Source organism: Peromyscus leucopus, chromosome 5 (genome assembly GCF_004664715.2).
Source record: "Peromyscus leucopus breed LL Stock chromosome 5, UCI_PerLeu_2.1, whole genome shotgun sequence".
Classification (NCBI taxonomy): domain Eukaryota; kingdom Metazoa; phylum Chordata; class Mammalia; order Rodentia; family Cricetidae; genus Peromyscus; species Peromyscus leucopus.
This window is the reverse complement of record NC_051067.1, coordinates 123,202,275-123,272,891: the sequence shown is the minus strand read 5'-3', so window position 1 is coordinate 123,272,891 and position 70,617 is coordinate 123,202,275. Positions and strand designations below refer to the sequence as shown.

Here is a 70,617-nt window from a genome sequence, read left to right as displayed (position 1 = left end):
ATGTTATGGCCCTGCTTCACAAAGAGTTCGGTTGCTTGCCCAGCAACACAAGGCATTGCATTTAGACACAGAAGTCCACCCTGCCTGCCCAGCACCTTACCACCCACCTGAAAGCCAGCACTTACACCAGGCCACCCATGCTTGCTACTCATCGCAGCTAAGATGATGTCCTGTTCAGTGGGCAGGTGCTGGCACACAAACCCACTTCCAGATGGGCACACCAGCAATCCTAGGAACAGAAGACTCCATGGAGAACTGAAAAGGGCAGTCTGGCCCAGATGGAACCCCGTTCACAGGAACTTGGCCGGAGACAAAGTGGAAACCATGTTTGTGTTTTGTTGGTCACCGGCCACATCTTCCCCTGGTGTCAGGTGTTCCTTTGATGCCACATCACATCTGCCTTCTCTCTTTGTCCAGTGTTCTCCACAGAGCCTAGCCGGCAGGCTACCATCCCCAGGTTCAACCTTGTTGGGAAACAGCAGACTCTGGGGTCACGGGCACCAGGTGGAGCCTAAGGGAAGAAGAGATGGAGCCTTCCTTGGGTCTCACCCACTAAACCTGCTCACAGTGCCTGGGATTATCTCATCTTCCACAGCTCTGACCTCTCACGGGTGCTGAGTACTGGGCCATGGGCTCCCATGATGCTCTGAACAAGACCCGATATCCGAATCTAGTTCCACTCATGCCCTGGCAGGTGTCACCTGGGCCTGCAGCAGCTCTTCACCCTCTCTTTGTCACCCCCACCTGAAGGGGTTTGACCAAGTTTTCTGTGCGACACTCCACACCGTACCAGTTACTTCCCATTATGCCACAGCTTGCCAAGAGCAGGTGGGGCGCTGTATCCCCTTGGTCAAGAACGCGTAAGTTCTATGCAGCCCCACGCAACATGACGAGGAAATCATTTGTGTGACATTTATTGTCGAACCCATTTCCTGACTTGGAAAGCCACGATTGTCACACTGTTGAAGACCGTGTTGACCATGGGCCACACTGGAAGTGGGACACCTGGGTCCAGCTTGAAATTTATTAGTTATGTCACGTGGCTGAGTCACCTGTTACGTCTGTGGCTCTTGAAGCTATCTACCTAACTACCATGGCATGCAGAGTGAAGGACAGTTCTCCTAAGGTCCCAAAGCTCTGAAGATTTATGATGCCAACTTACACCACCAAAGTCAATTCTCATCAAAAGAGACAATTTTCCAAGTGACCCACTTCCGGATGCCAGGTGTCTAGGAGGTGACTCCACAGGAACACTGGGTATCCCTGTGAGCCAGCCCTGACGACAGCATGGATGTACTTTCTCATGTTGATGGAAATTTGCTAATTCCCTTTTTGAATTTCCTTCATTCGGAAATCTCAGAACAACATTTTTCCTTTCTTTCCGAGAACTAGTTTGGGCCCCACAGTCAGATGAGCACTCACTGTTGACCCTGTCAACCTGCGCTTTGAGAGCCTGAAGAGAGGCACAGCTCATCACAAGCCCCTCCCACTGCTAGCCTCAGGAGACTTTGGCCTGCTTCCCACGGTGGCCTTCAAACCTCTTAGGTTGAGCACTTGACAGATGACCCAGAGTGCATTTGATCCTCCCAGCAGTCGAGGGAGGGATAGTTCTCGTGCTTCCCATTTGACAGAAGTGTCCGTGGGGACCAGGAACACTCCCAGAAGTGACTATCAGGGATGGTGGTACAGTATGTTCTCTAGCCCCAAGCCACCTCCTTTCTGTAGTGAGTTCACCCCCAGGGTCGGGGCTGAGAACAGCCCCCAGGCATCTGTACCTTACAAACCTTCCTGCCAGGCTCAGGTCACACACCCAAGGGACTGAGCCCACTGAGCTACAGCCCAGTGCTGCTCCTAAATCCAGGCTTCCCGTGAGTGACAGACTGTCACGCTGTGGCTTCAGCCCCTCATAGGGCAGGGCTTCTCTGCCACCTATGACTCTCTATGGCGTGTTCACGTTTGCTCAGATCACTGGCAAATGAGAAGATTGAGAACTCCATCGGAGAAGATTACCCTGGTGCATCTGTCCCCTACAGCACAGCAGTTCTCTAGGGACACACCACAATCCCGAGTTACCATCACTTCCTGGCTCACCCGTAGGCTTCACAAATCCATCCATCGCCATGACTGGTCTCTTGTGCAACTGAACACAAAGGTCACACACTCAGCTGTGGACGCTGTGTCACCTCTGGTGTCCTCGACGTGGCGGAACTTGTCATCACTTTGATGAACACCCTTAAGTCTTGACTATAGCACATCTGGGCTGGGAGGCCTGTCCCCAGCACACGCATGTGCACACGCATCACTACAGGAGAGTGAGAAGCCTGCAGGGGATGGCTGTGGATCGACAGGAGCGTCGGAGGTAGAGGAACCTTAGCCAGCTAATGGCTCGCCCAGCCCACTGTGATGCTATTCTTCCTTGTCAACTGACTACATTTGGAATAAACTAAAACCCATGTGGTTGGGTACACTTGTGAGATCTCCCCGCCCCCTCCTTTTATTGAAAATAGATTTTTTTTCCCTCACATAATACATCCTGATTACAGTTTTCCCTCCTCTCAGTTCCTCCCCATCTCCCCTCCCTTCTGGATCCACTCCCTTTCTGTCTCTCATTGGAAAACAAAGGGGCTTCTAAGGGACAACAATAAAATAAAGTATAATAAGACAGAAAGTAAGACGTCAGAATTGGACAAGACAAACAGAAGGAAAAGTGCACAAAAGAAGGCACAAGAAGCAGACACCCTCTTGTTACACACTCAGGAACCCCACAAAGCCACTGAACTGGAAGCCATAGATACTCGCGAAGGACCTGGTGCAGACCAGTGCAGGCCCTGTGCATGCTGCTCCGTCCGTCCGTCCATCCGTCTGTCCGTCCATCCATCTCTGGGAGTTCTTATGTGCTTTAATCGTGTTGGCTCAGAGGCCCCTGTTTTCTTGGTGTCCTCCATCCCCTCTGGCTCTTACATTCTTTCTGCCTCCTCTTCCCCTGGGTTCCCTGACCCTTGAGTGGAGGGATTTGATGGAGACATCCCATTTAGGGTTGAGTATTCCAAGGTCTCTCAATCTCTGCATAATGTCTGACTGTGGGTCTCTGTATTCGTTCCCATCTGCTGCAGGAGGAAGCTTCTCTGATGATGACTGAATAAGGCACTGTGTAGCAGTATAGCAGAATGTCATTAGGAGTCGTTTTATTGCTACATTGGTGTTTGTTTTGAACAGGAGTATTTGGTTTTACCCTGTCTCTGGGCTATCTAGTCTCAGGTTCTTGATCACCTAAGCAGTGTTGGGTATGGGTTCCAGCTCACGGAGTGAACTCAAATCAGACACTGATTGGTTACTCCCACAAGCTTTGTGCCTCCGTTGCCCTAGCATATCTTGCAGGCAGGACGGATTATAGATCAAAGGTTTCGTGACTGGGTTGGTGTTTATGTTTCTCTTTTGGTAGCTGCAGAGTACCTTCCCACACCAGAGACAGTAGAACACAGGAGTGAAGACTCTCTATAGACACCAGCTCAGCTTCTCCATGGTCAGTGATGTGTCTAGGTGCTGTCTTCAGCAATGGGGTCTTGTCATCAGTTTGTGAAGAGCAACCTATTGTCTTGGCAACAGCCTGGGATGTTTGGGAGATTCCCATGGCCCACTGGGCCCCCTTTGGCCAATTAATTAGATCTATCCCAATCCCAGGGCTAGACGCTTCATTTGGTGACAAGAAATGGCCACTTGGGGGTGTCTCCCCCATTATTTGGCTATTTTATTTAGCTCACCTTCATATATGTATATATTTTAGGAAGTTTCTACTGCATTAGGTTTCCATACTACCCCTCAAATGGCCCTTATTTTAGCTGTCTCTCCCCATATTCTCTACCTCTTCTCCCCTTCTCCTCCTATTCCTGGCCCCTCTCATCCATTCATAACTATCTATTCTAGTTCTCTTTCCTAAAGAGATCTGTTGGTACCCCCTAGATCCTTACTCTATACTTAACCTCTGTGGGTCTATGGATTGTAGCTTGGCTATCATTGACTTCGCAGCTGATATCCGCATATAAACAAATACATACCATATTTGTCTTTCTGAGTCTGAGCTACCTCACTCAGGATGATTTTCTTCTAGCTCAATTCATTTACCTGTGAATTTCATGATCTACTTTTTGTTTATTTTGTTTTTCAAGACGGGGTTTCTCTGTGTATCCCTGGCTCTCCTAGAACTCCCTCTGTAGACCAGGCTGGCCTCAACTCACAGAGATCTGCCTGCCTCTGCCTTCAGAGTGCTGGGACTAAAGGTATGTGCCGCCATGCTGAGGGATTTTTCTTAATTAAATCTTCTGGAGTGGGAAGACCCAGCTTTATTCTGGATCTTTGCAGGTGAGAAGATCCACCCTAAATCCGGGCTACATCTTCTGGTGGCAGCCTGCATATAGGACATAGAAGACGGAAGCACTGTTCTTTGCCTGCTTGCCCTTGCTTTCCCATCGCCAGTGCATATACACTAACACACCCATCCGGCACTTCTCTCTCCACCTCTGAGCCAGCAGCACCATGATGTCGGTAGGAAGCCAGCCGTGGGGAGAGGGTTGACACCACAGCAATGGGCAGCCCTAGGCAATCAGGGCTTTCTCCAAGAAAGCCAGTCATCAGAATTTAGCAGCACCTCACAGGTGATCTCCCAGCCATCTGTCAGTGAAAGGGAGATTAGGTGATCTCCCACCTGCCTCCTGTCTCTGAACCAGTGTTCCTTATACTGCCAACGGGGCTCAGGAAGGGCCTGAACACCTAAAGTTTCTGCCTGGCTTTCCTGTCCCCTAGCTCCACCTGCCCATGGGTACAGGAGCTAGACTGCTTCATGTCTGAGCAGAGATGGTTGACAGAAAACTGCCAAGTACTCTCCTGGTTCAGTATTGATTATCTAAGGCTTATAGGACAGCTCACCTTCCAAGGGGGGCCATATCCAAACCCCAACCCCATACTCAGGCCCCATTACAGACAAGGATCTGTAATGTAGCTTCAGGGATAGCAGAAGAGGCTAGAAGACCAGCTTCATGCAATGGCATATACCCCTTGTCACATTAGTCCTGTTTCAGGATGCAGTCTCATAGATAGACTCAATAAACATGACCCGGAAAGCTGTGACCTTATGGTCCACTAAAAGTCTGTATATACTGGGAACCAAAGGCCTGTCAGCCCTAAAAGATGCCCTGTGCTGACTAGATTTATGTCAACTTGACACAAACTATAGTTATCTGAGAAGAGGAACCATCATTGAGATAATGCCTCCATAAGATGAGGGCTGTTGGCAAGCCTGTAGGACTTTCCTTAATTAGTGATTATGGGGGAGGGCCCCGCCCATTGTGGGTGGTTCCATCCCTGGCCTGGTGGTCCTGAGTTCTACAAGAAAGAAGGCTGAGCAAGCCATGACAGGAAGCCAGTAAGCAGCACCCCTCTATGACCTCTGCATCAGCTCCTGCCTCCAGGTTCCTGCCCTGTTTGAGTTCCTGTCCTGGCTTCCCTTAGTGATAGACTACAACGTGGAATGTAAACTAAATAAACCCTTTCCTCCCTAGCTCGATTCTTGTCATGGTGTTTCATCAAAACAATAGAAACCCCGAGACAAGCCCCTTCAAGTGGATGTGCCGAGGGAGCCATGCTGGAGATAGGCTGTTTCTCAGCTAGCAGCAGCACAGAGCAGGTATTATTAGCCTCAGCTAGCGGGTCTGGCCTGCCCATCTTGTAACGACTGTTCTGTCTCAGCCAGTGGCATAAACTACAGGCATGGGACTAACAGGATGATGGTGGCTTCTGGATTTATCCATCCCCAAGTATCCTTGCCAGTCGATGCCCTTCCTCCAGAGTAGAACATGTTCTTTGGGTTTCCTGATGGAAACTGCTTTCCTCTCATCTGTGTGTCTGATCTAATCCAGCCAGCCAGCTAAGGGACATCTGCTGCCCAAGTTCAGATCCTGGCCCTGCCACTAGCCATCTGCTGGTGGCCATGTCAGAGGAGCAGCGGGTGGCAGTTGAGGTTCCGGGTGTCAGCCCATCAGGAGGTGGCCCCCTGGAACCTTGGGTGGGCAGGGCCTTGGGACCACAGACCCTGGAATGTCTTTTGACTTGTGGATTGTTACTGTGGGGATGGCTCCTTCCCTAAGCTGTCCTGTCTGGTCGGCAGTGGTGGTGTTGGCTTACCCAGGGTTTTGATGAGGGAAGGTGGACACAGGGAGGGGTTGCACAGCTGGGGCCTATGAGCTTCACTTGGGGAGCTGCATGGATCGTAGCTCAAGCTGATGATTAGGAGAAATAATTGAGTCCCGGGAGCCAGGCTGGCTCAAATTCTTTTCATCTTAACGCTGAAAGACGTACTCACAGGTTTCAGTGTGCATCATTAGCGGAAACAAAGCCTTATAATAACTTCAGATTAAATCAGATGTGTTGATAATAGCCTTAAGATGAACAACCCCAGAAAACAATCTAAAGTTCACAAGGACACATAGCTGAGGTCAAAAACACAAAGCAGCCCAACTAATTTAGCAGAATCACTGTGTGGGGTAGATAATAGAATGAACAGCTGTTTTTAGAAGTACTAGACCTTGAATCCTTGTGGATCACAGTGATTGTTTTGCTGAAGAGGCTTTACAGCCATCCCATGACTTTGGTCACAAGATGCCTCAGGCACACCTGAGACTCTTGTATTATTGTGTATTGCACATGATACATAACAAAGGACTGGAGTCATGGAGACATGTGATGCTCTCCTTCAGTAAGACATGTAAATTAAGATTAAGGACCTTGGTATGAGGAAATATTTTGTGTAATAATCAATAAATATGCCTTTGTACAGCTGTTCAGAGTCCAGTCCATCAGAAAATGTTGGACCTTCCTGCTGTCACATAGGCCTTAAAAATTTCATCTTGGAGTACCTTTTTTTTTTTCAATCAACAATGAAAGAACATGGAAGAATAGAGAATAAAGAAGGAAGTCATCAAGAGAGAATGTGAGTGTCTTTCCCCCCCCCCCAACCCCCTCAGATATTTAAGTCTAGTACAGGCTGATACTGTGGATTTCCCTTTGAGCTCTGTGCTGCTGGAGGCTGGTTCCCCAGGCAGCAATAGCCATCCATGGGCCAGGGTACTTAATAGACCACCACCCATCCAGAGTCTGGCTGCCAGAGTGAGAGATGATGGCGAGGGTGTTCTTAGCACAGCATCCTATACAGGGTGGCCATATGTGATAGAGACCAGCAATCACCGAATATGAGGTGCAGAGCTGCCCTGAGGGTAAATTTTTGAGGAGTTCCCTGGTGAGCCAGCAGACCCTGGGCTCTGGAAGCCACTGAGAGGCAAGATGGTGTCCCTCCTGGAGCACCCGTCAACTGCCATGTAAAGTGTACATGGTTGGAAAGTGCCACCTTACTAACACCTGTCCTTGCCACTCTTGTTTGTTCCCAGCTCCTTTCTGCACAGCCTTTTTAGGGATGAGGTCTGAACACTCCCCAAAGGCAGCTCCCCCAGGAGCAACCCTCCTTGTGGAGTGCCCTTCTTCCTCAGCTGTCTAGAGATGTCTCTGGTAAACACACGGAGTCCTCATTGGGAGGAAGGCAGGAGCACTGCCCATCCCACAGCCCAGCGGTGCCCACAGGTGAGAGCTGAAGCTGGCACAGTGAACACTGAGGTGCATTCTCCTCAGAGCAAAAGAAGGGGAGCTCTGTCTTCGCTTCTCTGTCCTTTCTGTCCTTGCCGGCTAGGATGCAGGCGTGATGGGTGGAGCTTGGGCAGTCCATTCTTAGACCACGAAGCACTGGGCTAAGAATGTCAGCGTAACATACTGGGAGAAGCCTGGGTACAGAAAACCTTGCAGAATTCATTGTCCTGCCAGCCTCAAAATTCTATGGAATTTTCTTCTTTACTGTGTAAATGATCTGTCTAGTGAAGAACACTCTCCCAATTTTCCTTCTATTCCTCCCTCCGTTTTTCATTTCCTCCCTCCCTCCCCTTTCCTTCTATCCCTTTCTTCCATGTTTTCTCCTTCCCTCCTCTCTGGAGCAGGATTGAACTTAACTGGGACTCAGCCCAGCCGTGTTCCTGCTTCCACAGTCAGCAGGCCAAGAGGGAGTGTGGGTGGAGCACCCTACACCTGCTCTGAGGGAAGCCATCCATCAGCAGAGGCAGACACTTTCCGGACAGACAGCATTGAGAAGCACCAGAGGCTGACTGGATGCAGAGATGTTCCCAGCTAGTGCTGCAAGATGTCCCTTTTCCAGTCAGCCCCTGCTTGAACTCAGCTTGGACTAGATGGAGGGAACTCTGTGCCTGGCTTCTCTGGCCACATGCTCTGGCTTGGCTGACCAGCAGCTCTAGACCTGTTCCTATGTGAAAGCAGGCTGATCCATGCTAAAACGTGGCCAACCTCCCGTTATGCTTGGTGGGATAAGCCGGACACAAGACAGGGGTTGCCGTTACATTTCTGCGAGGTCCCTAGAGCATCAGCTTCATAGTGACAGCCAGCTGGCAGGTACCCGAAGCAAGGAGGCGGTGGCTGCTAGGCATAGTTTCACTTGAGGTGGTAAACAAGTACTGGAAATGGTGAGGGGATGGCAAAGCAACGAGACCGTATCTCACGTCACTGAAAGATATACTTAGAATGCTTACAGCGGCAAAGTTTAGACACAATAAAAATGACATGCCAAAGCCAGCCATGGTGGCATATGCCTGTGATCCCAGCACTTGAGAAGCTGAGGCAGGAGGATCCCACTGCTGCCTCCACAGTGAGTTCCAGGATAGCCTGGGCTATGAGACCAGTCTCCGAAAACCACCAGCAAAAAAAAAGCCAGGATGATGGTTGAAACTGGAGTGCCTTTGTCCTTGGGACTTCCATGTTTAAGATCCCCCTACAAAATGCTTTCTTGAACACTTACCGTTGGCAGACCATCCCATGCTGCTGTGGAAACCACAGCAGAAGCATGCTTGACAGATGACAGGGTCTGACAATCCAGCTGAGTCTGTGCTGTGGCTTAAATTACATGCAAAAATATACAACCAAGAAGAATGAAATGCACCAAAATTACAACCGCTGAAGTCTGGGTGGTGGAATAAAGGAATGATGGTCCTTTCTTTCTTTCTTTCTTTCTTTCTTTCTTTCTTTCTTTCTTTCTTTCTTTCTCTCTTTCTTTTCTCCCTTCCTGTTTTATTTTTTGAGACACCACAGCCCAGGCTGGCCTGTAATTTATTATGTTACCAAGGTTGACATTGAACTTAAGGTGATTCTCCTATCCTAGCCTCCTAAGTGCTGGAGTTTGGGGCATATGAAACACACACCACTGATTTTTTTTCTTGTTCCTAACATTCTGTAGCAGGGACCTTTGCATAGACTTCAGAATGAACTCCATACAACCCAAGGTGGTAATAGGCAGGAGCATTGCATGGAGGACATTGCACCATCAAGGGAACAGAGTCCCATGTACAAGTCACCTGGCCTCCTGGGGAGGCAGGCTGAGAACCTTCTAGAAGAGCCTGGGGAGGCAGGCTGAGAACCTTCTAGGAGAGCCACAAGCTCAGGGCAAGGACTGTGTGGTAATAGAATGTCGAAGTCAGCCTCCCACAAGGACAGGCTCTGGTAGACATTGGTTGGAGGACCCCATTTGCCTGCTTAGAGAACCTTGCAGTTGGGCCTTGGTTTGAAAGCTGAAGAACCTTTGTGCTCAGCCACCAAATTACTGGGCTTCTCTAGAGGATGCAGTGGGCCACAGCCCCATCCTGGCAACAAGAAGGAGCAGAACCAGGACTGCCCCCCACCCCGCAAGGCCTGGCTCTGGAGGGTGCTTCCTGCCTGGTTGCTCCCCATGGCCAGCTCAGCCTCTGTGCCAACGCCAGGCAGCTGTGGCGCCCATGGCTTGTGGTTGCCTCAGCCCCAATCTGGACTCCTAGTTGCTCAACCAACCATGCTTTTCCTGTTCTGCTTTTCCCAGGCAAGCTGAGTCCTGCTGCATGTGGCCCCCGAGTCTCTGCGGGCGCGCACAGAACACCCCAAGCCGTTTCCACGTCCCTGATTGCTTTTACCTCCCTAGGTTGCTAAACAGCCTATGAAGAAAGCCTTTTCTTTTGCCTTTTTATTTTGAGGAAGGAGTGTGACAGCTGTCTACAGACAGACCCCAGGTCCTAGAGATCAGGCCCTGCCTAGAGGTACCTGTTTTCTCTCCTGCTCAGAGCGGCCCCAGGCAACTCTGAAGACACTTTCAAGTGTGCAGGCAATGGAAGCCTTAGATGCTCTGGTGAAGTAGAGTCACCCAGAGCTCACCTACTGGGCAAAGGAAAGGGGCAGAGAGGAGCCTATGAGGGTCAGGGTGGAGGGAAGCTGAGCATGGAGATGTGTTATTTCTTAGGCCCTGATGGGCCCCTGCACTGGCCTTTGTGAAACAGGTCCTTAGAGCAGTGTTTCTCAACCTGTGGGTCGTAACCCCTTTGGAGGGTCACTGTGGGTCGCAACCCCTTTGGAGGGTCAAACGACCCTTTCAAAGGGGTCGCATATGAGATATCCTGTATACCAGGTTACAGTTCATAACAGTAGCAAAATTACAGTTAGGAAGTAGCAATGAAATAATTTTACAGTTGGAGGTCACCACAATGTGAGGAACTGTATTAAAGGGATGCAGCATTAGGAAGGTTGAGAACCACTGCCTGATCAGTTCTTGCTCTAGCCCCAAGTGAAAACAAGAAAATTAGCTGAGTGGCTGTGCCCTGTGAGTCTAAGACCAGACTCAGCTGCTTACCCCAGAATCCACCCAAGTGCCCACTGACAACACACCAGAAAGCCAGGCCCTGCCATAGTGCCACAGTGCCACAGTGTCACAGTGCCACAGTATGAGGGTCATGCCTCAGGCCCCTTGGGCCTCCAAGGGCCCTCTATGCAGCTTCCTGGGGCCAGGCCTAGTCAGGACACCCCACAAATGGCTGTCTCTCCTCCTCCACAAGAACCCTAAAGCACTCCTGCATAGAAGGAACCTGCCAGGTTTTTCAAGCCCCAGAAAAGAAAAAAAAAAAAAAAAAAGCCAGGCTGCTCAGACATCTGAAACAAACACTTTCTTGATCTCCAGGTCTGGGAGAATCTTTATTCTGTAAACATCTGAGAGGTCCATTCTCTAGGAATGGACAAAAGGCATAACTCACTCTCGGCATAAATAGCTTGGCCTCCTGCCGCCTAGGTCCTGGCTTATATTACTACATATCTGAAGGCTTGTGGAGGGCTTGTGGCCAGGGGCCAGCACACTTCTTCACCAGTACAAGCCTGGCAGTAACCAAGTCTTCAAGAGCATGAGTGCCTGGCCCTGAAGGCAGGACATGGCTGTCCCAATGTCTCAGTATGTTCTGAGAGCACAGATCACTGTGGACAAGCCTGGCTCGTCCACCTCAGAGCCTGGGGAAACTCGGGCTCTGCACAGGTGTCCATAAATTTTTCAGATGTTTTTTGTTTGTTTGTTTTTGGTTGGTTGGTTGGTTGGGTTTTGTTTGTTTGATTTTTTTTTTTTTTTTTTTTTTTTGAGACAGGGTTTCTCTGTGTAGCTTTGGAGCCTGTCCTGGAACTGGCTCTGTAGAGCAGGCTGACCTCAAACTCACAGAGATCCACCTGCTTCTGCCTCCCGAGTGCTGGGATTAAAGGTGTGTGCCACCACCTGGCAACTTTCAAATGTTTTAAAACTGAGTTTCAGCCTACAACAGAGACGCATGGGCAAAGACATTCTACTGCACACCAGGATTTAAGTTCCTGCGTGTATTCAGGAGGAGTGGATGGATCTTCATCTTTGGGGGTCTCAAAGGGCGTGTGACTCCAAAAGTTCCAGAATCTGTGTGCCCCGCCTGACCTCCTATTATGAATAAAAAAAGCAAAAAAACAAAACTCCAGACAAGGTGTCTTGCACCTGGGACCCCAGCATTCAGGAGGTGGAGGCTGTACTCAGGGAGTCTTCAGACAGAGGCTGTTCCACCCACCTGACCTCAGACTGCAGAACTGTGAGGAGGAACCTCCGTTTTAAGCCCTCACCCCATCCAGGTCACTGTTAAAGCTCCAAGGACACACAGATGCCTTCAATTCCGCTGTCATAGTTAGGGTTCCACCTGCTGTGATAAAACACCATGACCAAAAGCAACTTGGGAAGGAAAGGCTTTATTCCGGTCCACAAGTCTCAGGTCCATCATCCAGGCAACCTGGAGGCAGGAACTGGTGCAGAGGCCCTGGAAGAATGTTGCTTCCTGGCTTGCTCCTCATGACTTACTTGCTCAGCCTGTAATAGCACCCAGGACCACCCATCTAGGAGCAGCACCACCCACAGTGGGTTGGGCCCTCCCATGTCGATCACTAAGAAAATGCTGCCCGCACAGGCTTGCTTGTATGGTGGGGGCATTTTCTCCCTTGAGGTTCCTTCTTTCCAAATGACTCTAGCTTGCATCAAGTTGACATAAAACTAACCAGCACATTGACCTTGGCTCTGACTGGATGCTATAAAGCAGGTATCCCAACATGAGTTCATGGCCCAACTCCCAACACAAGTGTATAGCTCCTCATACATCCCAACTTGAGTGCATGGCTCCTTCATCCCAACTTCCCAACATGAGTGCATGGCTCCTCCGTCCCAACATCCCAATATGAGTGCATGGCTCCTCCGTCCCAACATCCCAATATGAGTGCATGGCTTCTCCACCCACAGTCCAGAACTCTGCTCTTCCATACTCAAGCATCCCAACCTGGGGTTTTCCAAAAAGGCCACAGGAACATTTGAGGAAGTAGTGGCCTTGGGAAAGTCCTCTGTGCCTCATGACTCTACTTCTCAGGTGACCCCAGACAATCTAAAAAGGCATCCTCCTCCAAACTCCCAGGTTCTTCAGATGGAAAATCCCATGATCCCCAGTCCTCCAGCCCAGTGCAGCTAGAACACGGATGGAAATGTCTGAGCGGCACTAGGAGCCAAGATGTCAGGAGCCACAAGACTCCGCACACAAAACCCAGCGTTAAAATCCCCAGGGGCCACACCCTCTAACCACATGTGGTCAACTCCAGTTGGCATTCTATGCCACCCAAACACTGGCTAGTCTCAGTGGCCAGCAGAGAAACCAACTCCTGGCCAGACCTGACTAAGCCAGCTTCCATGGCTCATGCCTGAGTTCCATTCTGACCCAAAGTCCATGCTGTGAACTTCAGGCTATTCTTCAAGGATGAGCACAGCCATGCTCTAGAGATGGCCGATCAGGGACTGCCCCCTGACTTTCTTGTCTATTTGACGATCAGCATTTAGAAGTGATCCGGTTTCCATCAGAAACTATACTTCCTGCTTCCGGACTAGAGTAAGAAGCAAGTGACAAAGCATAGCACAGACACAAGGAAGCATGGGCATCTTACACGCTGGAAGTATCCTTCGGGAAGGACCACTGCCTAGCAGGTGCCATGTGGAAGATGGTGATGGTGATGGTCATAGCCATCCCCATGGTAACAATCATGATGATGGAGATATGGTGATGAATTAGTGACTACATTGATGTATGTACATTAATGTAGTGATGGTGATAATGGTGGTGGTAGTAGTTATGATGGTGATGATTGTGATGATGGTGATTGGTAATGATATTGATAATGGTGGTTGAGGTGATGATGGTGGAGGTGGCAGGCATGGTAGTGGTGATGAAGATGAGACTCCTGTCTAGAGCCTAGGCTCCTCAGCAGGACCTGTACCTCACAGCTTCTGTCCTCTTCTGTGCATAGGGCCTGGCATGTAGTAGGTGCTCAAAGAGTTGCTGATGGACTAGTGCGTTCTTCAAGTTGTCAGAGCAAAGGAGCTCCCACACAGGCTGTGGCCAGTGCAAGCACCTTTGAAGCTGTACGTTTATCTGTAAAGCTGAGCTTCCCATTCCATTCTGTGGTACAGCCATGTTTGTCTTACTTATAAACAAGAACTTTTTCCCAAACTTTGAATGAAAATGATGCCCCTAAGAAAACACGCCCTGTTTATAGCTTTTGGGACACACATAGCCCACACATACTGACATCCTTCTAAGCCCTTTCACGCCCCCACCACGTATGTCCAGAGGTCTCCAGAAATTGAGGTCTGGGGCGCAAACACCAAGTGTTGAGCCACTGTGGAGAAAGCACTTCCCACTCTGGCCCCACTGGCCTGCGTGTGAGAAGGGGTGAAGAAAGATCTTCTCAGCTAGCCGGAGTGCACCTCTGTGTTCTGAGTGGACCTGAGGTGAGGCTATACCCCAGCAACTCTGTGTTCAGGGTCAAAGGACATCAAGACAAGCAGGAAAGCCTTTGACCCAGCCAGGCCTAGCTTTTTGCCCCAAGCCCCACATCGCCTTCCACATACTGGCCAACCTCCCTGAGTTTCTGTTTCCTGTTCCTCTAGGGCTGTTTGCAGCAGCGTGAGGTGGAAACAGCTGGATCAAATGGTGGCATGTGGTCAGAGGTAAGCTGAAATGTGTGAAGCAGCTGGCGATGCTTCTCAGTGGGCCTGAGGATGAACATCCCACCTCTTCCTGGACACAGTTTGGAGCAGGCGTGAGAAAATAAACATGGGGAGGCCTGCAGTCCCCTTTCCCCCGTGTGCCAGACAGGTCTGTGGTCCTGCAGATGGTGACACCTGGGTCACTTCCTTGGGGGTGGCTCTGCGTCATCTGTGGAAGCGGTTATTTCTGTTTTAAAATGACAGCAGTGTCATGGAGCAGCAAACACAATTCCCATGGATTGTTTAGATCAAGCGTAGGACTTACAGGATGGGGCCGGTGAGAAGATCCAGCAGGTTAGGCTGGCCTGTGGACCCTGATTCCATTCCCCAAGACCCACATGGTGGAAGGAGACAGCAACTCTCTCAAACTGTCCCCTGACCCTCACACAGGTGCCCGGGTACACATCCTCTAAAATAATTAAATAAATATCATTTTAAATGTTTACATTTAAATGTAAAGTTTTATTTTTTTTTTTAAAAAAAGGGGGGCGTCTAATAATTCAGACCTTTGAATATAGCAGTGAAGGCAAAGTAAAGGGGCAGGAGGGCCCCTGGAGATCCAAGACAAGCACAGCGCCTTTGCGCCCCCTGCTGTTCACTCAGGATGTGACAGCTACTTTTTCTGAAGCTGTGAGAAATTACCCAAGGAAGCAATTTAAGAAGAAAGGGTTGATTTGGGCTCATAACTCAAGGGTAGGTCCATCGTGGCAGAGAAGTCATCCATGATGGCGAGAGCATGAGGCAGCTGGTCATGTAGCATCCGCAGTCGAGAACAAAGAACAGTGAATGCTGGTGCTCGGCTCCCATTCTCCCGTTTTCGGTCCAGGCCCCCAGCCCACGGAATGGTGCTGCCCACTTTTAGGGTGAGGCCTCCCACTTCAGTTAACCCAATCTAGACAATTCCTCATGGGTATGCCCAGAGGATTCTTCTAGGTGGCTCTGGGTCCTGTAGAGTTGCTAATATTAACCATCGCAGACTGTGCACGTCACTAGATTATGCACCCGCAGCTGGCTCCTGGGGAAGCTGGTTGCTAGATGGTGGCAGCCTCAGTACCCCTCCCCTACCTTCCTGTTTCAAGGCAAGGGCTCCCCATTAGTTAGGGCAGTGACCCTCCAGCCTTGCCTGGTTTCCAGGAAACCAACCGGTTTGTTACTGTTTGCTCTCTGGGATCCTGCTGAGCCCTCCCTCCTCTCTCTATTCTCTCTCTCTCTCTGTGTCTCTCCTTCCCTCCTTGTCTCTCTGTCTCTGTGTGTATCTCTGCCTCTGTCTCTCTGACAGGGTTTCTCTGTGTAGCCCTGGCTGTCTTGGAACTCACTCTGTAGCCCAGGCTGGTCTCGAACTCACAGAGATCTGCCTGCCTCTGCCTCCCAAGTGCTGGGATTAAAGGTGTGTGCCATCACCACCAGCCCCATAAAATTCTTAAAGAAATCTGCACTCTCTTCCCCCAAGGTCTCACCTTGGTCATGCCTAGATCAACCTGACAAAGGCATGTTAGAAAGGAATGGGGTCCAGAACATCCATCCCAAGCCAGGTGCTGCCCACAGCCTGCTCTAGGCAGCTGAGGGAGACCCTTAGGTATTGGAGTCTGGCTGCTTTCAGGGTTGACTCATGGAGAAAGGAAGGCAAAAGGCCAAAAAAAAAAAAAAAAAAAAAAAAAAGGATGAAGTCGTTTCAAAAGGAGATGCGCCCATCCCTAGAGTTTGGATGTGTCCACTTACTCTCTAAGCACTTACTAAGTACCTGCTGTTTGCCAGGCACTGTATGTGCCAGGGGCTCCAACAAAACCAACTTGGAAAAGGTATGTCTGAGTTGGGCCCCAGACGGGTCAGTCTTGGCTCAGATTTCTGATGCCCAGCTCTACACTAATTGCTTAGGTCTCAGAGTGCCCTCTGCTGCCCAGAGATGAGAACACAGGGCATGAAAATAGTACCTTCCAAGATGTGGTAGGTGCCAAACTTGGGAGCTGGGGACACTGAGATGCCTGGAAGTAGACAGCCCCTTTCAAAGGCATCTGAGCCCCTCCTCTGGGGCCAGAGTTGTGCCTCAGGGATGACAAAGGATATAAGAATGCACCAGCAAGATGGCTCCTCGGGTAAAGGCGCTGGTTGCCAAACCTGATGACCTGAGTTTGACCCCTAGGACCCGCAGGGTAGAAGAGAACAGATACCCACAAGCTGTCTTCTGACTGCCACACACTCACCATAACACATATGCACCCACCTCACACACACAGAATACATACTAAACAAGTCATTTTGAAAGGGTTTTGTTTTGTTTTGTTTTGTTTTGTTTAGACAGGATGTAGTCCCGGCTGCCCTGGAACTATGTAGAACAGGCTGGCCTCAGACCCCCCAAAGATCCCACCTCTCTCGAGTACTGGGATTAAAAGCAGATACCACCACACCCCAGTCTAAAGATTTATTTTTAAATTATGTGTTTCTGGGAGGTATGAGTATAGGAGCACACACGCCTGCAGAGTCCAGAAGAGAGTATCAGATCCCCTGGAGCTAGAATTACAGGCAATTACAAACCACCTGACGTGTGCTGGGAACCAAACTCAGATCCTCTGGAAGAGCAGCACCTTCCTAACCTCTGACCCATCTCTCTAGCACCTTTTTTGTTTTTAAGAACAAGCACAAAGCCTGGAGCTCAGTGGCCCAATACTTGCTCAGAGACCACAGGTTCAATCCGTAGCCCTCCTATATACAAATGATAAATGAGCCAAGAAAGAAATCAGAGAAACATCACCCTTTACAATAGCCACAAATAATATAAAATACCTTGAGGTAACTCTAAGCAAGTGAAGGACCTGTATGATAAGAACTTTAAGTCCCTGAAGAAAGAAATTGAAGAAGATATCAGAAAATGGAAAGATCTCCCATGCTCATGGATAGGTAGGATTAACATAGTAAAAATGGCAATCTTACCAAAAGCAATCTACAGACTCAATGCAATCCCCATCAAAATCCCAACACAATTCTTCACAGACCTGGAAAGAAAAATACTCAACTTCATTTGGAAAAACAGAAAACCCAGGATAGCTAAAAGAATCCTGTATAACAAAGCCACCTCTGGAGGCATCACCATCCCTGACATTACTATAGAGCTATAGTAATAAAAACAGCTTGGTATTGGCATAAAAATCAGCATGTAGACCAATGGAATTGAATTGAAGACCCTGACACTAACCCACACACCTATGAACACCTGATTTTTTACAAAAAAAGCCAAAAACTATACAATGGAAAAAAGAAAGCATCTTCAACAAATGGTGCTGGCGTAACTGGACATCAACATGTAGAAGATTGCAAATAGATCCGTATCTATCGCCATGCACAAAACTCAAGTCCAAGTGGATCAAAGACCTCAATATAAAACTAGTTACACTGAACCTGATAGAAGAGAAAGTAGGAGGTAGTCTTGAACACATTGGCACAGGAGACCACTTTCTAAATATAACACCAGTAGCACAGACACTAAGAACAACAATTAATAAATGGGACCTCCTGAAACTGAGAAGCTTCTGTAAGGCAAAGGACACAGTAAATAAGACAACACAACAGCCTACAGAATGGGAAAAGATTTTCACCAACCCCACATCTGACAGAGGGCTGATCTCCAAAATATATAAAGAACTGAAGAAACTAGATATCAAAATAACAAACAATCCAATTTAAAAATGGGCTATAGAGCCGGGCGGTGGTGGCGCACGCCTTTAATCCCAGCACTCGGGAGGCAGAGGCAGGCGGATCTTTGTGAGTTCGAGGCCAGCCTGGGCTACCAAGTGAGTTCCAGGAAAGGCGCAAAGCTACACAGAGAAACCCTGTCTCGAAAAACCAAAAAAAAAAAAAAATTGGGCTATAGAGCTAAACAGAGAATTCTCAAAGGAAGAATTTCCAATGTCCAAAAGACATTTAAGGAGTTGCTCAGCATCCTTAGTCATCAGAGAGATGTGAATCAAAATGACTCTGAGATACCATCTTACACCAGTCACAATAGCTAAGATCAAAAGCACTGAAGACAGCTTATGTTGGAGAGGATGTGGAGCAAGGGAAACATTCCTCCACTGTTGGGAGTACAAACTTGTATAGCCACTTTGGAAATCAGTGTGGCGGTTTCTCAGAAAATTGGGAATCTATCTTCTCAAAACCCAGCTATACCACTCCTGGGAATGCTCAATCATACCACAGGGACACAAGCTCAACTATGTTCATAGCAGCATTATTCATAATAGCCAGAACCTGGAAACAACCTAGATGCCCCTCAACTGAAGAATGGATTAAGAAAATGTGGTACATATACACAATGGAGTACTACTCAGCAGAGAAAACCAATGACATCATGAAATTTGCAGGCAAATGGATGGAACTAGAAAATATCACCCTGAGTGAGGTAACCCACACTCAGAAGGACAAACATGGTATGTACCCACTCATAAGTGGATACTAGATGTAAAGCAAAGGATAACCAGACTGCAACCCACAGCCCCAGGGAGGCTAGCTAACAAGGAAGACCCAAAGACAGACACATGGATTCCCCTGGGAAGGGGAAATAGAGCTTTTCTCCAATGACTGATGGAAGCAGATGCAGAGATCCATAGCCGAACACCAGGCAGAGCTCCAGGAGTCTAGTCAAAGAGAGAGAAGAGGGATTCTATGAGCAAGGGCGTCAGGATCATGATGGGGAAACCTGCATAGACAACAAAACCAAACTAGTAGAACTCATGAAAGTTGGATCAATGGCTGTGGAGCCTGCATGGGACTAGACTAGGCCCTCTGCATGGCAAGACAATTGTGTAGCTTGATCTGCTTGAGGGGCCCCTGGCGGTAGAAATTTTTGGAGCCCCCTACCTATGATTGGACACCTGGTGCAGCCTTGAGGCAGGGGGAAGGGCTTGGACTTGCCTCTACTGGAGGTGCCTCCCCATGGGAGGCCTTGCCTTCTTGTCGGGGGTAGTGGGAAGTAGGTTGGGATGGGGAGCCTGGGGGGTTGGAGGAGGGAAGAAAGGGATCTTTGACTGGTGTGTAAAATGAATGAAAAATTTTTAATAAAAAGGAAATAAAAAAGAACAAGCACAAAATCTGGAGCTATAGCTCAGTGGCCCAATACTTGCTCAGAGGCCCCAGGTTCAAGGCATGGTATTGCCCAAAGAAGAGTTAGAATACACTTCTTGTTGTGACGCTCCCTTTTAGACTTGGAGAGCACCTTATAATGTGATCCAGGACTCTCTGACCCCAGGCCTCTGAAAGCCTCGCAGGAGGTCCAAGGTAACTCCCCAACTGCCTGTGCTCAGCAGTGACTCCTTCTCAGATGCCGGTAGCAATGTAAAGTGGCACCCAGTTAGAAAGCAAAGAATAAGTGTGAAAGTACAATATGACCAGCAGCCCCGCTGCAGCTGGCCTCCCTCAGAAACAAAGGTACCACACCTGGATGCACCGGAATGCCGACAAGCTGCAGTCACAGTGGACCAGGTGCAGAGCCAACCGCCCACCATCTGGCCAGAAGCAGGCAGCACACACAGGCTAAATGCACTGGAGTAAAACTGAGTGCAGCAGAGCTGGGCATGGTACATACCTGTAATCCCAACACTTGAGGGGCTAAAGCGGGAGGATTGCCATGAGTCCCTGGCCAGCATACATAAACCATCTTGGAAAAAAAGGGCATTTCCCAGCAGCTTCAGCAGAAGGGTGGGGGGTAGAGACCAGTCCTGAACCTGGGGTAAGGTCAGTTGGCACTCAGGGGCTTCCACATCCTACAGATGTTTCAATAGAAGCAATGGGCCCAGGGTAGAGACCGGGTTTGACTCTTTGAGGTCCACATGCACAAGAGAAGTCCCATGTCTTTCTGTGGCTTTGGCAGAAGCCGCAGACCCAGAGTGTGAGAATTCTTCACAGGGAGCCTGTACACCCAGGCAGAAGGCCACGTTGACGCTGGAGGAAAGCCTGAGATAGAGCCCTCAGTCTTAGGCACCAGGCCCTGTCGGGAGCCATACAAGGGAAACAAGAGGCAGCATCAAGGAACATGGTTTGGCAGTCAGCAAAGCTTCCTCAAATGAGCAAGCCTTGGAGAGGCAGAGCCAAGGCCTCCAAGTCCTGAGGCCCTCATGCTGTTATTTGAGCATAGCTCTACTGCCCTCACAGTCACCTTGTCCCTCATGATCTGAGTTGTAAGAAAACTCTGGGAGCTTCTAGCCCCTCACTGGGCAGTGTTACTGGTACTTAACAATAGCAGTGACTGACTTTTCCAAGCATTGCTGCTGGAGCAGGTTAATGACTCAGCCACCACCCTTAGAATTTAGACACGTAGATTGTTAGGTCAAGAGGTTTTTGTTAATGGCTTTGAGGTAGAAAATCTTGGAGAACAATTTAAAGTTTAAAACAATGGCAGCCTGGCTATTGCTAGCTGATGTACCTTTCTTGCTAGTACAGGTTAATGATCAAAGGCAATGATTAATTCCTTGTACCCATTTCTGCCCTCAGCTTCCTAATATGATTTAATAAAAAACTGTTGAGCAGGTGTATACTTTTATAAGATTACATTTTGAGATAATTACCTTTTGAGATAGTAAAATGATTGATCCTTTGTAACCGCAAAATGCGGCCTGCCAGTAAAAACTGGCTGAGAAAAGTCCCTTCCTTGCTTACACTTTGTTAATCTACAACAGGTTGCTTGGTCATGAATATATGTGGGTTCTTGGGGATAATTTGTTTTTCACCTGTTTAATTATGTAAGTGATATGGAGAACATGCCACTTTTTACTATATTCATTGTAATCATCCACTTAAAAAATATAATGTAACTACACTGTAATTTTTATACTGCATGAAAGATTTTGCTGGGCTATTCAAGCTATAAGTTCAAAATGAAGACCAGAGGACATAACGGTAGAAAAACAGAACAGAGACAGAACTGAGTAGAACAACAGAAAGAACAGAATGAAGAACTAAGCTTTGACCCTCAGAAAAGTCCCTGTGCGTCTGTCTGTCCAGTAGTTCACCTGCTGTGCATCTCCTCTTCAGTTTCTCTGACCTGAAGGTTTGCCATTCATCAGCACTCTAGGTGAGATCCTGTCATGTTGGAGGACGACTGTGTGTTTTTCCCTTTTCCACCAGCCCAGAGAACTAAGTTTTACTCCCTCAGATAGAAAAGTCAATTGAGTGATTAGTCCACCATCTCTGAGGCTCCCCTTCAATTCCTGAGCTGCTGAGGGCTGGTGCCTACAGCAGCAAGTCCCAGAGAAGTGCACCTCCACATGGACTTAGTCCTCCACTGAACACTACAATCGCCACTGGGACCTGAATTTAAGTAATAAAAAAATACAAAAGAAAAAATGCAACCAGAAAACTATTATCAGGTGCTTAAGTTTCAGTGAAAAATCAAGACCTGTCTCCTGCACAATCACTAATCCTACAATAAGGCTCCCAATGAGACAACCGAAAAGAACTAATCAATCTAAAAGAATGACTCTGTGTATGTCCAAACTAAAGACATGAATACGCTCTTAGGAAACAAAAAAGAGACAAATGTAATAAGAATGTCAACCCAAGATATAAAAACACAATTCAACAAAGGCTAGAATTGCTTTAGAAAATCCAAATTGAAACGATGTTGAAAATGAAAATCTTGGGCTGGAGAGATGGCTCAGCCATTAATAAAGGCTAGGCTCACAACCAAAAATGTAAGAGTTCAGTTCCCAGCACTCACAGCTGTCCCTCCAGCTACTAAAAAGAAAAAAAAGGAAAGAAAATAAAGTGAAAATCTCAATAAGCCAAATAAAAACAAGGATGTTTTTCTAGAGCAGCATGAACAAAATACAAGCAGGACCATGGCTCCCAGTTAGCTCACTTCATGAGGTCCAGAAAGCCCAGACCCCTCTCCTCAGACTTCTTAGGCCAATATCTGTCTTTGTCACAGCTAGGCTTCTCCAGACCCACCTCTTGTTTTTCAATGCCTATTCTCGCCACCAATCTAAACAGGAGGCCCCAGGGATGCAGCCACCCCTTATCTGAAGACTACTCTTTGAGGATCTCTTCCATTCTGGACAGGATCTCTGGGGCTTACATGGGACAAGATAGCTGGGTGTGTTCCCCAAGTGTTTGCCAGGAGCCAGGAGGGTGCTCATGAAGCCACTGCTCACCAAGATCCAGCTGTGCTGCCATCTTATAGCAGAGGCTGGAACACAGAGCCTCCAGCACACTGGGCACCTATCACACCCCAGTTCTATTACCACAATTTGGTTTTGTCAGGATCTCTGTAACCCTGGCTGGCTTAGAACTCGCTCTGTAGACCAAGCTGGCCTCTAACTCACAAGAGATCCACCTGCCTCTGCCTCCTGAGTGCGCCACCACTGCCTGGCAGTTTCAATTTTTATATACTCTCCCTCAAGACCCCTACTCAAAACATATTTACCCATCACAGTGGGCAGAAGTACTTGCCATGCAAGCCTGGTGACCTGAACTTGATTCCCAGAACCACATCAAAATGGAGACAGAACCAACTCTCCATTGTTCTCTGTCCTCTGCACATGCATCCTGACAACACACACTTCATACACAGTAATACAACAAGCAAAAAAAACTTAAAACTCTCTTTACCTCCACTGTGAGAAACCTAGCATCTCAATTCAGATACTTTCATTTAATGATTATCAAAGAATGAAACACACAGACATCACGTAAACAGGTCATTTATTAGCATGGACCTTTGGACACAACGGCTTCTAGCATGCCGAGTGAGGGGAGGGAGCTGGCTAGCAGCAGGTCTCACTTCTTCCATTCATTCTTGTTGTAGTCCCACTTGGCAGAGAAGCCCAGAATGGGGTTGGTCTTCATGTCCAGCATCCGCTTGGTCTGCATGGCCACCCAGTCACGATCAAAAGTATGAGGGATAGGGCCATACACTGTGGTGCAAAATGATTAGGTGAGGCAGGGTTTCCTGCTGGGATGACACAGCTCAAGCCAAGCCACCTGCCACCCAACCCCACTCACACACAGGCTTTTATCCAGGGCACTGATAATTCCTATCTCAAAACCATCCCTTGTTTGTGAAAGGTCAGCAGGGAAAACATTAGGTATTTAGCTGGGCATCTTCCTTCCAGCTGCCAGTGGCAGCCTCTGCAGGCTGGCCCAGCACGCAGCCAGGGGGTGCCACCTGTTACTAATCTGCAACCATCCTTACTAGGGTGGGCCTGCCTAGAATGCAACAAGACCTGACCCAGAAAGAATTCATGTTAGAGAGCAGGCAAGCCCAATAATGTCCAAATAGTATGGAAAAGGCTTAAGGCGCCAGGACTCCAGATGTTCAGGTACAGCCAAGCCATGCAGCAAATGGGACCCCCCTAGCTCACAACACTGTGGTTTATTAAGCAGATCCAGTGCTATTCAACATGGCACGCTGTACAAAGCAAACCTACCTTGCCCTGCCACATGCAAAAGGCAAGCTCTAGCTTGTAACTGTTCCCTTGATTACAGTTTCTGTAGCCATTCTGGGCCTGGAGGCCATGTGAGGCCCTCAAAGCACCAAAGCTGTCCTGGACCACTCCTTCTCCCTCTTCACTTACCATAGTGCTTCTCCCAAATCAGAACGAGGGAAGTGAAGCCGATGAAGAACATGGCCAGGCCCACAACTGTCTTCCATTCATTGGTGCCCCTGTTCATCTCAGCGAAGCTCTCATTAAACTGGATGCGATACACTGAACAGAAATATATATATGCAAGGTAAAGAACTAGCAAAGGACTCAGCCCCTTTCCCAAGACAACCCATCCCAGGGACAGCACAGGCTAGGCCAGGACACACAAGTGTGCACAAATCTGCCCTCACACACATACAGGAGAGAAAATGCAGAGCTGACTGCATGCAAAGATCTCTGGATGTGAGGTCAGCCTGGCTCTTCTGTGCTGCTTTCACACCACATGGTGCATATTTAACTCATCTTTCAGCAAAGCTGCACTGAGCATGTGTGCGAGAAGCTGTAATCTCCATGTTCTGCTCCTCACTAGGGCTAAGCCAGCAGCATCTACAGGAATACCCAGAAACTCAGGAGGGAAATCTGGTCTAGCACAAGTAATTCTCTTTCTTTCTCTCTCTCTCTCTCTCTCTCTCTCTCTCTCTCTCTCTCTCTCTCTCTCTCTCTCTCACACACACACACACACACACACACACACACACACACACACACACACACCTATACACACTACTGAGTTTTTGTGCACACCCTGATACTCACATTGGACTTTCTCATCCCTGGACAGGCTGCTCCAGTCTGCCTTCTCCTTCTCCTTCAGGGCCTTCTGGCTAGCAGACAGCAGCTTGACATGGGCCACATCAGGCAAGGGATAGTCACGCCGATCGACATAAATAGGGAGAGAATAGTCTTCACTCTTCACAACACTCCCTAAAACACAGTGGATAAAGCTGAAAGTCCATTCAGGTAGGAATCCAGGCAGACGGGTGATGGCAGTCAACAGTTAAATGGAAGCACTTGACCTAACCAAACCCTCAGGTTCACAGTCACCAGAAGTGGACCAGGGCTGAGGGTTATTTGCTGGACAGGCCACTGGATTAAACAGGGAAAGGTGGCTGCTGCAGGGTACAGTGATAGGCCACTGGACTCCCAGAGGCCATCTCAGAAACTGTTGGCCTCACACAGAAGCTATCAATCACGGAGCCACCTACTCACTTGTTTATTAAGGACTTACCAAGTGCCTACTGTTCACCAAGGCTGGCTCTATACATATGGAATTGTCAGGAAACAACTGAGCACTCCTACGGACCCCCATGGGCTCAGATTCTATAAGTGAGTAACAGGCAAGACATAACACATGGGGCCACATGCTAGGAATGCACATGTAGCAGGAGGCAGATCCTGAACATGCCAGGAGGTGGCCCTGGAAACTCCAAGGGAAGAATGATGTGCTCAAAAAGCAGAGCCAGATCAGTTTGGCTCTGCTTTCCTTCGAATGAGGTGGTATTGTGTTCCCCAAAATATTGTGTACCCTAATAAACTTATCTGGGGTCAGAGACAGAACAGCCACAATATTAAACATAGAGGATAGGCAGTGGTAGCACACGCCTTTAATCCTAACATTCCAGAGGCAGAAATCCATGTGTTCAAGGATACAGCCAAGCATGGTGACTCACGCCTTTAATCCCAGAAGAGTGGTGGTAGAAAGCAGAAAGGTATATAAGGCGTCAGGACCAGAAACTAGAAGCATTTGGCTGGTTAAGCTTTTAGGTTTTGAGTAGCAGCAGGTCAGCTGAGAGCCATTCAGATATGAGGACACAGAGGCTTCTAGCCTGAGGAAACAAGATCAGCTGAGAAGTTGGCCAGGTTAGCTGTGGCTTGTTCTGTCTCTCTGACCATCCAGCATTTCACCCCAATAACTGGCCCCAGGTTTGATTTTCTTAGTAAGTACCTTTAAGATTCATGCTACATTCAAATGTACACTAACTCCACACTCAAGGACAGGCAAGTCCAAACTGAGCCATGGAAAGAGCCAGAGCTGAGTGGGGGCCCTTGCTGTTCCACTGACACATGAGCACGCACCTGGGCGTCACACAGGACACACCAGGACAAAGCTCAGGCCACAGGAAACCAAGTCGGATTGCCCCCCTCCCCCCCCCTCCAGGGTTTCCTGTAGCTAAAAGCTCTAACTCTGCCCCACCTGTCCATAGGGACAAAGCCTTGCAGAAATGCTTTGCCCCCATAAGCTCAGCCCACGGCTAAATCTCTCAAGTCATGTTGGTAAAGAACACTATGCCTTAAGCAAGGTTGTGATCCTTCCAGGTGTTTATTTGGTGAACAAATGATGAACGAGTCTCCGTTCTTCTGTTCAACCTCATCCCAACAGAAGCTGAACCAAAACAGACAGAATTACTTTTCCATTTTAACTTTTAGCACCCCATAAAGCTAGGCATGACAGCACATGCCTATAATCTAAGCACAGGCATGCTGAGGCAGGAGGATCTCAAGCTCAAGACTTGACTGAACTACACAGGGAAACACTGTCTCAAAACATAGGGGAAAAGGATCAGAAAGAGAATGTCAGCTACTGGACATTCTTACCAAGTTCAACACACACCCCTCCCCACCCCTATTTCTCCAGGCATAAAACACTTAGATTACGGGTTATTCAAGTAGATGTAAATTAGGATGAGAATGCTCTAGAACCAATCAACCATGGTGATAATAGAACATACCAACGACTGTACTAAAACAATGATGTGTGCAATTTAAGTGAATCAATGTATTGTGTGGATTACAGCTCAGCTATTAGATTGCCATAAACTCTCTTGGTCTTAGAACACACTAGCCATAAAACGGCATATTCTAGACCAAGAGTGGTTACTTTATTTTCTAGTACACTTCAGAGCTTTGTGCTTGTCCTTGGGATCAGAGAGAAGCAAAGGCTCACAAGCCAAACACTCTTCTTGTGAAAGGGACGGGATCCAGAGCCCACGGCCCACTTCCTCCTAGCTGCCGCCACGTGTGCAAGACCAAGTTCCACCATACCCAAGTGTCCCAAGTGGGACAAGGGGGTGTACTTTGCTGAGTGAATGACCTCACTAGGTAAATATTGGCATCATCCCCACCTAAAGCGTGAGAAATGTGCAAAGACACTGACCTCTGAGGCTATGCCAAGCATGAAGGCAAGCCCTACCACAACCATCCCTGCTACTCAGTCACGTTTGGGCCTAACGGCTGTGGGTGAGGTAGAGCTGACAGACTTCCTTTCAAGTAGACCCAGGTTGTGGAAACCCTCCCTGCCTGCCTAGGCACATGCCAGGCCTTACCCTCGGATATCAGCAGTTCTCAGTGGCCCTTCCTGCCCCTAGTAAACCTGAATCTTTGGGGGGAAATTAAAAACAATAATAAAAGGGAGACAAAAGCAAAGACTTTGCATTCACTAAGGTCACTTCTGTTCTCAACCAAGATGAGTTTTAACCCAGTTTGTCAGACCTGTTAGGTCTCAGCTCCCTTCTCATTCTCCCACGTTACACTATGAATATCTCAAATGACCACAGTGCCCCAGTGGAGTTCCACAGTACCCTAATACTGTAAGCATGTGTTACCCATGGAGGACTCCTGTGACTTATTAGAGACCCCAGACATTTCAGTTCTTCATCTGCTGGCCAGACTAATCAAAAAATGACAGCCAAGCCAAACTGGAAACTGGTCCCCTCACTGACGTCTATGCTTGGAGATGGAGTCTGTCTTTCCCTGTGGGTTCAGAAAGGGAGGGGCTTTCCTTTCCCAAACTCCTTCCGATAACAATGTCTCAGCTGCCCCCTGGGGAGTGGGCAGACACGGAACACCATCACTACTGCAAGATGGCTTTTCTGACACACCCACATTGTAAGGCAGCTGCAAGAAGAACGCATGTTGGTGTCTGGGCCTTGCTCTCCATCTTCTCATCTACAACCCAAGTCTCACACTTTAGACCGCTAGCCCTCCAGCAGCAAAACCTCTCTTCTCAAAGCCTTTCCTGAGTGCTAGCCAGGCTAAACAGTCCACTTCTGGGACTATCACTGTCTTAACACTGCTTTCACCTTAGGAGCCCACTCCATACTGCAAGCTCCCCGGAGAAGGTCCACCTCTCACATTATCTTATTCTCAGTACCTGACACTGGTACAAAGAACATGCTTCATAAATGCAAAGATAAAATGGTGATAAGCCAGGCTCAGAACTAAAATCTTGTGTGTCTGTACATTTCAGGTGAGAAAGCAGATTCTTAGACTTCAGAAGCCAGTCCATGATTGAAATGAAATTCAAATACAGTTCAGACCCAAGCCCACCACCCTCTGCTTCCGTTGTTTCTGTGACGTCAACAGGAGGAACTTAGTTTAAGTTTAGAGTGGGAGAAAGATTCAAATCAGATATGGAGAAGCTCTCTAGAAGAGGCAGTACTTTACAGGTATAGTAGTGTATCTTTAACCCAGCACTCAGAAGGCAGAGGTAGGAACCCTGTGAGTTCAAGGCCAGCCAGAGCCACACAGTAAAGATAGGGAGGGAAGAAGGGAAGGAGGGAGGAAGGGATGGAGGAAGGGAGGGAGGGGACTAGAAAAAAAAATATGAGGGAAATAACAGCAAGCAAAGACCCAGACTAATAGGATTCATCCATGCTCAGACAAATGCCCTGCTCAAATTCTCATCTCTCCCTAAAATCCCTACAAGGTCAAAGTGCATCTTTGTTTAAAACCCCAACACAGGGTCTTAGACATAGGAGCAAAATGACGTTAAGTTGGCCTATTTGAAAGTAAAAGTCCTTAGCCATGCATGGTGGCGAATGCCTTTAATCCCAGCACTTGGGAGACAGAGGCATGAGTGTGAGGCCAGCCTGGGCTACACAGAAATCCTGTCTTGAAAAAAAAAACAAACAAACAAAAGGACAGACAGAAAGAAAAGGAAGCAAAAATCTCACTTCACTTACCATGTGCTCGAACACACACTGAGGTGGAAATAGCTCTTTTGCCAATTAGGCTAAGCGCCCTAGTCGCCAACATTCTGAAAGACAAAAACATACACTTCTAACAATGAGAGAAAACACCTTTTAGTGTTTCTTTTTGCCATAGAGCATTCAGGAGGTATACACAACTCACTCCTCCAACGTTAAATGATTTTTGTGTTGTTATGATTTCCTCAGATGTTTACGGCATAGGCTGGCCTGCAGCTTGCACTCAATCTTCCTCTACTCCGTTAGAGCTAGCATTACAGGCCAGCAGCACGTGCCCAGGATCCGTTTTTATACCTGATGCCAATGCATGAAGCAGTGCAAGATAGGGTGGTTTTTACAAAGCGTCCTGATATCAAACCAAGGGCTGTAATATGCACAGCTCAATTAATAGAAAACTCAGCTTCTTAAAAAAAAAAAAAAACAATTGGGGGGAGGGGAGAAGACAATTAGAAAGAAAAATGACTAAAATGGCTAGAACTCGGCTGAGCACGGTGCAGCCACGAGCTCTTCCTCGCGCTGGCGGTGGTATCACCGCCTGCGACTGGGTTTTACTTAAAAACGACTTGCGCGGACTACGAAGGGCAAGCGGAGGAAGGTCTTCCAGGCCCTGGCCCGCTTCCCGTCCCTGCGGCCCACGGGCGACCAGAATGACCCCTGTCACCCGCCCCTGCGACCCGAGCTCCACGCCTCACTTCAGCACAACCCCTCGAGATACGCTCTCCCCGGGAACGAACGTCCGAGCCTGAGAAAACACCGCCCGGGGCGGCAGAAACCGTAGCGTGACGTCAGGGTTTAGCTCGCTGCGCCTCGGGCCTGGCGGAGCGGGAGAGCCTGATGCGGGCCAGGCCGGAGACGAACAGCCAGTGGGGGGACCCAGGACAACAGATCGGCCCAGGAAGCGGGCGCGCCAAGGTCACGGAGCGGCTCAAACCCCGGGCCCGGAGGCGCCCGAGTGTCACCGTGCCCGCCCGGGCGCTCCAGCAACTCGGCCCCCGGCCACGCCGCCCTCACCCGCTGTCAAAGGCCGACACCCGCTGTCACCTGCCACCGCTGCCCTAGCGACCGCCGCGACCGCCCTCTACACCCCGGCTGCTCGCGACCGGAAGAGCAGGGCCAGCACCGGAAGGGCAAGACGGTGCCGCGGAGCACCACGGGAACGAGGAAGCCCCGCCCACACTCGTGGGGCCGAGATCGCGGCCTCGCGACTGTCGCGAAAGGCCGGGCGGGCCACGCTGCTTTCTGGCAGGCGCTGGCGACGACGCTTTCCGGCGGGAGGGTAGAAGCGGAAGGTAGCCCAGTGGAGGCGTGAGTTTGCCTCAGGGTGCTGCGGGCTTGGTCCGCGCACGGTGGGTCTCCGTTGCGACGTCGCCAGCCGGACTCAGCATGCCGGGCGTGAAGCTGACCACCCAGGCCTACTGCAAGATGGTCCTACACGGCGCCAAGTACCCGCACTGCGCCGTCAACGGGCTTCTGGTGGCCGAGAGGCAGAGGCCACGCAAGGAGCACCCGCCGGGCGCAGGCGCCCATACTCTCTTCGTGGACTGCATCCCGCTTTTCCACGGCACGCTGGCCCTGGCGCCCATGCTGGAGGTGGCGCTCACTCTGGTAAGCTCGGGGTCACGCGGGATTCTGGGCTGGGCGAAGTCAAGTGTCCCTCCGTTCGAGAAGCGTCTCCTCCCGGGTAGGCAGCGTAGCGTGCTCCCAAGGTTCTGGTGCAATTTACCAAGAAACCGAGTGTGGTGTGCATTCTTCAAACCCAGACTCGGGAGGTGGAGTGAGTTCGAAGTCAGCCTGGTCTACATAGAAAGACCTGTGATCGTTACCGTTACATTGAAAGTTTAAGCTTACTATGCTTGAGAGACCAAAAAGAAAAAAAAATAGCCTCTAGCATGTACAGGCTGTACCCTGTCATCCCACTTGCTTTTTTTTCCCCAGACGTTGAAGACTTTTTAAAATTGACTGATCTTGTAGAATTTGCTGTTCCAGCAAGATGGTCGGTCTTAAGACTATTTATGGTTTTGTAATCAAACTTGCTTTCTCTGCTCAAAAGACAATTGCAAGACCCAAAATTATACTTTTGTGGTTTCTGCCTTTATAAGCCCTGGGCTGATAATGGCTGCGTGCTGCATCTTGGGAATCCTCCCAGGTGCAGCCCTGATGACGCCAGGTACAAATGAGTCCTGGTGCCAGTGTCGGAATAAAGTCTCGTCTTAATTAAAATTTATTCATGAGTGACCCCATACCCAGAACAGCTCTGTCTCAAACAAGTAAATAAACAAAAAGTGAAGTACACGGTAGCCCCTCCTTAAGAGACTCTCACCAGCCTGAGCATGGCAGGCATGACCCTGGCAGGCTCTGTCCTCCTCTCCCATTCCCTCTGCCTTGCTAAAAACTGTTAGATTGCTCAGTGTGGTGGCACACGCCTTTAATCCCAGCATTAGGGAGGCAGAGGCCCAGGAATCTCTGTGAGCCAGACTGGTCTACAGAGTGAGTTCCAGGATAGCCAGGGCTACACAGGAAACCCTGTCTCAAAAAAAAAAGACAAAACAAAACAAATGGCTAGCCACCAAGGTCTATTCCCTCATTTGGCCACTTCCTCCTTCTGAGGCTGATTACCAAGGTGTTGTTAATTAATTAGGCTCAGTTATACTATCAAAGTATTAACTAAGTCCAGCAATCAGAAGCCCCCTTTGGCTCACCTAATTAACATGCCCAATTAAAGTTAAACTCCTCCTCCTAACACTGTCTCCCCTAGTACCTTTATAAAGCGCCCTTTTCCTATGGGCCCCTGTCTATCCAGAGGCAGTCCTTTGTCCCCTCCAGGACAGCTATCTCTACCCCCTCCCTTGTTCCCGTCCTCTTCTCCCTCATCCTCTATCTCCTGTCTTTGTCTCTTGTTCCCTGCCCTCTGTCCCTCTGGGGCAAATAAATCTCCTTTATGCTGAGAACTGGTTCTTGGGGGTCTTGAGCGGTACCATTCACTTTCACAGCTTACACTCTGCCCACCAACGCTCAGTACAGCTTTATTTACATCTCAGAATGAGCTCTGAAGATAAAATAGGAGCTGGCAGAGGTGAGGTGCCAATCCTGTCTCCCCAGGTAAAATGAATTCATTGAGACGGAGATTTGCTATGTATGTAGTTCAGGCTAGCCTTGGGCTCTCAACACTTCCTGCTCCAGGTTCCTGGAACTGGGACATGCATTAGCATGCCTTATCTATTTTATTTTTGTGTTTTTTGGAACAGTGTTTCGCTTTGGTAGCCTGTCTGGAACCTCTATGTAGACCAAGCGGACCTCCAAAATACAGAAATCAGCCTGACTCAGTCTCTGGAATGCTGGGATTAAAGGTGTGCACCACCACACCCAGCTCCTCTTAATTTGCATTACAACACCAAAGGAAACTTGTGACTAATTAGCAAGTGCCTTTAGGCGAATTAAGTTTATTAGCACAGTTTTTGAGTGTCTTAAAGAATCATGGGGGAGGGGGCAAATATGTGGGTGATACTTAAAAACTTGAGAATTTTAGTTCCTGGAGAAGTGTACTTTTGGTGCCTGAAGTATCATTGAGGATTCCTGTGCATGTCCCAGGCCAGTCTTGTTCTGTTAGCAACGAAGTTGCAGGTGGCTGAATCTGAACCTGGCAGGGCCCTGCCTTCTATAGCCCAGCAGGTTTCTCCGGTTCTCACTGAGTGTGACTTGCAGTGAGCTAACAAGCTCTATACAGAGGAAACAGCCGCTAATAGAGAGGTTGGGGAGGTGGCTCAGTCCAGTTAGTTCCTAACCACTCAAGTCAGATGCCTACAACTGGCTATAACTCTATCTCCAGATCTGACTCTTTCTAATGATTTATTTCTTTTTGTTTATGTGCATTGGAGTTTTGCCTATATGAAAGTGTTGGATCCCCTGGAAACTGGAGTTACTAGCTGTGAACTGCCATGTGGGTGCTGGGAATTGAATCCGGGTCCTCTGGAAGAGCAGCCAGTGCTCTTAACTATCTCTTCAGCCCCCTCTGACTCCCTCTTATGGCTTCTGTGGGCACTGCAATCACGTGCCCATACCCACACGAAAGGCGGGTGGGGGATCTCTATGAGTTTGATACCAGCCTGGTCTACAGAGCGAGTTCCAGGACAACCAGAGCTACATAGTGAGAGCATGTCTCAATAATAATAATAATAATAATAATAATAATAATAATAAATACATAAAAAGTAAGATTTTTTTTCCCCTTAAAAGTCGGTTCATCTAAGCCTGGGGGGCTAAGGATGGTCAGGACATTCTAGCCAGCCTGTCACCCCAGGCTATGTGACCTGCCCTGAGGCTTTCAGGCACTGGGAGGCTCTGTCTCTCTCCATCTCCACCTCAAGCCCAGACCCACTTTTCAATGTTCATTCAACGTCCAGTCCAGGAATTCTTTGACTGTCTCAGATTCTTTGTGTATCAACTGCTGTGACCACTCTTTAACGCTGTCTGTCCTCTGTGGTGTCCCTTAAACAATGTGGCACTGCTGAGTTCCCAGCACAAAATTAGTAGTTCTAGGGCCTCAGCTCCACTGTGATGAAGTCTGCGGCCTGTCCTCCCTCGGGCTCTGGGTTGACTCTGCCCCTTCCTCTCCTGCCAGCCTCTAGTCTCAGATGATGCTCACCTCTGTAGCAGGCCTCAGACTCCACTTGAAGACCTGGAGTCTGGCAGTACCTCTCCAGACTGGTGTTCTGTCTGTCCCCAGGATGTGGCCCCCTGCCCATGGGAGCAGTACAGTCCCCATATGCCCTCTCTTCCCCTCCCTCTTCCCAAACACCCCGCCCCCAGTGTTCCCACTACCCTTGGGGGGGGGGCGCCGCATGTCCTCACTACTGTTTCTCCTGCACTCACCCTCTGTCCTGAGTGTTCTCAGGAATGGTCTCCTCAGCCCCCATTGCAACTATTAATTTTCTTAAATTTGTGCTGTTTGCTTTTCAACTATGCAACCTTGCACGCTGAAGGCTGTGAGAAGTCTTTGGGTTTGGAGCCTGCCACTGTCAAAATGGGGCTGTGGAAGTTTTAACAGCAGCAGAATCTAAGCTATGTTGGTGAGGCGCCGTCATGTTGGCTCCCACAGCTGGGGAGCTCACACTGGAATGACTGTTGAACGTGGGAAAGCTCAGCTAGCCGTTTCTTAACATGTGGACTGCCAAAGGGCAACATGAGATTCCTTTGAAGGGATTTCTATTTTTATTTTCCATTAAAAAAAAATCCTTGCATTTCTGGGTGCTTTTCATTTGTTTAAGTACTTATGCCTATTTATCCTCAACCCTTTGACGTAGGCAGTGAGGGAATTACCTCTAATAGCAAAAAACCCATCAAGTGTTGGTAGGAAAGTTAGCATAACCCTGCTTCTCTAAGCCCTTTGTCTTTTACCCTGCCTTGATTGCTGCTGCAGTGGGCAGTTCTCTGTGCATTCTGCTCAGGTGACTTTCTTGCTCACCATGATGTGATTTCAGGCCAGTGTTCTTCCTGCTGTCTTCGTTCCATGCTTCACAGCTGTTGTCCCATCTGCCCTGGGTGTTTCCTCGGCATAACCCCCTCCCCCTTCCCTGCTCATTAGCCTCCCCAGCTTCTCTTCTAAGGAGAAGTCACAGCTGACCTGAAAAGGAAACTCAGCCAAGGCCTGCTTCTTGCTACAAACAGGAAGTTTTGCTGGGTTACCCTCCACTTGGTGGTCATGCAGGGTCAGGAAGATGGACATTAGCAGAGGTCAGCTTCAGGGTTGTGCTTTGTCATGGCCCTCTTGGGAGGAATATATGCTACCACTCCAGGCCACCACCCCCACACCCCACCCTGCTTTTCAGGGGACCTGCTGGGCTAACCCAGGTCTGAGACCTGTATACCTGTCCACTACAGACTCTTGTCCAACAGCCTATCCCCCCCTCTACTACCTCGATCATCTGAAGCTGCCCTCATCCACTTTTTTAATTTTGCTTTATTTAAGAGCTAGAGAGATGACTCCATAGAAGAGCACTTGCTGCTCTTTAGTGGACCCAGTTCAGTTCCCAGAACCTATGTCAGGTGCTCACAACAGTTTGTGACTCCAGCTCCAGGGAATCTCATGCCTCTGGCCTGCATTCCTATACACATACCTACACACAGAGATACAACCTACACATAATAAAAATAGTAAATCTTGCCGGGTGGTGGTGGTGGTGGTGGTGGTGGTGGTGGTGGTGGTGGTGCACGCCTTTAATCCCAGCACTCGGGAGGCAGAGGCAGGCAGATCTCTGTGACAGGCAGCCTGGTCTATAGTGAGTTCTTCCAGGACAGAAACTGTCTCGAAAAACCAAAATAATAATAATAATATAAAAACAATAAATCTTTAAAAATAAATTTATTTCATGCATATGTGTGTTTGCCTACATGTATGTATGTGCACTGCATGCATGTGGTGCTTGTGGAAGCCAGAGTGTAAAAAAATCCCCTAGGACTGGAGTTACATACAGTTGTGAGCCACCATGTGGACATTAAGCCTAGGTCCTCTGCAAGAGTACCCAGTGCTCTAACCACTGGGTCATCTCTGGCCCCTCTTTATTCTTAAAATGTGTTTCCCTACTTCTGAGCTCTGCTGGTACAGGGGTCTGGTCCTCGATTAGTGATAGGCAGTGTGTGGGTCCTAGGTATTGGAGTTGGTGGGGACACACACACACACACACACACACACACACCGTGTAAAAATATTGTTGCAGTTTCTAAAGCCAAGGCAGAGCTTTTATGGCCTGGTTTACTTTTAAGCCCTCCCCACAGAGTTCTAGAAGTTCCAGGTTACAGCATTATTTCTGCCACTGGAATTTGGTTAGGTGCTTGGAATTTTCACGTAGGAGTTTGTCCTCAGCAGACATAGGATAGGTTGACGTTTGTATTGCATTTGTCACAGGAGTTAGTCCCCTGTCAAGTACTGTCTGTGCTCAGAAGACAAGTTCAGGGTGGTACCATGTGTGTTTGAGGCAGATGGGAATGAGTCCTGGACTTCTGGGCCAAAGAACCAGATTAGACTGCTTGCTGAAGGCTGATGCTGGGTTGTTGGGGAGTAAATGTATGTTGTGCCCCAATAATAAATACAGTAGAGCTGTGGTCAGCTGAACAGACTTCAAAAGATAATCATGGGTAGAGAAATTGTCCTGGGTTCTCAGTGTAGGACCAGAGTAAGCATAGGGGCTTGTTAAACAAGTCAGTGGGTAAGGTGTGAGGACAGAAGCAGTCAGGAGGATGTGACTGTAGGCCCAGGAAGACAGGCTAGAAGGGGGTGCCCAGAGCTCATAGAAAGAACCAGCCTCGTCCCCATTGTAGACTTCTCACCTGTGAGATAATGAAACAAGGGGAACCAGCCTAAGAGCTCAGAGAACTGGTCAGATGTGAGGCCACCTGCAGGAAGGGCATGCAGAAGGTCAGCCTTTTTTTAGTTTTTCAAGACAAGTTTTCTCTGTGTAGCTTTGCGCCTTTCCTGGATCTTGCTCTGTAGATCAGGCTGGCCTCGAACTCAGAAAGATCCTCTGCCTCCCGAGTGCTAGGATTAAAGGCGTGCACCACCACCGCCCTGGCTCAGAAGATCAGCTTTGATTAGAAACAGCCAGCAGAGCTGGGCAGCAGTGGCGCACACCTTTAATCCCAGCACTCAGGAGGCAGAGCCAGGCAGATCTCTGATTTGGGGGCTAGCCTGGTCTACAGATCGAGATCCAGGACAGGAACCAAAACTACACAGAGAAACCCTATCTCAAAAAAAAAGAAACAGCCAGCAGATCACTTAGGTTTGAGTTCAGGTAAAGATACCAAATCCAAAATTTAGAACAAGACCCACTGATGCTGTATGGAGATAAGTTTGGGGAAACTTGTAGGTAGACATTTCAAGCACCTATTCCCTTAAGAGGAGATGGCAACATGTGACTAGCTTTGCAGGGATTTATGCAGTGGAGTCATTATAAATATTTGGGGACATAACCCTAATCTTCTGGGTGAATGACCAGCATTTTTAGCTGGTTCAGTGAGCCCTGGTTTTGACCCAATATGGTAACTAATGAATTCTCGGGAATCTGGAAATATTCTAGTCCACAAGTGATTCAGGGACCTGGAGACTGAGGTGTCCAGTGTTGAAAGCAGTTTTTAAACACAAACATTTTTGTGTTTGTTTTTTTAAGACAGTCTTGTTGCACTGGGCGATGGTGGCGCACACTTGGGAGGCAAAGACAGGTGGATTCTGAGTTCAAGGCCTGGTTCTACAGAGTGAGTTCCAGGGCAGAGCTACACAGAGAAACCTTGTCTCTAAAAACCAAGGGAAAAAAGACAGTCTTGTACCCACACACATTGTGGTGTCAACGGGCTTCTGGCCACAAACTTAAGATCCTTTTGCCACAGCCCCCAAGTGCTAAGGCCACACATGCATGCTGCCATGTCCAGCTCATGTTGTTGGGCATTGGTTTGTTGTTGTTTAGAATTTATTTTGTGTGAGTCTGTCACAGGCAAGCATTAGACCTGCAGAAAGCCATATCAGATGTAACAAACTGCATGCACTATAGAGAAGTGCAACTCTGAAAGTCTGCTGCAGCTCCTATTGGAAGCACAGCCCAGGAGACTAAGTGTGCTGCACACTGCAGAGACATGGGTGCCATTTACACGTGTCCCAGGTGCCTGTTTACGGTACGGCGGCTCTGGCAGGCATCACTAGCAAGTTGTTCATGTTAAAGCCATACTAAAGATTTCAGACAAGACTGAAGTCCAGTTCTGGCTCTGTTTCTTTTCAACTCTGCTTGCTCAGAGCCTCTCTGAACATTGGTTTCCTTTTTTTCAAAGCTAGCACCTCCAACCTAAGATAGCATGAGTGTGGTCAGAGACCACAGTGTCACACTGTGGAAAGGCTGGATGGAACTAGTTTTTTTGTTTTTGGGTTTTTCGAGACAGGGTTTCTCTGTGTAGCTTTGGAGCCTATCCTGGAACTCGCTCTGTAGCCCAGGCTGGCCTCAAACTCAGAGATCCGCCTGGCTCTGCCCCCTGCTGGGATTAAAGGCGTGCGACACCACCGCCCAGTGGAACTAGTTTTAAGTGCTCTGGATTTCCTTTTTAAAAAGTTTTATTACTAATTATATAAATTCTTTCCATGATCCTGATACATATATTGTAATCAGACAGCTTCTGTACGTACTTCTGCTTCCTGTTAATCTTTTACTACCCTGGTATGTGGATCCTGCTGTGTGTGCGTTGAAACAGGTTACTACTGCATTCTTGCAGCCAGAGTGGTTTATTAACTGCTTTAATTGCAATTTTGAGATCTGTGTCAGCTTTAGTTCAGAGGGTGCATACTGCTCATTTGTGTTACTCCTATGTCTTTTAATAGATCAGAAATGTCTTGGGACCAAATACAGGCACATCTATGAGGTGTCTGGGATAGCTCACAATTTGCCATCTATATGGACATACTCCATTCTCAGATTTGTTATTCTAAAATACAAGCTTCTTCAACAAAAGAGATAGGCAATTACTTTGCTAACTCAGTCAAAAATTTTGTAAAGGATAAATCCTTATAGAGCATTCTTAAATCTAGGGATCATCATGGGAATAATCATCCTGCTCTTGTTTTCCCTTCCAGTCACCTTCAAACGTTTAGGATCTACTATCCATTCAGCCCAGAGAAAAATACATATGCTTCAACTGAAAAAAAATTTAAAAGGAGGAGATGCTGGTGTCTGTGTCAGCAGAGCTGCAGGCAGTAATGGAGCTTAAGGGATACAACCCAGAGGATAGCAGAGCTGCTCTGGTGCATCCTGGAGCACAAAGCCCCAGGAGGATTGTCCCCAGAGTGCCCCTTGCTTCTGTTGTCCTTCCTCCTGCTTGCTGCGGCCGAGTTCCTGCTGTGTTCGGCATGGGGGGTTACCATGTGAAGGATCCCACGATATCTAGTACAGTGTGACTGTTTCCTGGGGAAACCCACTCCTCACTGGGCAGTTTACTTGCAGAGCATAATGAAAGTGATTTTTATAAGAGCAATGATTAGTTAGTTAGATCTGTGATTTAATTGGGTTTTCTGAGTTAGCCTAAGATACAGGTGGTTAAGACAGTAAAGATGATTAAGGAAATGGTTTAGGTTATTCTGCCAATTGCTCCAATAAAAGATACAAAAAAAGGAAATATAGGCTAAAAGTCACCTTCCCCTTTAGATGTGAGACTTACAGAAGATGAAAACAAGTTTCATGTATTATAAACCCACCTGTGGAAAAACAAGCTGATGATCAAAGAAAACAATTATGTCCCTACACCCAGGGTTTGGCCTGAGTTCCTTGGTCATATAACTTACAGAATTAATCACAGGCCCTAGTATGCACCTTGAAAAAACAAAGTTGTGAAAGGAACTTAAATGATCCTATTGTGTGTAAAGGAAAATAGATGGTGAACTGACCACTTGTTTAATGTTCTCTAGAGTAGAATATGGAAATCTGCTACACAGAAGCCGCAAACAGCCGCCTGCCAGTACAAAAGGAACTGGCTGAAATAGATTTAGCTTGCCTAAAACTTTGTTAATCAGTTAATAGAGAATCATTGCTTTGGGGTGGAAAACAACATTTAACTACTTGTGGGCTTCTAAGAAAAACATATAACATGTGTTCTTAATGTGATTTCTTATGTAAAGATTTTAATTTGTTTTTACAAAATGTGACTTATGGTTATGAGGTAATCCTTTATTTTATTTTACAATACCATTCAGTTCTACATATCAGCCACGGGTTCCCCTATTCTCCTCCCTCCCACCCCCTCCCCTTACCCCCAGTCCACCCCCCATTCCCACCTCCTCCAGGGCAAATCCTCCCCCAGGACTGCGATCAACCTGGTAGACTCAGTCCAGGCAGGTCCAGTCCCTTCCTCCCAGACTGAGCCAAGTGTCCCTGCATAAGCTCCAGGTTTCAAACAGCCAACTCATGCAATGAGCACAGGACTCGTCCCACTGCCTAGTTGCCTCCCAAATTGATCAAGCCAATCAACTGTCTCACCTATTCAGAAGGCCTGATCCAGCTGGGGGCCCCTCAGCCTTTGGTTCATAGTTCATGTGTTTCCATTCATTTGGCTATTTTTTTTTTCAATAATCGAGTAAAACTGAAATTTATTATAAGCCACAGTCGTCCTAGGGACCTCCATGCTATATATATATAGCCTCTATGGTTCTATGGGTTGTGGTCTGATTGTTCTTTATTTTATATCTAGAATCCACTTATGAGTGAGTACATACCATGACTGTCTTTCTGGGTTTGGGTTACCTCACTCAGGATAATTTTTTCTAGTTCCGAGGTAATCTTCTCTTATGTAAAAATCTTTGTGTTAGGAAGTATAAAAGGGATAGGAGAAGGAAAGATGTAAAGGGAACCATCAGAGAAGAAGTAAAAGGATAAGATAAGGGAAACGTAGAAAGGGAGACAACTGGAAAGAAGAAGAAAAACACCAACCAACAGAAAGAAATAAAATGAAGAATTGAGCTTTGGCCCTCAAAGTCTGTGTGTATGTCTGTAGCTCTGCCGATGCCACACCTCCTTTCCAGTTTCCCTGAGCTGCTGAAAGCTGGTCTTAACAGCAGCACCCAGCATGCTATGTGCTTTAAAGAATAAGGAATGAGTCCAGAAGCTTCCTCTCAGATCCACACAGCACTGCCTCTGTGTGGTGTCAGCCGCCAAGGACTTAAGCTACTGAACCCAGTACAGCCTGTCTGGGAGGACCCTGCTTCTGGGCCCTGCCCTTGGGCGTTTCCCTGACCTCTGTGAGCTCTCATTTCATTGTAGGCAGGGAGAATGCAAGGACTGTCTGTCTGTAGTGTGGCTTGCCCAATGTGTGGTGTGGCTGTACAGCACTGAGGCCTGGCGCTGAGGTCGTTTTTCCCATCTGTGTTCCTTTCAGATTGACTCGTGGTGCAAAGAGAACAGTTATGTGATCGCCGGCTATTATCAAGCTAACGAGCGTGTGAAGGATGCCAGGTACGGGTGGGACAGCTGTGCATGGTGGGTTAGAAGCTACAGAGCCATCACTGAGGTGCTCTTGACCCTCTCTCTCTCTGCAGGCTTCAAAGCCTGTGCAAGCTCCCATCCTCCACCCCTGCTTATCAGATGTACAGGCAACTGGCCAGATGAGTAGCCAGGATTTCTCATCCATGGCTTGTCTGTTGTGTGGGGAGGGAATTCAAAGAGGGGGACCAGCTGCCAGGTCTGCCTGTGTCCACTAGCCTGCTTCCTCTTACTCCAAAACAAGATGCTGTGGGAGCGGAGTTGCTCTTTTGTGTAAGTAAGTAAAGTGTTTTGGAGTTTGGAGCTGTTAGGATGGGGCCTATGGTAAAAGTGTAGTCTTTGGCACCTGAATTGGCTCCAGGTTCCTCCACCCAAGATGCCACTACCTCAGCTCTCTCTCGAGAAAGATAAGTTGACTGTCTGCTTCAGACTGGGTCCCAAGAGCCTAGCCAAGTACACCTTCAGTCAGAGCGACCTAAGGAGCTCACAGGTGAACTACTCCTAAAGGGGTGGGCGTAGATAGAATTCAGGAGCTGTGTACAAGGACCAAGCCAGTGACAGCAGCCTCCATCCCTCAGCCCTCCAGGGCCAGCGAGGAAGAGCTGGTAAGGAAGGCCACCTCCAGAGGAGCAACATCCTTTGGCTACAGGACATGGCCAGCAGCCAGCCTGATAGGTCCCACATCAGGGAAGGGAGACCCAGATCAGTCGGTACTGATGTCCCTCTTCCATACCCTCTGCTGTCCTCCAGAGGCTTCCTTTGGCTGCAGCCAGCTAGAAGCCAGGGGACAGCTGGAGAATGCCCACACAGTAAGTACTGGGGTTTCTTGTGTGGTTACATGGAGCCAACAGACCCCAATGTGCTTATGCAGTGTGGACGATGGGGTGGCCCACAGGCTCTTCTTAGAAATAAAACCGTGAGCTGGAGGACCCGCACTACCATCACTGATGAGGCTTAGGAGAATTCAAAAGATATTCCCACCTTATCCTTGGAGGCCTCCAGCCAGCCAGGAACTCTTACTAAGTTGGATAGCCAGCTAGATGCTGGGCTCATTGAGTCTGTCAGGACACCTTCTGGTACCACCCAGACCCCGTGGAAGCCCTGTGCTCAGGTCCTCCGTTTCTCCTGCCATCTCTTGTTCTCTGTGCCTTCTGGCCCTTGATTCTGCCTCTGGGTGGATGACAAGAGCTTGTCCACCCTGTACAAAAGCTGCTGTGGAGAAGGCTGTGGATGCCACACAGCTATGTCTGTACAGAGCCAAGTGGGCCCTTCAGGCTCCCTGTGAGGGCGCTGAAGGAAGAGGCAGGCTACAGCAGCAAGAGCTGCAGACCTACCCAGCAGCATGTCTAGAGAAGCTTTTCAACATGAGATACAAGTGTCAGTGGTTAAAGCTCCTAGGATAGAGAAGATTTGAAATGGCTTAGAGTCCTAAAAGTGGCTTGGTTTAAAAAGAGGATTTGGTTGCCAGGGCCCTAAACCTCCTGTGACTAGTTGCTGTGGACAAGCCACCTGAGTAGCAGGCATGTGGCGAGTACAGGCCCCAGAGACTCACATTTAGTGCAGTCTGCAGCCCAGCAGGTCATCAGCCTACCTAGGCAACACTCCATTGAGCCTCAGAAGGAGGAAAGTTCTACCCTTTCAGGAGATGCCCCCACATCCCCTCTACAAGGGCTTGCTGGAGGAGTGAGGCGGGGCCCACTCTGGCAGTGTGCCACACAGCCCCAGTGGCATTCATAGCCCCCAAGTCATCTCACTGGCCCAGCAGTCCGCTGGCTCCAGTGCTGCTGGTTAGTTCCAGTGTTGGTGAATTGTGCTGACAGAGGGGACTGTTGGGTGGCTCGGCTGGAGTGTGGTAGAGCTCATAGGTCCTTCTCTACAGCCCAAACCAGGTGGCAGAGAAGGTGGCCTCCAGGATCGCCGAGGGCTTCAGTGACACCGCACTCATCATGGTGAGTTTCACTCCTGCCGCTGTGTGAGCTGCTTCCTTCCCTCCTGGGGCCCTCCCACATCACAGTGCTGGCCTGAGCACTACTGCAGGCACGCACCGGGGTGGGGGCCTTCAACTCCAGCAGGCCTGGTCTGCTCCCCAACCTCACTGAACCCAAACCCCTGGTGGTGGCCCAGCAAAAACAGGGACCCCTGGGAAAAGCCAATGGAGCCTAGGGTAAGGAATTAGCCTGCATAGTCTGAGTACACAGTCTTGAGTGGGGAGGGATCCGGTTTGAGCGTTCTGCTCTGCCTTTGTGGAAAGTTGGTTGGGGAAGTGCCTCCCATTCAGCCTGTGCAGCACAGAGTTCCCTTGATGAGCCTGTCTGCTGTTGATGCTGCTCTGATAGGAGCCCAGGAAGGCACTGCTCTCTCTTGTCAGCACTCCTCATGCTTGTCATGACCCTCACCTTCTCTACAGGTGGACAATGCCAAGTTCACGATGGACTGCGCAGCACCTACCATCCATGTGTACGAGCACCATGAGAACAGGTGGAGATGCAGAGATCCACACCAGTGAGTGCAGGGCCTAGACCGTGGGGTTTCTGTGGAGGACAGGGTCTGGGTGGTGTAGCTAGAGTTTTCCTGCCTTGCCCACAGTCAGGACAAATCTTTGTCTCCCGTCAGTCCCACAGCCGCTCAGACCCAACCAAGTAAACACAAAAGACTTATATTGCTTACAAACTGTATGGCCGTGGCAGGCTTCTTGCTAACTGTTATTATAGCTTAAATTAATCCATCTCCACAAACCTATACCCTGCCACATGGCTCATGGCTTACCAGCATCTTTTTGTGCTGCTTGTCAGGGTAGCGGCTGGCAGTGACGCCTTCTGCCTTCCTGTTCTTTTATTTCTCCTCTCTGTTAGTCCCACCTATACTTCCTGCCTAGCCACGGGCCAATCAGTGTTTTATTTATTGACCAATCAGAGCAACTTGACATACAGAACATCCCCTCAGCACAGCCAAGTGCAGACCATCTCAGACACCTGCACTCAGGCCCGTGGTCCTAATCATCCTCTATGCGGACCTGCTGGGTAAAGCCACGAGGAACCCAAGAACGGGCTCCCACAGGACATACAGAACATCCCACAGCAGGGTGGTACTTGCTGGTCTCCACACAGACCCATGGCACCACGCTCCTCCCATGTGTGATTTGTTTTCTGATCACACGGATTCTTCAGCCATGTCCCCCTAGGTTTTTCAGTGCCCTGTTTGGAGGGGACCTGTCCATTCACAAATGTCTTGGGTCCATCTTTACGTGTTTCCCAGCAGCTGCTCTGTCCTCAGCAGCCTGTGTAGTCTTGAGGTAGATATGAGACTGACTCTCCTGTCTGCCCTGCAGCGACTACTGTGAAGATTGGCCGGAGGCACAGAGGATCTTGGCATCACTCCTGGACAGCCGCTCCTATGAAACGCTTGTGGATTTTGATAACCATCTGGATGACATTCGGAACGACTGGACAAACCCTGAGATCAACAAAGCAGTTCTGCACCTGTGCTAGACGAGGGCCATGACAGCTGGACACTCCACCACAGAGAAGAGGAAAGCATATTTTTAAATTTAGAGAAGTAATCACTTAGCCTGATGGGAAGCTGCAAGTCTGTGATGTGTGCCTTGGAAGGGGAGTCCGGTCGGCGTCCTTCAGGGCAGGGCTGTGGAGAGGTTTGGTTCTTAGTCCTGTGCTGCCCAATCCTGCCCAGCAGAGCTCTTTCTGCTTGTCCAGGTTGTTCCCATTAAACAGTTCTAGCCTTTTATAATCTAGAGAGAACGCATTTCAGTCTTTACTCTGGTGAGTGTAAGTCTTTGGCTGAGCCATCTCCAGGCTTCAGGCAGCCTCGTGGACTGCTGGAGCATCATCTGATCAGCGAAGGTGGTGTTGGGGCTAGGAGCTGTGGGCTGCACAGGGAAAGAGCCAGCACCATTGCTTGAGACACCTCACTGTACCATGAACACAAGCACACTGGTGTTGATCCATGCAGAGATCCCATGGAGAGAGGAAGCCTAGCCTATGAACATTCCCAAAGCCTGACTCAGCTGCTCTGGGTCTTCAGAAGGAGAGCTGCTTTGTATTTAAAATAAGCAAAAAACAAACATACAAAAAAAATCCTTAGTGTGCAATGTCCCTGGGATGTCCTGAGCAATGTGCGTGTTAGCTTGATCGTTTGACCAAGTGTTCTGACCATCTTAGGAAATAGTAAGCGGACTTTTGGTACATTGTGTGTTGTCCTTTGTGAATGTTTTACACAGAGAATAGTGCCTTTCCTTAGGCTTCATGAGGCTGGTGGCAAGGGTTGGTGACAGCATTCGCCTGGCTCTAAGTGGGACAGCCAGGGTCACCTTAGTGAGGTGGATTCTGGGCGTGGTTCCTCTCCCTTACTCAAGCGCGTCTTGCCTTTAACTGTTTTGTTTTGCTCTTGGTATTTATTTGTTCGTTGTTTGGGGGGAGTGTTTAGTTTTTGGTTGATTGAGAATATCCTTCTGCTGTCCTGATTGGCTTGGTGTTGACTAAGTTTGTGGAGGAACCTGGCCTTGAATGTGCAATAATCCCTCTGCCTTTGCTTCTCAAGGCCTGAGATCAGCACCCCTCCCAAGTCTCCTTAACCTTTGAAACTGACATTGTCCATGTCTGAACAAAGGAAGGTATGAGGCTCATCTGTATCAAAGGACAGCCATAGACATGCTTGTATACAAAGTGCTTCCCGCCCCCCACCCCCAAGCACTTTTGTTTATTTTTGAGATGGGAGGTTTTGTGATATAGCCGGGCTTGGGCAGCTACTTACAGTTCTTCATTCCAAGCCAGGTATAGTGGCCCAGGCCTCTGTCCTAGCACAGAAGGAAAAGGATCACAAGTCTGAATGTGGCAGGTCACCTACATTGTGTTCAGAGACAAGTCCCTTCCATCTGTGGCCGGCAAATGGTTTTGATGGACTTCATTCCTGGGCAGAGCACAGGGCCTCACTGGTGAGCTTCCCCGCAGCCCCGGGTGAACATTGAGAACTTGTACCCATCTGCCCTAGTTAAGTTCTTGTTGCTGTGATTGAAGCACCAGAACTCATGTGGGGAGGAAATGATTTCTTTCACCTTATAACTCTCAAGTCAAAGAACAGGAAGCTGGAGGCAGGAACTGAAGCAGAGGCCAGTGTAGACCAGGCTGGCCTCGTACTCAAAGATCCACCTGCCTCTGCCTCCTGGGTGCTAGTCTTAAAGGAATTTTTCACTTCTGGAATTGCCTTTAAGAATTAAGGATACTGCTGGGCAGTAGTGGCACACACCTTTTATTACCAGCACTGAGAAAGCAAAAGCAGGTGGATCTCTGAGTTCAAGGCCAGCCTGGGCTACAGAGTGAGTTCCAGGATAGTCAAGGTTACACAGAGAAACCCTGTCTCAAAAAACAAAAAAAAAAAAAACCTAAGGATACTAACCCAGGCATGGTGGTGCTTGTTTTTAATCCCAGCACTCTGGAGGAAGAGTCAGGCAGATGTGAGTTCAAGGCCAGCTTGATATAGTTCCAGAACAGCCAGGGCTACGTAGAAAGGCGCTGACTCCAAAATAAAAAAAAGATCCTATCCAGGCATGATGGCATACACCCATAATCCTAGCACTCGGCCTGAGACAGTAGAATTGCCACAAGTTGAAGCCAGCCTGGGCTGCGTTGTGAGTTCCAAGACAACCTAAAGCCAGAATGAAGACCTGTCTCCAAAAGACAGGAAATAATACTAAAGGATGCAAATATAGAAAAACAGGCAACACACTCATCAGAAACTGTGCTGCTTAGAAAGAACTGATGGCTAATATAGAGGTATAAACCATGTGTGTCCAGTGTCCATGCAATAGAAAGCAGGTTGGAAATCCTGGGGAAGTCTTTGTAAGGCCAGCAAGATGGCTCAGCAGATAAATGCACCTTTCAAGCCTGACAGCCTGAATGAGTTCTGTGCCTGGGACCCACGTGTTAGAAATGCATAGATTGTCCTCTGACCTCCACACGTGCACATAATTGGTAAATAAATGTTATTTTTTAAAGCCTTTGTATAATTAGCATCATTTATTTTAGGTTATTTTTCTGATGTCTGGAGAAACTTACTTCTGTGTGGAAAATACCATATTTTCCACTTCATGCCTACTTCCGTTGCTTTCCTTTCTGAAACTTACCTGTTTTGGGTGAGACCTGTATCTCAGGTTTAGCCAGAAACTCCAGAGAGTGCTTACATGTGAGAGCATGAAAGTTATGTGAGAGTGAGTGAGTGAGTGAGTGAGTGTGTGTGTGTTTGTTTGTGTGTGTTGCATGCAAGGTGCTAGAGATTGAACCTGGGGCCTCATACATACATGCTCAGTGAGTGCTCTACACCACAATCTACGTCCTGTAAATATTTCATCCTCTTCAAATTGGCTTGCAACTTGTGTGCCTCTGATATCCTCAGTGGGACCCATGACATTCCTTCAAAGCTGTTTCTTTGAGCTTCCATCCCCCTGGATGATCCTGCCTGGAGAGCTGCTACTTGCAGGTTTCTAGAATCTGAAGTGCTCGCTCTGGAATCAGATCTGGGGCAGCCGTAGAACAACCAGGGATCACCTTCTCTGTTGCCTCTGCTTTCCAAGCAGGAAACACTACCAACACATCCAGGACCTGACCCTTACTGGAGGTGGGCCTTGGCTCAAACTGTCCTCTTGTGAAGTGGAATAGCATGCTGTGTTGAATGCTGGCTAGAAAATTCCAGATGTTACCGTAAGTCTAATGAATTGTACTTCCGAATACTTGACATCCTATGGACAAAGCCCCCGCCCATCAGGAGCAACCAGGAGTGGGGAGTCAGCAGTTGTCAGGGTCCAGCCTCCAAGGAGCAACCACACCGCCAGGTTCTAGTTTGTCACCTGCCCCTGGCAGGGAGCTGGGTGTTTCTGAATTGGATGCATTCTTGGATAATCCCTGGGCTTCCAACAGGCCTTGCCTCTTAGGGTGATGGCTTAGAACCTGTCAGTTGGTGGCAATAGCCCTACACCACGCCATAGTCCAGGATGAGTTAGGTTACCGCCTGTGGTTCTGTGGCCTTAGCATGTTACTGCTCACATCCTCTGAGAACCCCTGCCTTCAGAGCATGTGGAGCAGAGAGGAGACGTTCAGGGGCCGTTGAGAAAGCTCTTAGCTGCTAATTATCTTAGCGTCTAGAACAAGTCACTGGCCAGATTCATCCAAGGGCACCACCTGGCCATAGATAACAGTCAGTGAGGATTGAAAAGATAAGTGAATAAAATATTCAAAAGACGGCACAGTTTCCGCCTCCTTCCCACTGTTTGTGTCGGCTGCCCCTTCACCTAACGGTGGTGGTGTCTCCATGTACAGATGGGGACATCAAAGCCTGCCCAGCCTGCGGAAATGACTTCTTAGGTTCACACAAGAGGAAGTGATGAAGGAGGGCATTTGAGCTGGCCATGCTCAGTGTTGCTTGGTGTGTGTGAGACCCAGGGTCAGTACCCTGTACTGCAGAAAACCCTCTCTCTGCAGCCAGTGCCCTTCCCGCCAAGTCCAAGTACTCATTATTAGGAAATCAGGAATGGACAGGCACTTTTGTGGGGGGGGGGGGGCACGGGGGTGCATGTGTGTGCCTGCAGGTACCTTCTGCCATCCCCTTCACTAAAGATGTCAAAGTGGTCAGAGCTGCAGCAGCATTGCCAAGCAGAGGTGGATCACAAGGTGCCTGTGTTTGGACCCATGCAGTGAAGAACGAAAGGTGTAGTAGTGGGTGACAGTCTCTAACAGGGGCCCAAAGCCAGTGTTTTCAGCAGATAGAGCTACACCTGGTTTTGTTTGGTTCGTTGCCTCCCCTGTAGTACAGTCTGGCCTTGAACTCACAGTCCTCCTGCCTTTACCTGGCTGTCACCTACAATGTTAGCTATTTTGGTGGTGTGCAGCCATGTCTGAGGTTTTTTTTTTGTTAGTTTGTTTTTTTTTTTTTTTTTTTTTTTTTTTTTTTTTATCTAAATACCAAAGTAAATAATATGGCTTCTAAGCCAGGTGTGGTGGTCCATACCTGTAATCCCGGGTGGTGGTGGTGGTGGTGGTGGTGGTGCATGCCTTTAATCCCAGCACTTGGGAGGCAGAGGCAGGTGGGTCTCTGAGTTTGAGGCCAGCCTGGGCTACAGAGTGAGTTCTAGGAAAGGCTCCAAAGCTGCACAGAGAAACCCTGTCTCAGAAAGCAAAAAAACAAACATACCTGTAGTCCTAGCACTTGGGAGATAGAGAAAGGAGGATTGTGGGATTCAAAGTCAGCCTTGCAACATAGTGAATTGAGGCCCAACTTGGACCATATGACCTTGTCTCAAAACAATAAACAAGCAAACAAAAAGCAAAGGGGGAAAATACTTCTAGGTAACAGCCCAGGGATTGTGACCTCAAACTTGGCATGGATTCTTAAACAGGATGCGTACAGAAATGATCGATTGTACTACATTAAAATTAAGAAACTTGTTCATAAAAAGGACAATTAGGTTGACATTCAGGAAAGCAGGACTGGAGAGAGCCATGAGGATCAGAACTTAGATCCCAGCACCCATGTGAGAAGCCAGACAGCCACAAATAACTGCAACACAAGCTCTTGTGGGTCCCTGGAGCTTGCTGGCCAGTCAAGCTGAACCAGAACCCTGAGTCAGTGAAGAGACCTTGTCTCAAAAATAGTGTGGAGTGGCTGGAGAGTTGGATGAGCAGTTAAGAACATGACTTGAGTTAGGTTCCCAGCACTCATGTTGGCTGGCTCACAACGTCTATAACTCCAGCTCCAGGGATCCAACACAGTTTTCTGGCCTCTGCCAGGCGCGCGCTCATCCATGAGTCACACACACACATCTTTTAAATAAATAATAAATGAATAAGGTGGGATGTGGGGCATGGTAACACATGTCCTTAATCCCAGCACTCTAGAGTCAAAGGCAGGTGGTTCTCTTAAGTTCCAGGCCACTCTGACCTACATAGTAAGTTCCAGGACAGCCAAGACTATGTAGAGAGAACCTGTCAAAAACAAAAGGTGGGGAGTAATTGAGGAAGACATCCAACATTGACACACATGCACCAAATATATATATATATTTGCTTGCTAATACTAGCATTCAGGAGGCTGAAGCAGGAGGACTCATTTCGAGGCCAGCCTGAGCTACATAGACCTCAAAAAAAAAAAAATCAGGAAGCAGCACATAGTAGAAGACACTTGTAATAGTTCACCTAACAGAAGACTTCTACAGCTATGCCTGCTGGTGCATGCCTGTGATCCCAGCACTTGGAAGGCTGAGGCAGGAGGATAGTTGTGAGTTCAGGGCCAGAAGCTACAATGTGAAATACTGTCTCAAAACAAGGGAACTGGAGACATGGCTCAGCAGTTAGGAGCACCTTTCTTTGCTCTTGCAGAGAACCCACATGGAGGCTCATAATTAATTGTCTAACTCCAGTTCCATAAGATCTCTTTTCTGGCACCAGGCATGTGCATAGTGTAGAGAGATAAATGCAGACGAAACACCAGTGCTGGTTTGAGTAAGAATGGCCCCTGTAGGTTCATGTTTGAATTCTTGATTCCCAGTTGGTGGAACTGTTAGGGAAGGATTAGGAGGCGTGGCCTTGTTGGAGGAGGTGTGTCTCTGGGGGTGGGCTTTGAGGTTTCAAGCCCACGCCCTTCCTAGTGTGCTGTCTCTGCCTCATGCTTGTGGATAAGCAAGTTCTCAGCTACTGCTCCAGTGCCAGGCCTGCCTTCCTGCCACCACGCTCCCTACCACGATGGTCATGGACTCTAACCCTTTGGAACAATGACCTCCAAATTAAATGTCTTTATAATTAGCTTTGGCCACGAGGTTTTAGCAGGGCAATAAAAAAAAATAACTAGGGCTGGAGAGATGGCTCAGAGGTTAAGAGCACTGACTGCTCTTCCAAAGGTCCTGAGTTCAATTCCCAGCAACCACATGGTGGCTCACAACCATCTGTAATGAGATCTGGCTCCCTCTTCTGGCCTGCAGGGATATGTGCAGACAGAACAATATACATAATAAATAAAATCTTTAAAAAAAAAATAACTAATACACGAGCCAGGTTGCGTTGACTCATGCCTTTAATCCCAGCACTGAGGAGGCAGAGACAGGTGGATCTCTGTGAGTTTGACACCAGCCTGGTCTACAAAGCGAGTTCCAAGACAGTCACAGCTGTAACACGGAGAAACCCTGTCTTGGAAAAAAAAAATTTTTTTAAAAATCCACAAAACAGGGCTGGAGAGATGGCTCAGTGGTTAAGAGCACTGACTGCTCTTCCGGAGGTCCTGAGTTCAATTCCCAAAAACCACATGGTGGCTCACAACCACCTTTAATGAGATCTAGTGCCCTCTTCTGGCCTCCAAGGACACATGCATGCAGAACACTGTATACATAATAAATAAATCTTAAAAAAAAAAAAACCCACAAAACAAAACAAAAAAAAACCTAAGACATTATCTATACATGTAAAATAGAAATAGAAAAAAACAAATTTCTAAAAATAACAAAAGGCAGCTAGCTATCCAGTGTACACATCTACACATAAAAAAAGTACCGAGTCAGGAGGCTCTAACCCAGTGGTTCTCAATCTTTCTAGTGCTGCGACCCTTTAAATACAGTTAGTTCCTCATGTTGTGTTGACCCCCAACATAAAATTATTTTTGTTGCTACATCACAACGGTAGTTTTGCTACTGTTATGATCATAATATAAATATCTGTTTTCCAATGGTCTTTCAGCCCCCCAAAGAGGTTGTGACCCACAGGTTGAGAACCATCAGGCATTTTCTTCTTTTCTTTCTTAAAGGCAAACTAGCAGGTGCACAGATGTATTTCATTGGTGTCCCCAAGCAGAACAAGTGGGGAATGAGAGGTAATTCCTTAACAGGAAATGACATACATAAGCAGTCCCAGCACCCCACAGGCTATATCATACCTGAGATCTACATCTGGTGCTCCCACACTCAACCACAAGGCCAGTCGTCCCATGCCAGGGTGGAGGGTCCTGGGCATGTGTCCTCCACACCAACCTCTGGATGGAGAATGGGGTTCTTGGTCTGAGTCACCACTGAGGTTCTCCAGTGCTGCTGGGACAGCACTCCTGAAGGCCCACATTGGCTGTGCGCATCTAACACCCGCCTCCATCTTGTCTGTCCCAGGGCTCAGACCTAGACCCTGCAATGTCTCCTGATCTTGGGGCTGGCACCATCTCTGAAGGGCTCAGAGCCATTTAGGTGCCTGCTGGAGAACTGCTGCCCGGGGGCACTGAGCTCTGCTCAGAAGTGTCTGTTCTGCAGGCATTTCCAAAGCAACAGCCCAGGGCCCCACGCCTTGAGATGATCTGATCACCTACATCAGGAGTGTGACAGTCACAGTGTGCTGTCATGAGCTGGTACACCTGCTGATACAGGCCAACGGGCATTTTCATGTGACCGAAGGGCCACTAGCTCAGCAAGTGGAGAAAGGGGCTGTGTACATTTTAGGGCACCTGAGCGGTGAGTAGGGAGGGGAGTTCAGAACTCAGAAGAAGTTCAGACCACTAAGAGCATCCCTGCACAGGCTGGAGGGAATGATGAGGTGGTACCCTGGAGGCTCAGAGCAGAGGGAAACCCCAAAAGAGAGGAGTCTAGATGGGGTTCCCACCTGCCCACCCCAGACAGCAGGGAATGCCCACTCCTTCAGAGTTGTGAGGGGGAGAGTTGAGAGGAAGCCAGAAGCCCTTCCTGCTGTGAGCTACCACCTGTTTCCTGCTTTCCTTCCCCTGGGGCCACCTTTGGAGAGTGGGCAGAGCTGGTGATGAGTGGACCTGGAGCCAGCATCTCGGCCAACATGTCTCAGATGAGTAATCCAGAGTGTCCAAGACACATCTAATGAGTGGTCACCCAAGTGCCACCAAGAAAACACCTAGGAAGGGAAAGGTATTCCCAGAGAACCAAGAGAGAAGTGTCCTGATCATATCCAGATTTTCCCTATCATTGGTCCGTGGACCTAGAGAAAGAACACCCTTTTAGGGCTAAGAACTCACCCCTCCCTCTCCCCCAGTACCTACCAAGTTTACTCACTTCCTACCCTGTTCAGTATCTTCCCTAGCACCCCCAGCACCCTAATCAATGTCCTCCTCAGCATCCTTTCTAGCATCCACACACGGTATCCCTGTCCACCTTCCTTCCCAGCCTCCCACCCAGCATCCTGCCCAGCATCCCTGTCCAGCATTCTATATTTATCTCTTATAAGATCCTAGAGAGGAGACTGTCCGTCCAACACAAGCCTAGTGCCTTGTCTCTCCTGGAAGTGGTTTGGGTAGGAGAGTAAGGATCCGCTGCTGAACATGGCACTGTCTAATAGACTGTCTCTGCTGCCGGGGTCTGTGGCTGGGGCGAGACCCTACATCTCCAGACAGTTTGGCCAAGTGTGTTGCTCCCTTATGAAGGCTGAGGCCTGAGCAGGTCATTTGGCTACCACCAGCCAGTCTCCCTCACAGGATTCATGGCCCCATCACCCTCTCCCAGGCAGGGAGAAACCACGCTGATGGTGATACACTGAGCTCACCAGCCAGAGACTTCCATCTCCACCCTCCCCAGAGCACTGAGAGGAGGAACCAAGGTCAGGAGGCCTTCCCCACACACTGGCAGAAATGGCTACCCGCCATCCCAGAGAGGCCACACTGCAGGAAGTTGGACAGTCCTCAAAGGTCTAACCTGTCCCTGAGGACAGCCACGTGCACGTGTCCCAGTGAGGAGGGGCAGTGGAGCTAGGCACACCGAAAACGTGTGACCACAGAATTCTAAACACCAAGGCTTGTCTCAGGAGAGAAGTACCACCATTTCTGCAGCCCATTTCTCCCAGGGGCCCTTAGCTGATGTAGCAGGGTCGGGTATTAGCTCAGTTCTTGCTCTTCTCACTTTTGACAGCTCCATAGTTTGTTTGCCTGTTTGTTTGTTGTTTTGTGAAGCAGGAATCTATTTAGTCTTAACAATAAAAACTCAGAGTCAGATATCAAGGGTGAGAGCTGAAAGATCAGAGAAGCAGAGCAGCAGCCACCAGAGACTTCTTACCTCTACGAATTCTCAGACCAAATGGGCAGCATCCTGTCTCTACAAATCCTTACACTGAATGGGGAACAAGATCCGGTCTCCACCCGCCTTATATTCCTGTCTCCACCTCCCTAGTGCTGGGATCAAAGCATGAGATCCCAAGTGCTGGGATCAAAGTTGTATGCCATCACCCCCTGGCTCTGTTTCTCTTTTAGACTGAGTCAATCTCATGTAGCCCAGGGTGGTCTTGAACTCCTGATCTTCTTGATTCCTCCTCCCAAGTTCTGGGATTAAAGGTGTGTGCCATCACTGCCTGGCCTCTTTGGTTAACTAGTGGTTGGCTCCGCCGCCCTCTTATTTTCAAACAAGCTTTATTTGTCAAAACACAAACAAAATATCATACAACAGTTTTGTTTGTTTTTCCAAGGCAGAGTTTCTCTGTATATCCCTGGCTGTTCTGGAACTCGCTCTGTATACCAGGCTGGCCTTGACTTGGAGATCTGCCTGCCTCTGCCTCCTGAGTGCTGGGATTAAAAGCGTGTGCCACCACTGCCTGTTGTTTGCTTTTTTTAAAAAAAAAAATTAAACTGAGTGTGATAGCTCCTGTCATCTCAGTCCTCAGGAGGCTGAGGCAGGAGGATTAGCATGAGTTCAAGGCCAGTCTCAGCTCTATAGTGAGTTCTAGGCAGCCTAGAATATAAGATAAGACTCTTGTTTCAAGAAAAAAACAACAACAAAAGCCAGAAAACCTCATTTTTAACAAAATGATTTAGGCTGGGTGGTGGTGGCACACTCCTTTAATCCCAGCACTTGGGAGGCAAAAACAGATGGACCTCTGAGTTCAAGATCAGCCTGGTCTACAGAGCAAGTTCCAGGACACAAGGCTACACAGAGAAACCCTGTCTCAAAGGGAAATGGTGGGGTGGGGGCGCCTGGAGAGATGGCTCAGAGGTTAAGAGCACTGTCTGTTCTTCCAGAGGTCTTGAGTTCAATTCCCAGCAACCACATGGTGGCTCACAACCATCTGTAATAAGATCTGATGCCCTCTTCTGGCATATGGCAAACTTGCAGAAAGAACACTGTTTACATAATAAATAAAATAAATCTTTAAAAAAAAGAAGAAAGAAAGAAAGGAAGGAAGGAAGGAAGGAAGGAAGGAAGGAAGGAAGGAAGGAAGGAAGGAAGAAAGAAAGAAAGAAAGAAAGAAAGAAAGAAAGAAAGAAAGAAAGAAAGAAAGAAAGAAAGAAAGAAAGAAAGAAAGAAAGAACGAACACTGGCTGCTCTTCCAGAGGTCCTGAGTTCAATTTCCATTCCCAGCAACCACATGGTGGCTCACAACCATCTGTAATAAGATCTGGTGCCCTCTTCTGGCCTGCAGGCATACATGCAGGCAGAACACTGTATACATAATAAATAAACAAACTAACTAACAAATATCTGGGTATGCAAAGTGTCTAGGGTGGCTGTGTCAGAAAGAGGCCCAGCTTGGCTATCAATCACATCCTAGGACTGTACAATCCACTCAATCTTATGAGACCCAGAAACTTGTGCCCAGGACAAGCCATGGCCACATCTGACCTGGCCAGGATCATTGAAAGAGTATGTGGTCCCCCAGCTGAGGCTTTTTTTTGGGTTGGGGGAGCAGAGTTGGGACAGAGAGGCACCTCAGTCTGACCTACAGTCAACTATAGATCTGAGGCCTTTCTAACACAGTGTAAGAGAACAGCCCAGGATATCCCGGCCCCAGCTCACTCCCTCAGCCTACATGGGTCCTCATGCACCCCACATGGGCTTAGCCACTTTTGACTCCAGGCCTGCCCCTAGGAGGTAGGAGCAAAATCTAACATTCTCAAGGCCCAGGCTCAGGTGTTTCTGGGGACAGCCCCTGCAGCTGGCTTCTCTGCTGTGCGTCCTGGTTCCAGGACCAGCGGAAGCACGGACAAGGTTCTAGCTGTGCCCTCACTGTACGTGACCTGGTCTCATTAGGGTATCTACAGCGCCTGGCCTCCCTTTCCCAGGTCATCCCTGTTGCCTCACAGCCCTTCCCTGGGGCGGGCCCCCCTCCCCATGGTCACAAGCAGAGAAGGCTCTATGGCTCCCTCCCCAGTATGAGTCCTGGAACTCACCAGTCTTCTAGTCAGCCCTGTGGTTCCCAAGTGGATCGAGCATCACAGGCCTTGGGGAGGGCATTCCTGGGAGGGCAGCACCATGTGGGGCCAGGATTCATTCAGAAATGGTCTGGGGTTACACAGCAGTGTACTAACCAACCAGCGCAGACACCCGCCAGCAGGACCGGATGGGGCTGGGGCAGGGGCATGCTTAGCAAGGAGCTCACTCACCACGCCTGAGCAATCCGGAGTGGTGGCTCAGAGGCTCAACACCCCAAACTCAGGGGACTCACTGGGACTGAGGCAGTTCACCCCCACTACTGGCACGTACCCTCAGGCCGTGTATAAACGTAAAACCTCCACCCTGGTCTAGTCCCCCTCCAGGGTCATTCAAGATGCTCACGCCTGCCTTTCCTGGGACAGCCGCCCACAAATGGCTTCCCCTCTCCCATCCCTCTTCCTCCCCACTGGCCCACCCCTCCAGCTCCAAAGCCAGGGGATTAAAGCTTCAAACACCACAGGGCACACACAAGGCCTGGGCTTAGGGATAATTTCTCTTCTCTGCAAAGGCCAGGCATTTAGTCCCCATGAGCCAGGAGGGACGGGGAGCAGCCCAGGCCCAGATGGCCACCACAGGAGAGCAAGCAACTGTCCCCAGCCTGAACGAGTTCCCTGAGTCTAAAGACGGCCACTGAGCTCCTGTACCAACAGGTAGGAGGGCCAGAAGGGGGGTGGTTCTGGAAGACATGTGGGGGACCTGTCTTCAGCCTCCGGGGCTCTTAACTCCCCCTTGTGCCCAGCCATGTGCCATGAGCTTTGAACCTTTTCCCGGTGAAGACTAAGAAGTGTCATCTTTATTTTGTTAAAGGGGCCACCATATAAGTTGTTGTTGGGTTATTTTATTTAAAAAAAAAAAAAAGAGTTTACATCTATTTATTTATTGGGGGGGGTGCCATGGTGCACATGTGGAGAAGTCAGAGAGCAACTTGCAGGAGTTGGAGTTGGTTCTCTCCTTCCATCATGGGGGTCCAGGGATCAAACTCAGGTCATCAGACTTGATGGCGAGCACCTTTGTCTGCTAAGTCCTCTCTACTGTCCCATGTCGGATTATTTTAAGGTAAAGACTGCCAATGTCCGTCCACACCAGTGAACGAGGGGCCTGCCATGCTTCAGTCCCTACTTGCCTGCTGTGATCTCTGCCGGCTCCCCTCCTGGCTGAAGTTAGTGAGGAAAGAACTCATTTCTTCTCCCTGCTGGCTGCCAGTGCCCTGTGTGGAAGGGACTGGTCATTTATCACACAGACCGTTTGCTCCTGGAGATGAACCCTTGCCTTAGAGGTTTCCTGAGTTCCTCCCCAGCAGAGGCAGCCAGCAGCCTCCTTGTGTGGAGCTCACTCTTTCCAGGAGAGCCTATGCAGATGGCCTCACTGAATGTCTTTCTAGTTGGAAGACGGGAGGAAGGGGCTACTAGCTGAGCAATACCGGCATCCTTCAATGAGCTGGCAGTCCTTCGATCTGGGGCCTCCATGAGTCAGAAGTGGCTTTCTGGGCTTCCAAATAGGCTTGTCCACATGGGGGACAAGTCTTGCAGGATCTGTCGGCAGCCAGAGCAGCCACCTCTGACTCCCAAGGGCTCCCTGGGCCAGGGGCGGAGGGGTGATTTAGCACCTGTAGACTGAAATAATTCTCCAGCTAGGCATGGTGACTTACACTTGCCATCTCAGCATTCGGGAGGCTGAAGCAGGAGGGTTGCCACCAGCCTGGGCAGTGTGGCAAGTTCCAGGCCAATCTGGTCTGCCAAGAGTGAGACTCTTTCAAAAACAAAACAAAAAGAGGGGTAGGGATGGATCTCACTTGGTAGTGTTCGCGAAACGTTCACGAAGCCCTGGGTTTGATCCCCAGCACCACATAAACCAGGTGTGGTGGGACACACCTCTAGTCCTGGCACTTGGGAGGACGATTGCCTCAAATACAAGGCCAGTCAGGGCTACACAGGACCAGGCCAGCCTGGACTTAAAGGACCAGGCCAAGAACAAGGGTTTTTGTTATGTCTCAAAAACAAACAAATAAATATCTTCCAAGCACAGGAAATCACAGACCTAGTACTCCCCAGATTTTGGTCTTCTAACATGACTGATTGTTTGATTGATTGTGATTGATTGAGTGTGTGTGTGTGTGTGTGTGTGTGTGTGTACATGTGTACACAAAGTCACTGCATCCCCAGGGAAGAGCTTCCTAGATACTGGCGAACAAGAGAGCTGCCCCTGTCCACAGCTCCAGCTGTGAGGTCTCTGCCTTTTGCCCAGGCCGAGCTCTGTCGGTTTAGGGAGTTGCTAGGTAGAGGGTAGAAATACCTCAGGATTAGTCCACCAAAGCACTGCATGGCCAAGAGCTGTGCCCAGTCACCAAGTGACAAGGCAGCCCTGTTTTACGTGGCCGGCTGCAAGCAGTGACTGGCTCTAGGCCTGGATCTGTAACTGGCCGCTGCAGATACCAGCTCGGAGACTGAGGAAAGACAGTCTTGGAATAATGTTTATAGTAATGATGTACTCTGTGAGGATGTGTTAGGCAGAGGTCTTTAGACAGACCCTGCAAAGAAAGATGGTGGTCCAATGAATGTCACAGGTTTCTTAGTTTTGTTTTGTTTTAATTTAATTTTTTGAGGGTTTTTTTTTTAGGTTTTTTTTTTTTTTTTTTTTTTTTTTTTTTTGAGACAAGGTCTCATGTGATCCAGGTTGGCCTTGAACTCCCGATCCTCCTGCCTCTACTTCTCGGATACTAAAATTACAGGCATGCACCACCATATCATTTCTTTTTACTTTTATTTTTGTTTGTTTGTTTTTTGAGGCAGGGTTTCTCTGTGCAGCCCTGGAACTCACTCTGTAGTCCAGGCTGGCCTTGAACTCAGAGAACCGCCTGCCTCCTGAGTACTGGGATTAAAGGCGTGCACCACCACTGCCTAGCTCTTTTTACTTTTTTAATGTGGCTTCTAGTACATCTTAAATGGTGCCTGGTACCGTTTAATCCCATTGCCCAACCAGTCTGATGCTGCTCACAGTCACAGCAGGGACTCAAGGGAAGTATCACAGACAATGGAAGGATGGACAGATGGACAGGTGGACAGGAGCAAGTGGCAGACATCTGAACTGAAGAGCAGCTTCGTCTTTGTTCTCAGACTTCTAGGCTAGTGTTGTCATGAGGGCTGGGAGCCTCTTCTCTCCTGCTCCTCATAGCCCAGGAAGCCTCAATCTCAGCAGCCCTGTCGGGGGTGAGGTGGGGTGGGGTGGGGGGAGATGCCGGGGAGGCGGGCTGAGCCTCTGCTCTGCATCCTTGGTCACCAGAGCCTCCTGTCCGGGGAAGAGCTCCGTGCCCCCCACCCCACCCCCGACACTTCCTGGCACCATCCCCAGAGCACTGGCCCAGAGCCTGCCTGCAGGGCAGAGCTGCCCTGTGGAAGGGTGCAGCCGTCAGCCTGAGTTCTCAGGGAGGAAAACGCCAGCATGTGGTCGTCCCTGGGCACGGTTCCCAGGCCAGAGCCGGCAGTGTCTGTACACCATGGTGTCTGCTGCTTTGAAGCTGCCGGGCCAGCACTTCACAGAGGTCTGGGCTGGCACCCGGGTAGCCTGGGAATGGATGCCCCTGCCACACAAACACTGAGCTGGGGACACGTGAAGTTGCCCAAGCTCCTGACCAGAGTCTGGAACAATGCACTTTGTGCAGCTCCGGTCTGGGAGCAGCAGACCCCTCCCCTTCCCTCCCCCCCACCCTCACCCCCCATCGTGCCTGGCTTAAGGTGGGAAAGATTTCATGGAGGAATCTGTCTTGTTTGCAGAACTGAGGGCCTTGAGGCAGGTGCTCTGTACCACTGAACTGCATCCTCTCCCCTCTTTCCAGTTTCTATTTTGAGATAGCATCTGGTTAAGCTGAACTCACCCTGGCCTTGAACTCACTCTTTAGCCTAGATAGGCTTTGAACTTGCCATCCTCCTGCCTACAAATTCCTGAGTAGCTGGGATGAGAGACCTGGCCGTGTGGGCTGGCAGCATTTGTAGCTTTGTGCCCTGAGCTCACTGGTCCACAGCCCCTCCCCCACTCCGAGATCTCCCTAGATGTGCAGGGCTGGATGGAGCTCTGGCCTGGGCTTGGAACATTCAAGGCCGTCTGCCACCTGGTTCTCTGTGGAAGTGTGGACAGGTGGAGGATGACATTGCTGTCCTCCAAGGACACCTTGGCACATGAGCAGAAAGACAGTTCTGCAAAAGCCACCGCCTCTCAGGTGGCGGAGCTCCAATCTTTGTCACAACAGCTCAAGATTTCCCAAATTCTGACTTGGGCAATGTGAATTCATTAACTCACAAAGGATTCCGTGGGCTGCAGGAGGCACAGGAACAAAGGCAGGTCCAGATCCCATCACACCTAGCAGGCAGGTCCTGTCTCCACTCATACCTACACGTGAGCTTCTCAGAGAGTCGCTCCCCTCACCCTAGCCTCACCCCACCCATCTGGGACCCCTACATTCCTGGCTTTGGGAAGTCCCTCCACAGAGCCGACCCACAACCCACATCCAATACCATTTGTTACAGGACACCCTTTAGTGCTGATTTGAGGTTACCATGTAAGCGGTGTTTGGACTTCCATGTGGCCATGTGTGACATTGCATCTGTTTGCTTTTGAATGTCTGATGTCTGGGAGACTGGAAGATGACTGGAACACTGTGTCCTGGACAAACTTGTATTTGATGGACACTTTTCTCAATATTTTAGAGCTGTAGTTTCTCATGCTTCCAGCCAGTCTTGGGGCCGAATAGCGCCTCCACCCCCTCTCTTCGGCCACAGAGGGAGGTGCAGGTGAAGCCAGCAAGCACTCACTGTACCTGTGAGAAGCTTCCAGATGAGCTTCACACCCACACAGAGATGGAGCAGACCCACATCCCCTCCCTGTGGTGACTGAGGGACAGTCACTTCATTCTGACCCCAGGCTCTTTACCTGGGACCTTCCACACCAGGACAAGGAAAACATCGACACTTTGTTGTAGCCATAGGGCGGGGCACTGGTTTGTTCCTTCAACTCTGGGACTTATTTTCCCTTCAAATTGTTGATTTAATTTTACACTTATCTATTGTGTGTACCTATATGGGTGTGGGCCACAGTATGTGTGTGGAGGTCAGAAGATGTGTGGAACTCAGTTTCCTCCTTCTACATATAGGTGCCAGGGATCAAACTCTTGTTGTCTGGGCGGGTGGCAGACACCCTTACCTGCAGAGCCAACTCAATGGCCCCTTGATTTTATCAGATATGAATTTCACTTCAATACAAAGAACTAAATTACAAAGAAAAATACAGAAAGAGACACGTATGCTCCAAACAAACCAAAAACAAAATGAGAGACTGGCATGTAGCTGAGTGCAGAGCCTTTGCTTGGTGTGTGCGGAAGTCAGGACTCGGTGCCCATGGGCACTTTTTTCTAGCCTAGGCTGGCCTCAAATTCCCTATGTAACTGAGGATAACCTTGTACTCCTAGACCTCCTGCACCACCACCCCACCCAGGTGCCGGGAATGCAGATGTATGTGGCTGGCCCCCACTGAGACATCTTATAGCTCCTGAGAGCTCACCTCTAGGTCAGTGCACACACACACACACACACACACACACACACACACACACACACACACTGCACTTCCAGATCTATTGCCTTCCTGGACTCATCTCATTTGTACGTCTAGGCAGAGAGTGAACCTACCCTGGGTGGTTCTCTGCCTGCACTGCCCTGCTAACACTGCAGTGACTGTGCAGAGCCCACATTCCTGGCTGTGACCCCAAAGATCCACAATCCAGCTACTACTGACCTTGGCCATGGTCATTGTCTTCCATTGCCTGTGCACTCTGGCTCGGATCTGTCAGCCTGGCCTTTTGGCTAATCTTGAGATTGTCATCTTTCCACGCCTGCCTACCTCTTTAGCTCCAAACCCTGCTCTCTGCCCCTTCCACCCCTTGGCTTGATGTCCACACCCCATCTTGCTTGGCATACCCATGTTAGGGCTCTGTCCTGCTGACCTAGTGGCCCCTAGAGGTAGAGGCTTGCCTGACTGTTCTCCAAGCTGCCAGCACCCTCCAAAGAGCTGACACTTACAGAGGTGTGGGAAGCCATGTCTGTAGTGATGGAGTGAGCCAAGAATGAGTGAATGAATGAGAGAAAGAAAGAAAGAGAAAGAAAGGAAGGGAGAGAGAGAGAGAAGGAAGGAAAAGGAAGGAAGGAAGGAGGAAGGAAAGAAAAGAAAGAAAGGAAAGAAAAAGAGAGAGAGGAAGGAAGAAAGAAAGAAAAAGAAAGAAAGAAAGAGAGAGAGAGAGAGAGAGAGAGAGAGAGAGAGAGAGAGAGAGAGAGAGAGAAAGAAAGAAAGAAAGAAAGAAAGAAAGAAAGAAAGAAAGAAAGAAAGAAAGAAAGAAAGAAAGAAAGAAAGAAAGATGAATGACTTTAGCTCTAGGCTAGGAGTTGGAGACCTGACTCTTGGTCAACATGAGCCCTGAGTCACGGTGAGCCTGAGGTGAGCTGGGTGCCTAAGAGCCCTGCCTTTATCTCTCCCCCCATGCCAACTCTGCACCCTCCTCCTGGGCAGCTTCTGTCCCTCGGCCTCTTCCTCTCTTGTACCCTCTGCTCAGCACCCACTGTGGCCTCTTCCTCCTCTGTGCCAGTGGGCCAGCCTTGCTGGGGACTCTGGTGGCCCTGGTTGGTATGGTCATTGTTTTATGCAAGAGTAACTTTTATACCTTACAGCCACCCATTATAAGTGCACAATTCAACAATTTCAGTAAACCCACAGCTCCCTCAGCCCTCTCGCAGCCCTTCCTGGGTCCACCTGCAGCCCTGGCGACCACTAATCTGATTTCTGTCCCCAGATTTGCCTGTTCTGGGTGCTTCCTGTCAGTGAGATCACACACTATATGGCCTGTTGCATCATCTGGCTTCTTTCCCTGAGCACCATGGGTTTGGGGGTACAGGGAGGGTTGTTCTGCTTTGATTTGGGAGACAAAGTCTTGTTATGTAGCCCAGGCTGGCTTTGGACTTGAGATGTTGTCTATGCCCTGAGTAAGGATCATAGGCATGCTCCATACCCACTGGGTGGTATGTTTTGAGGTCTGTGTGCAGGACAGTGTCGGTAACCCAGTCCTTTCTCTGTGCCTGCCTGGAGACACTTGTGATGGCTGGTCATATAGCAACTTGACACATCTGGGAAGAGGAACCTCAAGTGAGGAATCGCCTCCATCAGATTGGACTGTGGGCATGTCTGTGGGACATTTTCTTGATGATGTGGGAGGGCCCAGCCCACTGTGGGTGGTGCCACCCCTGGACTGATGGTCCTGCGTGCGATAAGAAAGCCATGGAGAGGGCTGGAGAGATGGCTCAGAGGTTAAGAGCACCAGCAGGCAGCTCTTCCAGAGGTCCTGAGTTCAATTCCCAGCAACCACTTGGTGACTCACAACCATCTGTAATGGGATCTAGTGCCCTCTTCTGGCATTAAAGAATATATGCAGACAGAACAATGTATACAAAATAAATAAATAAATAAATAAATCTTAACGATGTACACAAAGTAAACAAATAAATCTTTAAAAAGAAAAAAGAAAAAGAAAGAAAGCCATGGAGAACAAGCCAGTAAGCAGTACCCTTCCATGGCCTCTGCATCAGTTTCTGCCTCCAGGTTCCTGCCTTGACTTCCCTCAACGATGGACTATAAACTGTAAAATGCTTCTGGGTTTGGTTGCTTTTGGTCTGTGTTTTCTCACAGCAATAGGAGCACACTGGGACAGCACTCCAGAGTTTGGACGGGCAGTGGCTGTTGCTTCCATTCCAAGTCTTTGTAAGCGTGTTAGCGGAGCACAGTCCGCGTGGACGTTCTCTTTGGGAGAGGCTAGAAATGTAGAAGGACCCGCTGCTAAGGAAATGCTTGACTCTTGAAGAACCTGCCAAACCACGTACCCAGCGACGACTTCCACATCCTCACCAACTGTTGCGTTTGGGATCTTGTTGCTGGTTTTTCCCAATTCTGTACATGTATCTACGTGTGGTGTGTGGGCACATGCATGCTACAGCATGAACGGGAAGGTCAGGGGACAACTTTGTGGAGTTGGTTTTCTCCTTCCATCATGTGTGTCCTGGGAATTTAACCCAGGTTGTCCAGCTTGACAATAAGTGCCTCTAATCACTGAGCCATCGTTCCGGCCTTTGTTTTTTAAGAAAGGGGCTTCTCACACAGACCAAGCTGGTCTAAACTACTGTTCTTCCTGCCCTGAAGCTCCTAAGTGCCGGGGTGACAGGTGTGCCCAACACACCCGTTTTGTTGTTGACTTATGTTAGTACAGCGCCCACACGGTGGCTCTGACCCCATGCGTCCTCACCGAGTGTGTGGACCTCTCCTCTGCCTGCAGCCGTCGGAGTCTGTTCCTTGGAGTCGAGTCTCCTAAATCTCTCACTTCACTTGTTGTTTGGGTTGGGTTTGGGGGTACAGGGGGTGGAACCCAAGATCTCCTGTGTGGTGAAGGCACTCTGTCATCTGATCCTTGAGCTTGCTTGTCCGGTGCACTACCCACTGAGCCACCCCAGTCTGATTGTCTATGGATATCTGCCTTTTTTAAAAAATCCTGCATATGGCCGGGTGTCTGTGGATATGTGCACATACGAACATGTGCAAACAGAGGCCAGAGATGTCAGATCCCCTGGAGATAGTTACAGACAGTGACGAGCCACCTGATCAGGGTGCTGGGAATCAAACCCGGGTCCTCTAGAAGGGTAATACTGCTCTTGCTCTTAACCACTGAGCCATCTCTCTAGCCCCTTTCTTTCTTTTTTTTTTTTTTGGTAGGGGGTGGATTTTTTGGTTTGGTTTGGGGATTTTTTTTTTTTTTTGGTTTGTTTGTTTGTTTGTTTTGAGACAGGGTTTCTCTGTGTAGCCCTGGCTGTCCTGGAACTCACGCTCTAGACCAGGCTGGCAGTGAACTCAGAGATCTGCCTGCCTCTGCATCCCAAGTGCTGGGATTAAAGTTGTGAGCCATAACCGCCCGGCGAGAGTTCTTTATATATTCTGGCACATGCCCTTCATCAGGTACACGATCTGTAAGTTCTGAATCCCAGCCTGTGGCTTTTCTTCTTTTTGTTTTCTTTCTTTTCTTTTTTTAATTGAAGAAAGTTTTCCCCAGCCAGGCACGGTGATACATGTCTTTAATCCCAGGACTCAGAAGGCAGAGGTAGGTGGATCTCTGTGAGTTTGAGGCCAGCCTGATCTACAAAGCGAGTTCCAGGACAGCCAGAGCTGTTACACCGAGAAACTCTGTCTTGGGGGGAGGAAGTATTTTTCCATACAGTATATTCTGATCACTATTTTCCGTTCCCCCACCTCCTCCCAGATTCTCACCTCCCCTTAAAATTTTTTTCATTTTTATTATTTTAAATTCTGTGTGGGTGTATATATCTGCATGTGGGTATGTGCATGTCAGTGCAGGTGCCTGTGGAGGCCAGAGACATCTGATGCCCTGGAGCTGGGGTCACAGACAGTTGTGAGCTGCCCGATCTGGATGTTGGGAACTGAACTCGAGTCTTCTGGAAGAGGAGCAAGTGCTCATAACTGCTGAGCCATCTCTCCAGCCCGCTTTGTCTGATGTGAGTGAGTGAGTGAGTGAGTGAGTGAGTGAGTGAGTGAGTGAGTGAGTGAGTGAACAAGCATGTGCATGCAGGCAAGTGAAGGCCAGAGGGTCTCTCACTGAACCCCGAGTTCACCAATTGGCTAGACTGGCTGTCCAGGAACCCCAGGGGTCCTCCTGTCTTCCTCTCCCCCGGGCAGGCTTGTTACCCACTGCGCCATTTCCCTGGCCCCTTCTCATGTTCTTTATGGCATCTTCTAAAGGGTTCATTTTGAGGACCTGGCCATCAGTTCTGTGGCTTTCCATCTGTTGAGGTCCTGTTTGTTTTCTGAGACAAGGTCTCATGTAGCCCAGGCTAGCCTTGAACTCACTTTGTAGCTGAAGATTGAACTCCTGATGTTCCTTCTGCCCCCACCTCCTGAGTGCTAGGATGTGGGCCACCACACCCAGCTTGACTCTGTATTTTTTTGTGAAGCATTGGCCTGAGCTTCTTTGGGGCTGTCTCCTGCTGCTCTACATCCAAGAGGTCTGTCTCAGTTACTGTTGATCTGTGATGAAACACCATGACCAAAGCAATTTGAGGGAAGCATCACTGAGGGAAATCAGGACAGGAACCTGAAGGCAGGAGCCTGGAGGCAGGAGCCGATGCAGAGACCATGGAAAGGTTGCTGCTTACTGGCTTGCTCAGCCTCCCCACCCCCCACCCCCAAACAGGATTTCTCCTCGTAGTTTTGTTGCCTGTCCTGAATCTCACTCTGTAGACCACACAGAGATCCATCTGGCTCTACCTCCTGAGTGCTGGGATTAAAGGCGTGCGCCACCACTACCCAGCTCAGCCTGCTTTCTTATAGAACCCAGGACCACCAGCCCAGGGATGGCACCACCAATCATGGACTGGGCCCTCGGCAATTGATCACTAATTAAGAAAATGCCCTCTAGGCTTGCCTGCAGCCAGATCTTATGGAGGCATTTCCTTAATTGAGGTTCCCTCCTCTCAGATGACTTTAGCTTGTGTTAAGTTAACATGAAACCAGCACAGGGTTCATGGTGTGTGATGCACATCAGCACTGTGCATGGGCCACAGTGGAGGATCCAGACTCCAGTCATCTCTGGGATGCTCTGACTCTCAACTCTCACCCTCCCTGTGGCCCCCAGCCTGGTACCTCTCACCCCATTGAGACAGAGAGGTTGAGTAGGTGGGCACGGTGGAGCATGCCTATAACCCCAGCTGAGGCAGACTCCCTCAGTTCAGTCTCGGCCTGGACTACAGACAGGAGCAGTCTCAAAATATGGGGAGGAAGCTGGCAAGACGAGCCAACCATTAAAGGCCCCGGCTGCTCTTCCAGAGAACCCGGATTTGAGTCTCACACCACATGGCAGCTCACAGCGGTATGCTGTTCTAGGGGACCTAATGCCCTTTTCTGGCCTCTGTGGGTACCAGACACACAAGTGGTGCTCAGACATTCATGAAGGTAAACATCCATATACATAAAATAATTTTTAAAATACATTTAAAGCTGGGCGGCAGTGGTCATGCCTTTAATCCCAGTGCTGGGAAGACAGAGGCAGGCAGATCTCTGAGTTTGAGGCCAGCCTGGTCTACAGAGTGAGTTCCAGAACAGCCAGGGGTACACAGAGAAACCCTGTCTCAAAAAAATCAGATAGATAGATAGATAGATAGATAGATAGATAGATAGATAGTTAGTTTTAAAAGAGAGGGAGCAAGAGGGTTCATCCCATAGAGTCGCTTGCTGCTGCCAAGCTGATGACCTGAGTTCAATCCCTGGGACCCACTTAGTAGAAGAGAGAATTGACTCCAAGGCCAGGCATGGTGGAGCAAGCCTTTGATTTTAGCAAAGGCAAAGGGAGGTGGATCTCTGTGGGATTTGCTATGGAGTACATCGTGAATTCTAGGCCATCCATGGCTAGCTACATAGTGAGACCCTGTCTCAAAAGGGGGGCAAAGTGACTTCATAAAGTTGCCTTCTGACCTCCACAAGTGGACCTCAGCAAGTATGTCCCCAGCAATAATGATGATGATGATGATGACACATTTATTTTAAAAAAAGAAAAAGCAAGCATTGTAACAGACACCTTTAATCTTACCACTTGAAAGTGGTGGGCAGGAGGATCAGGGGTTCAAGGCCAGCCTTAGCTATATAGGGATTTGGGGGCCCGCCTGGGCTATGTAGGGCACTACTCAGAATCAAAATATTAAGCCTGATCCTTGAGTCTGAGAAAGCCTGAGCAGCCTCCTGAGGCTTCTTCAGCCAGCTGTGGGGACTCAGGGACTTTAGCCCAGGTCAGTAGGGACCGGGGCTCCTGCACCACTGTCCCCACAGCGGCCACTGTGGTCCCCACACAGCTCCCGTTTCCCTGTGGACTCGCCACTGTCGTCTCCGCTGCCATGCAGCCACTTTATGCACTGGGGCGAGGGGTGGGGGAGTGCTCCGAGAGTTTCCTCGCCACAGGCAGGGCCAGCCCCATTTCCTGTGGCTCCTCAGGCAGCCCTGCTGGCTTGGCAGAGGACAGGTGGCTTCCTCTGAGGATGGATGCTGGCATCCATCACACCCCATCCTAGGCCTGGGGACTCAGGCTTCCCTGGCCCTCCCACTTACGCCCTTGCAGAGGGCTGCTGATGCATGCCAGCCAGGCCCTGCACTTCATGCTGAGTGCCTCATAGCAGCAGGGCAGCCAGAGGAGCAGGCAGAGTGCTGGATGGGACTCCCTGGTGGCAGGGAACTAAACAGGGAGGAGCAGAGGGATGAGGAGGAACAGCCAGGGAGGCAGGCATGCCTCCACTTCCATCTGCATCTTGCCTGGACTGGCCACACCCAGAACTTTCTCAGCCTTTTTCTAGTCTGCCTCCCCTACCAGGCCAGCCCCGCCCCAGTCTGTAGAGCTTCCCGATGCCCGTTTCTGGCTCTCCTTGGTCCTCAGAGTCTAATGCCAAGAAGGGCAGATGCCCCCGACGCAGGAAGTACTTGGATCGTGTAGAATGGCACACAGAAACTGTTCCTGAGGCTGATCATCCCTGGGGGTGAGGAGGGGGTGGGGACCAACTGTCCCACTGCCCACACAGATAGAAGGGGTCCCAGAGCTCAAAAGGGACCTGACTTCACAGCCACCCACCCAGGCCAATACCTAGGATGCCCAACCCGGCCACTGCCCTGCCCTAAAGCTCCAGATGATTTGGAGAGGGCTTCCCAGGTGTGACCTGGTCATCAATGTCTCTGCAGCTGTCTGCCACTGGAGGGTAAGGTGACCCTCCTCCTCCAGAACTCAGTGTCCCTTCCAGAAGCTTCCAACAGCACCCTGCCGAAAAATCAGCCATGCACCTCAGCACAAGGCCCAGCCTGCCTGCCAGATGGGCTCTTGACACTAAATGTTCAGGTCTCCATTGTGGCCAGCTGTCACTGGGTGATGATTACTCCTTCCTTCCCAGCCTTGCTTGGTCCAGCTAAGTCAGACTTCAAGCTGGACAAAGGTGGGGACAATTACCACTTCCATTTTCACTTACTTTTTCTGAGACGTTTTCTTGTAGCCTAGGCTGGTCTTGAACTTGTTATGTGGCCGAGGACGGCGTTGATGATCCCCTTGCCTCCACCTCCAGAGTGCTGGCGTCTCGGTGTATTGGGTTCTGGTGCCCGCCATGCTAGACAAGCACTACCAGATGAGCCACACCCGCTTTTTCTCATTTTGAGCTCCCCAGGTGACTCCTGCAGGTTGCCGGCTCAGAGAGCAACTGGGAAATACTCCAGGGCTCTCATCTCCGAGCTATGGCGCCCTAGGGACAGAGGTAGTTTTGGTACTCCTAACATCAGAGGACAGTGCTACTGGCATCTGGCGGGGGCAGCCGTGGAGGATCGGGGAGCAGCTCAGCCACACCTGGGGGGGGGTGGGGGGGGGAGAGAGAAGCCATAGTCCAGAGGGCTCAGACCCAAGCTCTCAGAGGCCATGTGGAGGAGCCCCCATCTCAGTTCAGGCAGGTGACAGGAGCGTCACCCTGTATTCTCTCTGTCACCGCCTCTCCCCCTACACACACACACACACACACACACACACACACACACACACACCAGAATGACTGGTGTTCCCTCCCTAAGGACAACTCAGATGTTCAGTCCAGAAGCTCTATTTGCTAGGTGGCCTGTGGCTTCCCTAAGCCAAGGTTCCCACATTGAGGATAAATGAGAATAACCATCTACCCTGGAGGGGTGTCACAGGCACATGGTGATATCAAGGCCTCTTGCCTTGTTGGCACCGGATCAGTACTAGTAGGAAAGAACAAACCCAAAATTCTGGGGAAATTCAGAAGCTGGGAGACAGGCTGACCTCCATCAGAACCTGAATTTGGCCAACCCAGGTCCTGCACCATCCAGAACAGGAATTCAAGGACTCTTGCTGCTATCCCCAGGGGTTCCCACATGTCCTTTGTTACCATGAGAGGAGATAGTTTGGAGTAACCCTGCCACATTGCTGCAGAGGTCAAAACCTGAACATAGAGTCATTGGCAGCTCAGGGAGTAGCATGTTGGGAGGTGATGTACGGTTAGGGGACATAACCTTGGCTCTTGGGAGGTACCAGGGATCCCTTGAGAAAGTTGGGGATGGAGGAGGCAAATGTTCGTCAAATATTCACACACATGTGAAAGCATTCCCTCCCTGGCCTGGGTGAAGGGACAGGGTGGGGGAACTGATGTGAGATGCTGTGCTCTGAAGTTGGGGACCAGAGCCCATGCCCTGCCACAGGTGCTAAGCACTTCCTGCTCATCCCGGTTCATGCCTTCAGACAGGCATGGCAGGCAGGAGCAAAATGCTTGCCCAGGAATGCCCAGCTCACACCAAGACCTCCTGGGGGTTCAAGCTGGGGCAGCTCCCATCTTGTCTGAGGAAGGTGGGCGGTGACTGTCCTGCCCACCCGCCC

The 70,617-nt window shown here is 49.3% G+C and overlaps 2 protein-coding genes and 1 pseudogene across 3 annotated transcripts; 2 read left to right on the top strand and 1 right to left on the bottom strand.

The window, feature by feature from the left end:
- Positions 1-23,147: 23,147 nt before the first annotated feature.
- LOC114700949 lies at positions 23,148-30,060 on the bottom strand. Of its 2 annotated transcripts, none has more exons than XM_028880802.2 (5): positions 29,973-30,060; positions 28,908-28,981; positions 24,703-24,870; positions 24,037-24,168; positions 23,148-23,376 (listed from the first exon to the last, which is right to left on the bottom strand). In XM_028880802.2, exons 2-5 carry the CDS (start codon positions 28,978-28,980, stop codon positions 23,240-23,242), a joined length of 510 nt encoding a protein of 169 aa, XP_028736635.1. In that variant the 5' UTR covers position 28,981; positions 29,973-30,060; the 3' UTR covers positions 23,148-23,239. The 2 variants fall into 2 exon arrangements, with proteins under 2 accessions (XP_028736635.1, XP_028736636.1); XM_028880803.1 differs by having other exon boundaries at positions 29,943-30,042.
- Positions 26,913-28,472, top strand: LOC119088096 (annotated as a pseudogene).
- Positions 30,061-30,165: 105 nt separating the features above from the next.
- On the top strand, positions 30,166-45,622 carry Emc8 (ER membrane protein complex subunit 8). Its single transcript, XM_028880801.2, has 5 exons — positions 30,166-30,536; positions 40,827-40,903; positions 42,810-42,879; positions 43,338-43,432; positions 44,259-45,622. The coding sequence occupies exons 1-5, from the start codon at positions 30,315-30,317 to the stop codon at positions 44,416-44,418; spliced, it is 624 nt and encodes a 207-aa protein (XP_028736634.1). The 5' UTR covers positions 30,166-30,314; the 3' UTR covers positions 44,419-45,622.
- The last annotated feature ends 24,995 nt before the right edge of the window (positions 45,623-70,617 follow it).

Bases quoted from the DNA above. Each gene is read 5' to 3' on its own strand.
- LOC114700949 (XM_028880802.2), bottom strand. From the start codon at position 28,980: ATGTTGGCGACTAGGGCGCTTAGCCTAATTGGCAAAAGAGCTATTTCC. The intron at 24,169-24,702 runs GTGAGTATCAGG...ATTTCTGTTCAG, and splicing joins CAGGGATGAGAAAGTCCAAT to TGTATCGCATCCAGTTTAAT. The intron at 23,377-24,036 runs GTAAGTGAAGAG...TTTGCACCACAG, and splicing joins GATTTGGGAGAAGCACTATG to TGTATGGCCCTATCCCTCAT.
- Emc8 (XM_028880801.2), top strand. From the start codon at position 30,315: ATGCCGGGCGTGAAGCTGACCACCCAGGCCTACTGCAAGATGGTCCTA. The intron at 42,880-43,337 runs GTGAGTTTCACT...CCTTCTCTACAG, and splicing joins GTGACACCGCACTCATCATG to GTGGACAATGCCAAGTTCAC. The intron at 43,433-44,258 runs GTGAGTGCAGGG...TCTGCCCTGCAG, and splicing joins AGATGCAGAGATCCACACCA to CGACTACTGTGAAGATTGGC.